We start from the raw sequence: 72089 nt of genomic DNA, 5'->3' as shown, positions 1-72089 counted from the left end.
ATGTTTTTCTCTACATAATGTATAATTATAGACATCTCTGGTAGCCTAAAGATAGCTTAAAACTTTTAACATTTTTTACCTGTAAAACATGATAAGCAAAACCTCATTCATCCCAAAAACATTTGATTCTACAAAATTTACTATAATCAAGAAAATATAATTGTCTGTATTTATTCACGTGACCCATAATAAATACCTGCATTTATCTGTGATTTGTTTATTTACTATTTCATATTTGAAAGCATCTTGGAGGGGAAGATCTCGTTTGTTGAGATACATACGTCAGAGTAAAAAAAGTATCAAAAAAGGAGATGACAATTAACATCCATGAAAAAATGTATAAGTAGATTTAGTCATGTAAAACATGAGAATAAAAAATAAATTATGTCCGTTTAATGCAGTATATTTCAGATCTGAGGTGCATGATAACAGAAAGCAGATCTCCCGGCTCTGCATGAAGTACAGCCATGATTTGGTGAAATGATTAATAACATTGCAATAAGAAAGGGTCTTCTTACAGACAGAGTAGGGAAGACAATTTTTTCCAATGAAAAATATTTTTCATACTCTACAATCAGTAAACTCTGTAACAAACATGATCTGTAATTGTTTCAAAACTCACCAGACGACTTCATGATTGGCTCGAGGACAGGACACAAAACACAGGGTTGTGGTAACTGTAGTATGATCTCAGAACACCGGAATGGAGACATTGATCTGGCTGAGAAATAAAAATGAGGTCAAGCAGGGTGTTCTTGTCTGTAGTGGCAGAAGTGATCAGCTGTGAATACCCTCTCGACTGAAACTGCTCCAGAATCTGTTTTCTTCCACTCTGCAACTGGTTCTCATTAAAATCTCCACACACAATGATTGGGTGACAGTCCATTATTTCAAGGGAATCTAAAAGACTTACCAGGTTTTGCATGAATGGTGTCAAACTGTAGTCAGGGGGTCTGTACACAACAGCAATGAGTGCAGGGAATGGAGCCTGAACCTTCAACACTAAAAACTCAAGATCAGTGACATTATGCAGATACTGTTTTACCTGAACCTGAAAATGATTCCTCAAATACACAACAACTCCACCACCACTTCTGCTGGCCATGTGAGGAAAGTTTGTGTAGGACACATGTCTGTTGCGTTTGAACATGGTGTAGCCGTCCAAATGAAGACTGTCTGCAACAAAGGAGCCTTGGAGGTGAGACTCTGTGAGACACAAAACATCTGCTAAACACATTTCATGATGACTCTTGATGTCACTGATGTGAGATGGCAAACCCTCCGTATTGTGATTGATCAGTGTAAGAGTGTCAAGTCTGCTGGCTGTTTCTCTGACCTGAAGAAGAGGCATCATTTCCTCAACGCTGGCTTGTCTCATGGTTTGGAGTGCTGCAGTTACCTCGGGATTGGAGTAAATCTTTTTCTCATCCAAGTCCTGCAAATAGAGTCCACTGAGAGACGTCACCCTGCTGAGAGCAACATAAGCCATACCTGGTTCAAAAATGTTCTTCATTGAAACTACAGCTGTCTGTGTTGTAAGACCCTGAGTTTTGTGAATTGTGCAGGCAAATGCTAGCTTTACAGGAAACTGTCTGCGTACCGCTCCTTTAAACTTCAGACTCTCCTCTGCTCTCTCAATGTAAACCAGATCATCAGATGCTGCATTAGCACTGCGGTTGTGTCTCATAGGCTGCCGGTTGTCCATTCTGAGCCCCAGTTTGATTATGTGTCCATCATTTTCAGATCTCACCACCTTTACCAGTATACCAAAAGCACCGTTGACTAAACCGTTTAGTGTGTCCAAGTTTCTGGTCAGCATGACTCGAGCTCCTTCAGCAACATTCAGAGTGTCAGGTAAATCATTTCTCCCACCTGTAAATGGTTTGTCTCTTCGTTCCATTCTGCCTGTACGTTTATCCTTCTGGAAATCGTCTGCAGTGATGATTATGATGTTTGAATGAAGCTTCTTCAGGGTATCTGTGTTATGGGATTCCACATTCTTGTTGGTGGCATAAATGTGTAAGACCTCAGTTGGACATTCTTCTGGTGCAGTCACAGCCTGTGACAACAAATCTCTGTCGCACTGAGAAAGCTCATCCGTCTTTTCTTTCACTCTAATCCTGTTCAGCATCTCTGCAAAGGCCACATCATCTTTCTGACGCATGATCTCGGTTAGAGTGATCATCTGAAAATGTTCCTGCCATAGGTCAATCTGTTCTGGATCGTAAACGCAGAGAGGTTTAGACTGTCGCACTGGTGGCAGCTGGTAAAAATCTCCAACAGCTAAAACTGACATTCCACCAAAAGGTCTCTGAGTGCCTTTGATTTGTTTCAGTCTTGCATCCACATAGGCAAAAAGGGGTTTTGAAACCATTGAAATCTCATCAATAACAATCATTTCTGCATTCATCAGCTCAGATCTGACTTCATCCAGTTGGTTACCAAGTCCTTGAATGGGTGGTTTCAGACTCCTGGGTAGTTTCAGTAGAGAATGTAACGTAGAGCCACTGATAGAAAAAGCTGCTGTACCGGTAAATGAAGTCAGTAAAACAGTTGGATTTGATATGTCAGCTTCTTCTGCATTAGCAGGCAGTCTGCTCAGGATCTTTGATGCTTCAGAGTGAATACATTTAATCAGATGTGACTTTCCAGTTCCTGCACCACCGTTGATATAGAAGAAAAATGGATCTGGGTTCAAACCACAAACTCGCTGAATACACCAGTCTCTTATGGCATAGAACACGCAGGCCTGCTTCTGGTTCAGATTCTGATACATTACACGTACCACGGCTGGATCTACTGCAGGTTGTTCTCTGATGGCTCTGATCTCTGTTACAGCATCAGACTGACGACTGTAGTCGGGGACATTCTCCTGTTCGTTCTCATCATCAGAATGTCTCTCAGGAAGATTCTCATCACATTGCAGCCTCACAACTTCAGATTCAGGAGCAAGATTACACCATTCATCGATCACAACATCCCTATTTTGTTCAAACTCTTCCAGTGCACTCTCAATATCCTCAGAGTTCTTCTCATACTTGTCTTTATTTCTTTTCACAATCCGTTTCACAGACTCACTGTGGTCTGAACATGGAAGTCGTACAAAACCTGAGTTGTAGAAGGACTGATAGGTTTGGAACCCTTGTGGTTTCAGTTCCTGCTCTGATCTGTGTGGAAGGTAAAGTCTCAACAGTCGACCATAATATTGCTCAGGATCTTTTTCCTGTGAACAGTGGTAATACCTGATTATAGCTGGTTTATCATTCTTTCGCCTTTGTACAAATCCAAGCTGGTTTAGAAGAGGAAGCACATCTTTTCCTTCATTTGGACCACTCACCAACCGGCACAGGGCAGCAAAATCAGCCAGCGACATTTCCTCATATTCTGGGGTCTCAGGTCTGCATTTGTATTTATCACTCAAACTTGTCATCCAAATATTACAGCTGTCATGTGTTGTGCTTTCCAGGAAGCTCATGGGCCGACTCATTTTTACTGGGTTATCATCTGTTGGTACAAATACAACACTGCGGGAACATTTTTTCATTTTTAGGCCACAGACTCGAGTCACACACTCCTGTGCGCTGATCTCTCTCTTTTTTGAGTAAGCCTGCATCACAGCTCTCATTTCATCACATTCATTGACGGTGTTCTTATCAGAGTTATCGATAACTGTCTTCAGGTATTCAGAGAGGCCAGATTCTTTCTTTGTTATATATTTACAGAGGTATTCTACACATGAATAGGCATTCAAAATGAATGAGACATCTAAATTAGAGTTCCAGGCTTCAAGCAGATCTGGGTTGTAATTGTTGATCCAACAGTCCTTTGGGTCACGTTTCAGAATCAGAGCTGTTTTCTTGTTTATGTTCTGGAGGCATTGTTCATACTCATTCATTGTCAAGTTGCATCGTGACAGAATCTGCTCTATGGTGAGGGAAGCAGCTTCAGGTTCCTTCAGCAGGTTCAACAAAGGTCTGAGTTTGGCTTTTGCAGCTTCAGTGTCTGAATCCTCATCCTGTCTCACAATCATTGTTCTTGTGGATGGTGGTTTTGGAAACCCAAATCTACAACCAGAGTTCACACTCTTAAAGCATGTCTTTGTGTGGTTTTTGCTGTGCTTTTGTAGTTCAGAGACTTTTTTGTGCAGTTCAGGTTGTTTTTCTGGATCAGGGAGTTGAGCTGAGATGTATCTGTCCACAAAGTCACAGACAGTTTGGTCATCATCCACATCTGCTTCTACCTTTTCTCGAATCCACAGCAACATGTGTATATGCGGACTACCTCTGTGCTGGAACTCAACTCTGTAAAAGTAATCAATGATCTCACCAAGGGGCTGTGCAGGAGAAAAAAGCAAATCTCTGAACAAAGCCTCAACACGCTTATCAAACATCCGCATGGTGGTTACTGGATTTGATCTTAGAATTTCACACTTTTCTGACCAGTCCAGGGCTTCAAAATCAACCTCTTCACCTTGCTGTCTCTTTATTGCTTGAATCACTTCAGGCCATCTCATCTCAGCAGCAGAGAAAGTGACAAAGAACTGAGGTGTTCCTATTTGACGAATCATACTGAATAAATCTTTGGTAGTTTTCTGCCAGTAAGCTGGAGTTCCTCTGAGTGGCTGCATAAATCTGATTGCATCTTTATTTCTTACCAGCTTCTCTACTTCTGTCTTACTTTGTAACATTCCTGATGTGATTTTGCGTCCATCTTTGGTCATAGTTTTACCTTTCCTTAGCTGTATTGTCATGCTGGAATTAGCCAAATGTATTTCAGTGACAAACTGTGAGAAAAACAGGTAATTTGTGTCTTTAGCAAATCTTGCATCAATGTTGAAAAGCCTTGACTTGAAGTAAGCACTTGGTGTGAGTTTAAGAAGTCTCTTTTCATCCAGTGTATTCTGACCGGTAGGAAACTGCACAGGAAATGCCATGGCTTCCAAATGAGGAGTTCTGAAGAAGCTAACAGGATTGTTTCTTTCTGCAGGAGCCACACAATATGTGTTATCAGTGAAACAGAGAATCTCTTCTGAAATGTCAACAGGCTGCAGACAACTTTCTAGAGCAAAACCTCCATTGTTCAAATCACTTTCTGGTTCATCTGGATTTTGTTCCTCTGGTTGTTCATCACAGGATTGCATATTAATAGCTTGTTCACTTTCAGACTCACTTTCGCACAAAAGGGCATCTTTTTCATAGTTGTCAATTTCCATTAAATCTGCTTCATCATAATCATCACTTCCCATGCTGGCTTCATCACTGCTGTCATCATCAGGTAACGTTGGATCACAAAGCAATGCATCATCTCTGATAATAATATCTGTGTACTGTGGATGAATTTGTTTCAGTTTACGCAGGGCTTGAATGAGTTTAGACCAGGTGACAGTCTGGAACAGCTGATGGCCTTTGTAGCACAGTCGTCTTTTCAGCTTTATCCTCATGATCTGTGATTGGCTTCTGATCCTCGGTAAACTGTCAACTGTTTGTTGGACTTCAGATGGTACACACACCACATTACCACGTATGAGTCTCTGTCTGCCCTTTGGAAGTGGAATAATCTTAGCAAATGGTATGCATTTGGCAATCAGATGTCTCTCCAGAATGTTGAGATCGCACAGTTCAGCTGGAATATCCTGCAGTTCTAAACCGTTGACAGCAGCAAGTCTTGGCATGCGTCCACTTTTGAGGGAACTGTGACACGTGTGACAGATATACTCCTTTTTTCTCTCAACAGGAAAGCTGCAGTGATCATGACATGCTTCATCACACACATGAACAAATTTACCAGTTAGACACTGCTGAGCTACAATTTGGTGTTTTGAGTAATTTTCTCTTTTGCAGATTTTCACCTGATTAGGAAAAGAAGCTTTTAGACAAACAGTACAAACATAAGATGGTGCTGACTTAATGTTGGATCTGAAACGAGATATGGCCTCATTCATTAAAGTGTTCTCTGGATGACACTGTAAACTGTCAGCTGGTCGATGCATCTGACGATATTTTCTTTTTATTTTCATTGCACATCTGATATTATGCATCTGTCTAAAAGAAATACTGTTCCAATATTTTACTCTCATTCGTTCTCTCATATTGTCCTTGTGTTGCTGCTGAAATTGTCTCTCTTCTCCATAACGTTTAGTCATGTAAGATAGTTTTTTCTGTCTAAATTCTACACTTTCTTTATATAGGTTAGAAACATATGACCTCATGTAAGCTTTATGTTTCTCTCTGAATCCAGCACAAGTTCTGTAATTTCTTCTTATACGTTCCTTCTGCTGTTCTTTGAATATAGGAGATTGTCTATAAGATTCTTTATATGTTTTTCTCATACGTTCCTTCTGCTTTTCTCGAAAAATGGGAGATTCTCTATATGTTCTTGTTATACGTTCCTTCTGCTTTTCTCGAAAAATGGGAGATTCTCTATATGTTCTTGTTATACGTTCCTTCTGCTTTTCTCGAAAAATGGGAGATTCTCTATATGTTCTTGTTATACGTTCCTTCTGCTTTTCTCTGAATGAAGAATCTTCTTTATACATCCTTATGACACGTTCTCTTTTTCTCTCTCTAATTTTAGCACTATCTCTATAGATTTTTCTAAAATGTTCTCTCTGTTTCTCTCTATATGTAGCATTGAGTTTACACAGATTATTTTTGTACACACTCTTCTTCTGTCTGTGATCAGGATCATGAGACTTTCTGCTAGAATCTTTTTTCTTTGCCTTAAAGCTTTCATCAAAAGCGTACATCTGTCTTTCTTTCTTTTTCTGATTTTCCCTTCTCTGTGGTAGTTTTTCTTGGACCAACAGTCGTCTCCTAATCTTTCTCCTTTGCTGTTTATTATGCTTCAACAGTTTATGTGAGAGTTCATCTGTTGTCATAGTTAAACAGGAGGCAGTGTTTAAATCATTCAGAGGAACAGAATCTTTTGTTACCTGAGTGTCTCTTACAGAAGATGCAGAGGTTTCTATATATAAATAATCAGAATTGTTCAGCTCAGCAGCTGGCTCATTTGAATAATCCACTCTGGATGACATCACTTCAGTAGCTAAAGTGTCGGCCACAGTTTTCCGTGTCTGCTCAGTGGACTTTGGGGTTTCAAATTCAGGTTCATTTAAAGCTGGTGCTGGAACAGTTGTAGCTGTTTGTCTGTTTTCATCAGCATTTCTTTGGTCAGCAACGTTTTCACTGTGGAACTCAACAGGCTGTAGCTCATAAGCACAGGTTGGTGCGATGCTACACATTCGGTACAAACGTTTGATCCTGTCAATCATGTCGTTAAGACGTGTGAATTTTAACATAACTGCAGTTCCACCACTTACACTTAGCGACAATGGCATTCCTGTAGACTTACGTGGGTGAGGATCAAAATATGCGTATCCACCTGAAGTCAGCCTGGAAACTGCAATGGCTGTTCCTCCCATGACTAGCAAAGCATAGCAAATGTCTGAAGCCAAACACTGTAGTCCCTGTTCAAGGCTCGGAAGATGATCTGTACCGTCAAATGTGCCATAAAGAGCAAACTGAGACATGTCGACTTGATACTCGTGTCTGCGGCTGATGATCACAGTGGGAAGTTCATCACAGGCTAGAAACACGCTGTTCACAAACCTCTTTCTGGCATCTGAATACACGGCATGGCCTTTGTCCAACACACGGTTAAGATCTGCTCTGGTAATGAATTCATCCTCGTGTAAGAATGACAGGAAAACCAAACTGTTCGCCATGCATTGCTGATTCCGGTACTTTCCATACTTAGCATTGGCCTGGCTTCGGGATGCACAGATGCTACTCACTCGTGGACGACTTTCACTGTTTCTAACCTGTACATGAGACGGTCCTGGAGCTTCTCCATCATGCTGCGTTTGCACAGTTAGCTGGGGTTCAGTCTGGATTACCTGCTGTACTTTAGCATTTGGCACCGATGATGAGCAAACACCTCTCTTTACCACATCTGCATAAGACACTGCGGCTGTCTGAACACTGAGCTGCACTTCTGGACTGGGAATACTTGTAACAGACACCTTTACCTGCTCACTGGTCTGAGAAAGATTTACCTGTTCCTTCTGCTTTTGCCATCTAAGCTTCTGGGACTGTGACCTTTGACCTTTCCTTGGCATTTTGTGCAAGTACAAACTGGACCTTATATGTATTTATACACAAATGTATACAAAAATCAACCTGTAAACACTGAAAAACTCCTCAAGTTTCTATTAAATGGATAAATGTAAAACTATACAAATGGTAAAGTGTTCTTATAACTGTTTAATTGATGTAAAAGGCTGACTTAAATACAAATATAAAAGTTATTGAAAGATCTTTAAAAAGTTTTATTGTAGCTTTTTCAAAAACTGTATATTATACTTTTTTTTTTTAACCAGACTGGTTAATGAATAGGTCTATACTTCTGTGAAGTAATATGCAGAATAAATCTCAACAATCAATCAACAGGCTATAATAAAACTCTTAGTTTTAAAGTAGACTTTGTGTAAATCTTTCAGATATCTAAAATCTAAAGCAAATATAAGGAGCTGTGGTGGTGTAGTGATCAGATGACAGGCGATGAGGATTCTTCAGCTGGATGTTCTGCAGCAGTCAGGAAACAGGAAGTCTGGGTTCTCAGGGCAGCCTCTAGATGACAATTGTAACTGAATACTTACACTGAGTGACAAAAAAAGGGTTTGTCCTTAAATAATAATAGTTTAAACTTGTAGTCAAATGTTATAGCCAGTGAAACAGACTTGAAAAATGTATTTGAATCTAATTTAATATTTATCTAAATAGAGCAGTCTGAATGTATATATTACAAAATAACCAGATTGTCTTATTACAAATAAACCTTTAAGAGGTGTATATTTTATATAATTTCTCAAAGTAATTGCACCTGTAAGCCAAACTATCACTGTTTATTTCAAAGTGTAATGCAAAATTAAAATGACAAATGTAGGGCTCTGTAAGTAGTTTCTACAGTGAGTTCTACTGTACTGTATATTCAACTTTTTACTTGTAATTTCCAAAAAAATGAGTGGATATGAGAGAGTTTAACGACAGGAAAGATGGAGCAGTGAGAGCAGAGATCTCTCAGATTTCTGAAAACAGATCGTCGAAGTTGCGGTAACTTCAATTTCCAAAAACTTGGTTTGTTGTCAACCTTGGTTTGTTGTCAAACTTGGTTTCTTGTCAAACTAGGGCTTATGCTTGTCAAAATTAGATAGAGTTCATGGCGGAGAAATGATAGAAGATAGAATCCCTTGTCAAAAAAGATGGAGCAGGGAGAGGGAGAGTGATAGGACAGACTGAAATTGCTTGTTAATGGCTTGTCAAAGATAGAGGGAGAGGGTTTTCTGCAGCAGGTCACCTGTAAGACAAAAAGGGACTGGAATTAGGCATATTTCCAATAAACATGGCTTTCCAGTATTTTTCAAACTATAAGTCACACTTGAAATCCTTTAGTTTTCTCAAAAATCAACAGTTTACCTTATGTATTAATTCTGGCTGTGCTTACTGACCTCAACCCAATTTTATGTGCTACACGGCGCTCAAACATCTGTCAAAATGTTTTAGGTATGACTTTGGAAAGCTACAAAGCTGCAGCGCTTGATGGATTGTTGGAGCATTACAGCTACAGTAGTCAGGAGCCTCGCCGAGTAATTCGTATTGTCCTTAAACATAATATTATGGTGTGTGTATGAGGACCTGGCATCTGTTTACAGACATGCGTACGAAGCAGATTTCAAAACCGATCAATCCATGAAGAATTTGATAGATTTGTGGAAGAGGACTGAAAAGAGAAAGTGAGTGTACTGTTCTGTGTTACCAGTGAAAAATGTTGAGAGTTATTGTGAATGAGTTGAATAGTTTGAGTTGTCTGAATATTTGGTTAGCTGCATACACCTTATAATCCGAAAAATACAGTACATACAGGGCTTTACATATTGAAGAGTTCCACAGTACATTATTGGACTGAACTGATTGAAAATGCTCAAAAATGGTGGTGGAAGTGTTCTAAAGAAATTTTTACATTCTATTAACACAATAAAAACAAACAGTGTCTATAAACCAAGATGTGCTGCTACAATAACCTACTGTAAATATCATATGGTCCAACAAAACCCACACATTGAGGTTAGAGCAGACAGTTTCAGACCACCTGCTTAAAATTTATGCCACATCACAGGTTATTTAATCCCCAAAGTACCTGTGACAACAGTACATGATAATATCTGGGCACACAGAAACAGGGATTTGAGATCCGTTAACATAAAAGTAAACAATACTTTACTCAGAATGACTTTTGACAAAATGAGAAATTTGGAGATGGATGGTTCCTACAAAGCAGTTTCTACATATTTCAGTCACATGTTTAATGCACAGCCATAAGCACTCCACTAAATCTAGCACTTATAATGGTCGATTTAAAGGCCTAATTAGTGTGAATGCTTGAAAAGCATTCACAGTATTGTTATTCGAATCTTTATTAGTGTGAATGCTTGAAAAGCATTCACAGTATTGTTATTCTAATCTTTATTATTATTATTATTATTATTATTATATTTTATTCTGTATTCCGTACGTTTTTTGTAATCCTATAACTTCAAAACCGTTCAACTTAGAAAAACCATTCAAACACCGTTAGATTCCTATTCTTTTGGACAACACTGCTTCTATTTTTCATATTTTTAACATTTATATTTTTAATTTTATTCAACTTTATTCAACAAAAATTTATAATGTATTTCAATGGGGAGACCCTTCAAATCCTCATTCAACTTACTCATTTTTAAACTCTTACTACTTCCACATACATTGACATAGAGCCACCATTCAAACTTTAAAACGAAGACAAGACATTCAACTATTCAACTTGTATTTATCTTTTCAATATCTATTATACTTTTTCTTCAGTTCCAGTTTAAGTTTCATGATGTTTTTTCACCCGTTTCAGAGTTTATAATGGGTGTGTATGGGACGGAATGTTGGGGCTAGAGTGAGGCAGCTCAACTGCTAGAGTGAGAGGAGCAAAAAAATTAATCTTAAAATATTTTTTAAAACTGCTGCTGTGTCCACAGCGTTTGCTCTACAGGTATGATTTTACCCTCAAAACGTAGCCATGGCTGTCCTCTTTCATCCAATGTGTTTACTATTGTCCTAGGTGTTATGGTTCTTTCATAAATGTCACCAATGCACAGCCTCCTCCCTCCAACTCTTCCATAGACTCTAATGTTAAATTGGCTCAGAAGGTTCGTTTGAAAATCAGAAGAGCATGGTGTCTTTCCACTGTCACCACGTCCATATAATAAACTCCACAGGCATGAAAACTGAGAATTCAGTAGACTAGAAGCTGCTGTCGCTCACGGTGAAAGAATTTTGTCAATACGACTTTTACTTTTCATTTGGGAACGATTTGTTTCGGCCTGACTTTTCTGTTCATTTTAAGCAGCAAAAGTGAGGCGCATGTCTGTGTACGTGTGTATGGAGCCATTGGGTGCGGTCACTATAGCAACCAGGCTCACACCTGCCTGCTTAACGAGCTCTGCCTGCCACTGTGCCAAGATTCATCTTAAGCACTTCTCTTTCAACTGCTGCTGTGTCCACAGTGTTACAGCCATCATTTTACCCTCAAATTGTCGCCATTATTGTTCTCTTTCCAACACCGTATCTTTCAAAGCTCAGGCATTTAAACTTTTTAAACTGTGTGGATCAAAGTGGAGGGATCACATTTGAGTCATTCAGTGATTCAAAGAATATGACCTTTTAATATTCATTCAGATGTTTTCTGACTCTAAATGTTCTTTTCTCATTTCTTAGGGTTTTCTAATTTACATTTAAAACATTTTCAGTTTTTTTCCAACTCCTTCTTCTGTGTAACCTTCAGCTTTTAGCAGTTCAGCACCTTTGTTTTCAGGTTAAATTCGTTTTTTTTTTTTTTTTTTTTTAATCTCATTCAATATTTTTAACTCAAAATTCAGCAATTAATTCATTTCAGTGCATACATTCAGATTCAAGCATTCACACTGCAGTTTCTTCAGAAAATGCACTTTCTAGTTATTATTATTATATTTTATTCTGTATTCCGTACGTTTTTTGTAATCCTATAACTTCAAAACCGTTCAACTTAGAAAAACCATTCAAACACCGTTAGATTCCTATTCTTTTGGACAACACTGCTTCTATTTTTCATATTTTTAACATTTATATTTCTAATTTTATTCAACTTTATTCAACAAAAATTTATAATGTATTTCAATGGGGAGACCCTTCAAATCCTCATTCAACTTACTCATTTTTAAACTCTTACTACTTCCACATACATTGACATAGAGCCACCATTCAAACTTTAAAACGAAGACAAGACATTCAACTATTCAACTTGTATTTATCTTTTCAATATCTATTATACTTTTTCTTCAGTTCCAGTTTAAGTTTCATGATGTTTTTTCACCCGTTTCAGAGTTTATAATGGGTGTGTATGGGACGGAATGTTGGGGCTAGAGTGAGGCAGCTCAACTGCTAGAGTGAGAGGAGCAAAAAAATTAATCTTAAAATATTTTTTAAAACTGCTGCTGTGTCCACAGCGTTTGCTCTACAGGTATGATTTTACCCTCAAAACGTAGCCATGGCTGTCCTCTTTCATCCAATGTGTTTACTATTGTACTAGGTGTTATGGTTCTTTCATAAATGTCACCAATGCACAGCCTCCTCCCTCCAACTCTTCCATAGACTCTAATGTTAAAATGGCTCAGAAGGTTCGTTTGAAAATCAGAAGAGCATGGTGTCTTTCCACTGTCACCACGTCCATATAATAAGCTCCACAGGCATGAAAACTGAGAATTAGGTAGACTAGACATTGCTGTCGCTCACGGTGAAAGAATTTTGTCAATACGACTTTTACTTTTCATTTGGGAGCGATTTGTTTCGGCCTGACTTTTCTGTTCATTTTAAGCAGCAAAAGTGAGGTGCATGTCTGTGTGCGTGTGTAGGAGCCATTGGGTGCGGTCACTATAGCAACCAGGCTCACACCTGCCTGCTTAACGAGCTCTGCCTGCCACTGTACCAAGATTCATCTTAAGCACTTCTCTTTCAACTGCTGCTGTGTCCACAGTGTTACAGCCATCATTTTACCCTCAAAACGTCGCCATCGTTGTTCTCTTTCCAACACCGTGTCTTTCAAAGCTCAGACGTTTAAATTTTTTAAACTGTGTGGATCCAAGCAGAGGGATCACATTTTAGTCATTCAGTGATTCAAAGAATATGAACTTTTAATATTCATTCAGATGTTTTCTGACTCTAAATGTTCTTTTCTCATTTCTTAGGGTTTTCTAATTTACAATTAAAACATTTTCAGCTTTTTTCCAACTTCTTCTGTGTAACCTTCAGCTTTTAGCAGTTCAGCACTTTTGTTTTCAGGTTAAATTCGGGTTTTTTTTTTTAATCTCATTCAAAATTTTTAACTTAAATTCAGTAATTATTTCATTTCAGTGCATACATTCAGATTCAAGCATTCACACTGCAGTTTCTTCAGAAAATGCACTTTCTAGTTAAAAATGTAGTATGACGATAATTTCTTTGTAGATCATTTAATCATAAAATACAGAAATGAGTGCTGTATCTGTGCTTTTGATTTTTTCCAGTCATCAACAAAATCTTTAATTAAAAGACTAATTCAAAGAGCAGTTTTCAGACAGTGACTTAATTTAATGAAGAGAAAGAAGCTTTGGAAATCCACAAGGCCCTACTTGAAGACTTAATTGTACCTAAACTGCTGTTCATGAGCTGCTCTAATGTGAAAAAATATGCGCTGCTACAATAACCTACCGACCTCTGTAGGTCTGGAAATGTTTACACAGACTTTTCTAGGATTTGATGACTTTTGATGATCACCAATAGCTGTGCTCACTCACAGCACTACACTGAATCTCCTATAATGAGAAACATTTCTCACCATTGCACCTCAGACACCTTTACTTACCAGACTTGAGACGATCAGATCAGCAGTCTAGAGAAAGGAAACAATTCATCAGATCACTGTTTGATGATTCAGACTGTTGAGCCTCTTCCCACACAATCCAATTTACTGTGACAAAAATTAACTAGTAAAATTCTTAATTTATTTAAGGCTTTATGAGCTTACTGTAGTCTAAAGAGGAGATAAATGAACTGCAGCGTCTCACATGGCTATAGCAAGTGTAATAAAGGCATTCATTACTACAGAAGTAAAAAGAATAGGCACCAATATTTGTTGGCACAAGTGCAGGATATACCAAATATTTCCTAAACAGAAGCTTTGTGGCTCCAACATTTTCTACAACAGGTCAGTACTAGTAAAGTGTGAAAGCCAAAACTTTTCAAAATGTTAGATACAAAGTAATTATATAAATCAGAAGCAACAGAAAACCTCATCATGTCTGATATGAATATACCTTTAAATATTGACATGTTACAATAGCAGAGGTGCACCATGTTTTGTAATTAAAATTAAATGTCTTAAATTTTTACACTAAAAAGCCCTTTCATTATACCTGTTGCTAGGAATATTTATGTATTTTGCAGTCACCTTTTTGGCAACTTTTCTATTAAATTTTAAAACACATATTCACCAAATAAGTGATAAACTAATTAGACACACTGGCTGTAATGTACCTAACAATGTCCACTCACACCTCTGGTTCTCTTAGTTTTTCATTATTGCTTAACTGTACAAAACACTTCTACAGTGTTCTGACTTTAATGTAACACATCAGCAGAATTTGAGAGACAATATGAATCAATCACTGTGCAGCTCTTAAGTGTTTGAGCAACCACTTATACCGACTCCCCTAAAACACTTTCATTGTTTTGTCTGCTACTTAAATCCACAAACATAAGGAGAAAATGAACAACTGACATTTAGCTGTATGTTTGGATTTGATAAGCCATAAGAAATTTAAATCATACATAAATGGGCTATTAAACTTCAGGGACATTTTCAGGGACAGTCAGAGGTCCCGTGTGAGGACTTTGCTGCTACGTGTAATAAATCCTGACTTTGTGTTTTTGCCAATCAGTAAATGGAAACATATCACAAAAAGTCAAACTACTGTATGTAAGTTGCCACATGTGCTACGCAATGCCAGGTTCATACTGCTTCAGTTACAATCACTGTTTACTTACCAGCAAAGGCAAAACCAAAGATCTCTTTCACTCTGTGTAACAAAAGACAAAGCACAAAAATACAGAATGAGACAACTCAAATCAGCATCACAGTCAATACTGCATCACTCTGTGTAGTCCAAAAGATTCAGTACACTTCTTTGTTTACCACAGCAACAAACAACTCTCCTCTTTTTCTACACCTTATTAAAGATTACTGTCTTCATTAAGGTAAAATGTGGTTTCATCCATTTGTAATAAGCCACACACGTTTCTCAGTTATGTGATAGCTCTATTAGTTTGGTGCTATTAGATAACACAGTAGATTTAATAAGCAATGATTTGCTACACCTAGCTCTGCACACTTTATCAAATTCTGACATCACAATTTCAAAGCATGAACAATCATAAATGAAAGCTTGGATGTTATTTTTGTAGGCTTCAACATTTGAGTTCTTCTGCATTCAAATTCTGCTTCCTAAAAATATTATCACCTGCACACAGTATCATTTAATATGCTGTTGTTTTAAATATCTACATATCATATTTATAATATTAATGGTGCACTGCTGCATTTTATTTATTTGAAGGTGGACTTTTTTATATTTCGTTAGTTTTTCACAAAGTGAGAAGTTAAACAGAGCTGCAGGTGTAGGTTTCATTAAAAAAAAAACAACCTGCACAAACAAGTGTTTGTTAAACAGTTCTTAAAATTTAACTAAAAAACTAAAATTAACTAATTAAAAAAAACTTCTTGTTAAGAGATGTTATTATTCTTATATTATGTGTTTCATCCTCACTCTCTCTCTCCCTTCTGTTAATTAACCCACAGCACAAAAACACACCGGTACAGGCACGTGACTCTTTTTCTCCAGGCTTTCAGTCAGAAGCTGTGTCCCAAAATGTCGGCTGCATCCTCCGGAGGCCGCATTTGAAGGCCGATTATGTCACAGCCAGTCGACGAAGGCTGTCTCAAATGCGGCCGACAAATGAGTCCTTCATTTCCCCGAATAAACTTTTAACATATTTTTAGGCGAGAAAGTAGCGGTGTAAATTACAAATATCTGCTTGGTTTATCAAGACATCGCATATTTGCAAAAGTGTGCCGACGTTTTCAGAGACGTCTGTCACCCACCGGCTCGATGGCAAGCCGGGAGGGGGGTTCAGACCCCCGCTCTTTCGCTACTCAGGTTAAACATGATATACAAGTCACTCTGATAACTTAAAAATGTAATTGTTTGCCTTTTTCTGTGTTTTATTTGTTCTGGAGTAAATCGGTTTGGCTGAGATCAAAGTTATTAGATTATTAGATTAAATAAAGCTTTATTAATCCATCTGGTGGGTCCTCCGGGATTTTCACACAGCTCAATAAACGTTAAACGGTCGAGAATTTACGCCAGTGTCCTGTTATATTTTAAATAGCAAGGAGCAGACGGCCGAGTTTATTAAACTCCAGCGAGACAGCGGTGACGCAAATCTGAAGGCTAGACCGTCCAGTTTCACAGCCTTCTCGGTCCACGTAGACCGCGAAAGCTGGGTCCTCCGAAAGATGCAGCCGACGTTTTGGGACACAGCTAATGGCGGTAAAATGGCTCCTTTGAAGTTGCCGACCCTGCTGCTTCAGCAGCTAATCAGTGGTTCTAAAATGACGGCTCATTACCTCACAACCGAAAGAATGAGGCCGTTTTTAACTGACTGATTTGTGAAGAGAACTAACTTCAGCTTCCCTAACAGACTCAGAAACACTAACACACCGAATGAACCAAATACAACACAATAACTGTAATAAACAATCAAATGAACCATATTAATTTCACACTGGGCCTATAGCAGCTAGGCTAGGCGTTAGCACTTAGGGCTAGCATACCAAACACTCCTTTTAAATAGTAAAATTACAACGTTTCACTAAAAAAGCAGCCATTGTGTTACTTTAACATGACTTATACTTCGACTGGCTTCATAAGTCACTAACAACAACTGGGTAAATCCCTCATACAGCTTATAGACATTTCATTTCAGATAAGAGAGACAGAGAAGCAGCACTTACCGGCACGGATTGAGCTGAGAGTGGACGGAGATTCAGGAGTCAGGCGGAGACGTAAAAAAGGAGGCATTCATGAGTAGTGGGAAAAGTGGGAAACTCCGCAATTACACAAAATTGGCATGGAAAACGTGAAAATATATGTAAATTTAAATATTATTATACTAGATTTTTTTGCAACAAAAAACAACTTTTAATTTAATTCTATAAGTTTAATAAATGTTTCAAATGGGATTCTTTGAATTTGAAATAATGGTTAAAAGACATAAATAAACACAAGGTCATTATGTTAAAATGTACTTTATTATGCTGGATTTATTTAACTGACTGCAGTAATAAGAACAGTCTTCTTCTGAACACCAACACCAAGGAGCTGGTGTTGGTGATCGCCTAAGCATCCTCACAGTAGGAGCTGCAGAGGCTCATCTCACTCCACTGCAGGACTCAAGAGGTTCAGGAGGTCCCTTAACCCCACTGCCATGAGACTTTTTAACAGCGACTCCTGACATGTTCATTGCACATTTGTTTCTTTTACTCCAATACATATTGGTTGTAATCATATGAATTCTGAATTGCTTTAAAGCTGAAGCTGTCTGCTAAAACTAGCTGAAAAAGCTGAAAAGTTGCAGAAAAGGGTGGCCTTTTGTTGTGGGCAGTCTGAGGTACACCTGTGCACTACTCATGATGTCAGATCAGCATCCTGATGTGGCACACCTGTGAGGTGGGATGGATTACCTCAATATAGCAGATGTGCCCACTACCACACATTTGGACTGATTTGTGACCACTGTTTGGGAGGGATGGTTATATTGTGTATCTGGAATGAATTTTAGGTCTCTACGTCCATCCCATGAGGAATGGGAGCAGTAACAAAGGTGTTGCGTTTATATTTTTGTTGAGTGTATATTTGGCAGAAATACTATATTTGGCACAAATCTTATAAAATAGCAGAAATAGTATGATTTAGCACAATAGTAATAACTTAAACAGAAAAATTGGAAAAGCAAAATGGACAGGTGAAAAAATGCTGAACATGCTGAGGGTCCCTCAAATATACTTGTTAAATGAAAAAAAATCAGCAAAAAAATCTATAACAGCCACACAATCACAAATATGTACACATAAGGAAACACACATGCACAGAGAGACACACACACAACATCCAATTCAGTCACCCAGTCTAAATATATTGAATTTGAATCTTAGAATGAGATCATCCCATTAAAAGGCTTTCTCTCTCTCTGTCACACACACACACACACACACACACACACACACACACACACACACACACACACACACACACACACACACACACAGGGAGAGAAAAGTGAGTTTCTAGGTCAGCCTGGGAGCTGCTGAATTTGAATCCACCAATCAGAGAGCCTGTGCACTCTTTCCCTCCAAAACAGGTGCATCCTTTTTACACACGCAGCAGCACAGAGAGACACAGGATCATTGCAGTCTATTTCTCATAATGATGACTCCCCTCAAACAAATGACCATAATTTCCTAACCGTAGGAGCTAGAACGGTCATTCTTACACCGTTTTGTTCAGAAGAGATGGGGGAATCTTCAAGTGTTGACAATTTATCATTAAAATATGAATTTTTAGAGATATATGACACGGATGACTTGTTGACTTAGAAGCCACGAATTCCCCAATATGCAAATTTGAATACCTGGAGCCCACATACATGATTGGCTGGCTGGGAAGCTGTGCAGGCCCTGATTTGTGGATTTGAATTCCTCAGCCCTCAGATATGATTGGCTGGCTTAGAAGCCATGAAGTCCCCAATATGCAAATTTGAATGCCTCAGGACACATATATGATTGGCTGGGAAACCGTGCAGGACCTGATTTGAAAATTTGAATGTCTAAGTCCTCACAGAGGATTGGCTGCCTGGGGACCAGGCAGAAATATGTAGAAATACTATGATTAAGCATAAATACTACATTTAGTAGAAATACTATGTTTTAGCACAAATCCTATAAAAAGCAGAAATACTATAATTTAGCAGAAATACCATATTAAGCACAAATCATATAAAAAGCAGAAATACTATATTAAGCACAAATTCTATAAAAAGCAGAAATACTATATTAAGCACAAATCCTATTAAAAGCAGAAATACTATATTAAGCACAAATCTTATGAAATAGCAGAAACAGTATGATTTAGCACAATAGTAATAAGTTAAACAGAAAAATTGGATAAGCAAAATGGACAGCTGAAAAAATGCTGAACATGCTGAGGGTCCCTCAAATATACTTGTTAAATGAAAAAATCAGCATAAAAATGCACAGGGAGAGAGATGTAAGTCTCTAGGTCAGCCTGGGAGCTGCTGAATTTGAATCCACCAATCAGAGAGCCTGTGTACTTTTTCCCGCCAAAACAGGTGCATCTTTTTACACACGCAGCAGAGAGAGGCACAGGATTATTGCAGCCTATTTCTCATAGTGAGGACTCCCCTCAAACAAATGACCATAATTTCCTAACCGTAGGGGCTAGAGCGGTCATTCTTACACCGTTTTGTTCAGAAGAGATGGGGGAATCTTCCAGTGTTAACAATTTATCATTAAAATGTGAATTTTTAGAGATATACGACATGGATGACTTGTTGACTTAGAAGCCACGAATTCCCCAATATGCAAATTTGAATACCTGGAGCCCACATACATGATTGGCTGGCTGGGAAGCTGTGCAGGCCCTGATTTGTGGATTTGAATTCCTCAGCCCTCAGATATGATTGGCTGGCTTAGAAGCCATGAAGGCCCCAATATGCAAATTTGAATGCCTCAGGACACATATATGATTGGCTGGGAAACCGTGCAGGCCCTGATTTGAAAATTTGAATGTCTAAGTCCTCACAGAGGATTGGCTGCCTGGGGACATGGCAGAAATATATAGAAATACTATGATTAAGCATAAATACTACATTTAGTAGAAATACTATGTTTTAGCACAAATACTATAAAAAGCAGAAATACTATAATTTAGCAGAAATACTATATTATTAAGCACAAATCCTATAAAAAGCAGAAATACTATATTAGGCACAAATCCTATAAAAAGCAGAAATAGTATGATTAAGCATAAATACTACATTTAGTAGAAATACTATGTTTTAGCACAAATAGTATAAAAAGCAGAAATATTATAATTTAGCACAAATAGTATAAAAAGCAGAAATATTATAATTTAGCACAAATAGTATAAAAAGCAGAAATACTACATTTAGTAGAAATACTATGTTTTAGCACAAATAGTATAAAAAGCAGAAATATTATAATTTAGCACAAATAGTATAAAAAGCAGAAATATTATAATTTAGCACAAATAGTATAAAAAGCAGAAATATTATAATTTAGCACAAATAGTATAAAAAGCAGAAATACTACATTTAGTAGAAATACTATGTTTTAGCACAAATAGTATAATAAAGCAGAAATACTATAATTTAGCAGAAATACTGTATTTAGCACAAGTACCGAAAAGTACCAGAAATGCTATGATTTAGCAGAATAGCAATAACTTACAAAATTACAAATATGGAGGCATATTGAAACAGAAATGCAGAGAGGGACACACAAACACAGGCTCTAATCCAGTCAATCAGTCTAACTATATTCAATTTAAATCCTACAATGACATGCTGCCAAATAAGGGCAGGGTCCTCTCTCTCCCACTAAACACACACACACACACACACACACACACACACACACACACACACAAACAGACACAGAGGGAGAGAGCTGCCGAATTTAAATCCACCAATCAGAGTGGCTGTTTACGTTTTCCCGCCAAAAAAGGTGCATCTTTTTACACACGCAGCAGAGAGAGGCACAGGATTATTGCAGTCTATTTCTCATAGTGACGACTCCCCTCAAACAAATGACCATAATTTCCTAACCGTAGGGGCTAGAACGGTCATTCTTACACCGTTTTGTTCAGAAGACATGGGGGAATCTTCCAGTGTTTACAATTTATCATTAAAATATGAATTATTAAAGATATTTGACTTCTAATGCACCATAACTGAGTAGAGCGAAGCAAAAACTGCCTTGACTTGCCCTCAAACAACGCTTTGTAACTTGAAATCTATTTGGAGTATCGATATCATTCTTTCACCGTAAGAGACAGCAGGCTTTGGTGAACAATCATGGAAATTTTCAGGTCTCTGTGGAAATCCAACAAAAAGTTATGACGAGAGAAAAAAGTGGTTCATTTCCAGACTTTGAAATCTGAAGAAATCTGAGCGAAGGACAAATTTCCTACCCTCAAACAAGTCCAACTCATTTCAGAACGGTAATAGGTGAGAAAGAAATTCTTGAATTGTGAGCGTCAGGGGTGTCTGAAGATATTCGGGGACAAGCCTCATGTCTTAACTTTGCTTCGTTAAGGAGATATGACGATTCGAATATGCCTCTCATTACAGAAATCCAGCGGTGATTTTGAACAAGCTCTCCATTCACTTTATATGGAGAGTTTTCTGACCTTGTGTTAGTCTGAGGAGATTTGCAAAAATTCTATAAATCCCACAACAATGATGGTGACATTTTCTGAAAGCCAGCAAAAATACCTACGTTTTGATGTATAATTTGTGGAAGTTGAGTGAAAATTGAGCAAGTAGCAGGAAGTTGTTCGGACATGAAGTGAAAATTGCAAAACCTTCAGTGGCACACTGGAAGCCAAGAGCATAGCAACCATAACAACGCATGTATTTTGTGAAAAATCACAATTTTGCAACTCAAAACTTTAAGAGGCATAAAAGTAAAACAGTAAAAGATTTCAAAAAGCTGAATCATACCTGAATAGCCCAATAATTTATGAACATTTTAAAGTTTGAATGGTTGTTCTAGGTGAAAATATGAGGAAGTAGTTAAGTTTCAAAAACAAGCAAAATTTAGCAGAATTTTGGAAGTTTCCCATTCATTTCAATGGGACAAATTAAAGGAAAAAAGTGGAATATTTTAAAAAGTATAATAGTTAAAAATAGCAAAAATCATAGCAAGAAAGAGCAAAAATAGCAGAATAGTTTAAAATTTGAACGGTGAAAATCGGCTGAAAATTGTGGAAGTAGTTAAGTGCCAAAAAGTGTACGGAAGCAACTGGAATAATAATAATAAAGTATAAAGAATAAAGAGAAACAGGAACTCAATAGTGTGGATGCTTAAAGCATCCACACAATAATAATAAAGAATAAAGAGAAACAGGAACTCAATAGTGTGGATGCTTAAAGCATCCACACAATAATAAAGAATAAAGAGAAACAGGAACTCAATAGTGTGGATGCTTAAAGCATCCACACAACTAGAAAAATTTGCATTTCCTGCGAAAATGCAGTGTGGATGCTTTAAAGCTGAAGCTGTATGCAAAAACTAGCTGAAAAAGCTGAAAAGTTGCAGAAATTGTAAAAACTTTGCAGAAGCAAAAGAAGTTTGCTAAAATGGAATAACTTAGCAGAACTGCAATATCTTAGAGGAAACATAATACTTGGCAGAAATACAATAGCATAGCAGAATTTAGCAGAAATATTGTAACTTACCAGAAACATGATAACTTCTCAAAAATACAAGAATTTAGGAGAAATAGTATAAGATAACAGAAAGAATATATTTAGCCAAAAATACTTAAACATTACAGAAACACTATGATTTAGAAAAATAGTACAACAGAGCAGAAATATTGTGATTTACCAGAGACACTGTGATGAACTATGAATATTGTAATTTTAAATTGAGACTATGTTTTAGCAAAAATATTATAATTTGGCAGAAATACTATAATTTAGCAGAAATACTATATTAAGCACAAATCCTATAAAAAGCAGAAATGGTATGATTAAGCACAAATACTACATTTAGTAGAAATACTTTATTTTAGCACAAATCTCATAAAAAGCAGAAATACTGTACTATGATTTAGTAGAAAAACTATAATTAATCAGAAATACTAAATTTAGCAGAAATACTATATTAAGCACAAATACTATGAAAAGCAGAAATAGTATGATTAAGCATAAATACTACATTTAGCAGAAATACTATATTAAGCACAAATCCTATAAAAGCAGAAATAGTATATTAAGCATAAATCTTATAAAATAGCAGAAACAGTATGATTTAGCACAATAGTAATAAGTTAAACAGAAAAATTGGAAAAGCAAAATGGACAGCTGAAAAAATGCTGAACATGCTGAGGGTCCCTCAAATATACTTGTTAAATGACAAAAATCTGCAAAAAAATTTATTACAGCCATACAATCACAAATATGTACACATGAGGAAACACACATGCACAGAGAGACCCACACACAAGATCCAATTCAGTCAACCAGTCTAAATATATTGAATTTAAATCTTAGAATGAGATCATCCCATTAAAAGCCTTTCTCTCTCTCTCTCTCTCTCTCTCTCTCTCTCTCTCTCTCTCTCTCTCTCTCTCTCTCTGTCACACACACACACACACAGGGAGAGAGAAGTAAGTTTCTAGGTCAGCCTGGGAGCTGCTGAATTTGAATCCACCAATCAGAGAGGCTGTGCACTTTTTCCCGCCAAAACAGGTGCATCTTTTTACACACGCAGCAGAGAGAGGCACAGGATTATTGCAGCCTATTTCTCATAGTGAGGACTCCCCTCAAACAAATGACCATAATTTCCAAACCGTAGGGGCTAGAGCGGTCATTCTTACACCGTTTTGTTCAGAAGAGATGGGGGAATCTTCCAGTGTTAACAATTTATCATTAAAATGTGAATTTTTAGAGATATACGACATGGATGACTTGTTGACTTAGAAGCCACGAATTCCCCCAATATGCAAATTTGAATGCCTGAGGCCACATATATGATTGGCTGCCTGGGAAGCCGTGCAGGCCCTGATTTGTGGATTTGAATTCCTCAGCCCTCAGATATGATTGGCTGGCTTAGAAGCCATGAAGGCCCCAATATGCAAATTTGAATGCCTCAGGACACATATATGATTGGCTGGGAAACCGTGCAGGCCCTGATTTGAAAATTTGAATGTCTAAGTCCTCACAGAGGATTGGCTGCCTGGGGACCTGGCAGAAATATATAGAAATACTATGATTAAGCATAAATACTACATTTAGTAGAAATACTATGTTTTAGCACAAATACTATAAAAAGCAGAAATACTATAATTTAGCAGAAATACTATATTAAGCACAAATCCTATAAAAAGCAGAAATACTATATTAGGCACAAATCCTATAAAAAGCAGAAATAGTATGATTAAGCATAAATACTACATTTAGTAGAAATACTATGTTTTAGCACAAATAGTATAAAAAGCAGAAATATTATAATTTAGCACAAATAGTATAAAAAGCAGAAATATTATAATTTAGCACAAATAGTATAAAAAGCAGAAATATTATAATTTAGCACAAATAGTATAAAAAGCAGAAATACTACATTTAGTAGAAATACTATGTTTTAGCACAAATAGTATAAAAAGCAGAAATATTATAATTTAGCACAAATAGTATAAAAAGCAGAAATATTATAATTTAGCACAAATAGTATAAAAAGCAGAAATATTATAATTTAGCACAAATAGTATAAAAAGCAGAAATACTACATTTAGTAGAAATACTATGTTTTAGCACAAATAGTATAAAAAGCAGAAATATTATAATTTAGCACAAATAGTATAAAAAGCAGAAATATTGTAATTTAGCACAAATAGTATAAAAAGCAGAAATATTATAATTTAGCACAAATAGTATAAAAAGCAGAAATACTACATTTAGTAGAAATACTATGTTTTAGCACAAATAGTATAATAAAGCAGAAATACTATAATTTAGCAGAAATACTGCATTTAGCACAAGTACCAAAAGTTACCAGAAATACTATGATTTAGCAGAATAACTTACAAAATTACAAATATGGAGGCATATTGAAACAGAAATGCAGAGAGGGACACACAAACACAGGCTCTAATCCAGTCAATCAGTCTAACTATATTCAATTTAAATCCTACAATGACATGCTGCCAAATAAGGGCAGGGTCCTCTCTCTCCCACTAAACACACACACACACACACACACACACACACACACACACACACACACACACACACACACACACACACACACAGACAGACACAGAGGGAGAGAGCTGCCGAATTTAAATCCACCAATCAGAGTGGCTGTTTACGTTTTCCCGCCAAAAAAGGTGCATCTTTTTACACACGCAGCAGAGAGAGGCACAGGATTATTGCAGTCTATTTCTCATAGTGACGATCTCCTCAAACAAATGACCATAATTTCCTAACCGTAGGGGCTAGAACGGTCATTCTTACACCGTTTTGTTCAGAAGACATGGGGGAATCTTCCAGTGTTTACAATTTATCATTAAAATATGAATTATTAAAGATATTTGACTTCTAATGCACCATAACTGAGTAGAGCGAAGCAAAAACTGCCTTGACTTGCCCTCAAACAACGCTTTGTAACTTGAAATCTGTTTGGAGTATCAATATCATTCTTTCACCGTAAGAGACAGCAGGCTTTGGTGAACAATCATGGAAATTTTCAGGTCTCTGTGGAAATCCAACAAAAAGTTATGACGAGAGAAAAAAGTGGTTCATTTCCACAGTTTGAAATCTGAAGAAATCTGAGCGAAGGACGAATTTCCTACCCTCAAACAAGTCCAACTCATTTCAGAACGGTAATAGTTGAGAAAGAAATTCTTGAATTGTGAGCGTCAGGAGTGTCTGAAGATATGCCGGGACAAGCCTCATGTCTTAACTTTGCTTCGTTAAGGAGATATGACGATTCGAATATGCCTCTCATTACAGAAATGCAGCGGTGATTTTGAACAAACTCTCCATTGACTTTATATGGAGAGTTTTCTGACCTTGTGTTAGTCTGAGGAGATTTGCGAAAGTTCTATGAATACCACAACAATGATAGTGACATTTTCTGAAAGCCAGCAAAAATACCTACGTTTTGATGTATAATTTGTGGAAGTTGAGTGAAAATTTAGGAAGTAGCAAACAGTTGTTCGGACATGAAGAGAAGACTGCAAAAGCTTCAGTGGCACACTGGAAGCCAAGAGCATAGCAACCATAACAACGCATGTATTTTGTGAAAAATCACAATTTTGCAACTCAAAACTTTAAGAGGCATAAAAGTAAAACAGTAGAAGATTTGAAAAAGCTGAATCATACCTGAATAGCCCAATAATTTGTGAACATTTTAAAATTTGAATGGTTGTTCTAGGTGAAAGTATGAGGAAGTAGTTAAGTTTCAAAAACAAGCAAATTTTAGCAGAATTGCTGAAGTTTCCCATTCATTTCAATGGGACAAATTAAAGGAAAAAAGTGGAATATTTTAAAAAGTATAATAGTTAAAAATAGCAAAAGTCATAGCCGGAAAGAGCAAAAATAGCTGAATAGTTTAAAATTTGAACGGTGAAAATCGGCTGAAAATTGTGGAAGTAGTTCTACGGCAAAAAGTGTACGGAAGTCCTAAGAATAATAATAATAATAATAATAATAAAGAATAAAGAGAAACAGGAACTCAATAGTGTGGATGCTTAAAGCATCCACACAACTAGAAAAATTTGCATTTCCTGCGAAAATGCAGTGTGGATGCTTAAAGCTGAAGCTGTATGCAAAAAGTAGCTGAAAAAGCTGAAAAGTTGCAGAAATTGTAAAAACTTTGCAGAAGCAAAAGAAGTTTGCTAAAATGGAATAACTTAGCAGAACTGCAATATCTTAGAGGAAACATAATACTTGGCAGAAATACAATAGCATAGCAGAATTTAGCAGAAATATTGTAACTTACCAGAAACATGATAACTTCTCAAAAATACAAGAATTTAGGAGAAATAGTATAAGATAACAGAAAGAATATATTTAGCCAAAAATACTTAAACATTACAGAAACACTATGATTTAGAAAAATAGTACAACAGAGCAGAAATATTGTGATTTACCAGAGACACTGTGATGAACTATGAATATTGTAATTTTAAATTGAGACTATGTTTTAGCACAAATATTATAATTTGGCAGAAATACTATAATTTAGCAGAAATACTATATTAAGCACAAATCCTATAAAAAGCAGAAATGGTATGATTAAGCACAAATACTACATTTAGTAGAAATACTTTGTTTTAGCACAAATCCCATAAAAAGCAGAAATACTGTACTATGATTTAGTAGAAAAACTATAATTAATCAGAAATACTAAATTTAGCAGAAATACTATATTAAGCACAAATACTATGAAAAGCAGAAATAGTATGATTAAGCATAAATACTACATTTAGCAGAAATACTATATTAAGCACAAATCCTATAAAAGCAGAAATAGTATATTAAGCACAAATCTTATAAAATAGCAGAAATAGTATGATTTAGCACAATAGTAATAAGTTAAACAGAAAAATTGGAAAAGCAAAATGGACAGCTGAAAAAATGCTGAACATGCTGAGGGTCCCTCAAATATACTTGTTAAATGACAAAAATCTGCAAAAAAATTTATTACAGCCACACAATCACAAATATGTACACATGAGGAAACACACATGCACAGAGAGACCCACACACAAGATCCAATTCAGTCAACCAGTCTAAATATATTGAATTTAAATCTTAGAATGAGATCATCCCATTAAAAGCCTTTCTCTCTCTCTCTCTCTCTCTCTCTCTCTGTCACACACACACACACACACACACACACACACAGGGAGAGAGAAGTAAGTTTCTAGGTCAGCCTGGGAGCTGGTGAATTTGAATCCACCAATCAGAGAGGCTGTGCACTTTTCCCCACCAAAACAGGTGCATCTGTTTACACACGCAGCAGCACAGAGAGGCACAGGATTATTGCAGTCTATTTCTCATAGTGACGACTCCCCTCAAACAAATGACCGTAATTTCCTAACCGTAGGGGCTAGAACGGTCATTCTTACACCGTTTTGTTCAGAAGAGATGGGGGAATCTTCAAGTGTTGACAATTTAATATTAAAATATGAATTTTTAGAGATATATGACATGGATGACTTGTTGACTTAGAAGCCACGAATTCCCCAATATGCAAATTTGAATACCTGGAGCCCACATACATGATTGGCTGGCTGGGAAGCTGTGCAGGCCCTGATTTGTGGATTTGAATTCCTCAGCCCTCAGATATGATTGGCTGGCTTAGAAGCCATGAAGGCCCCAATATGCAAATTTGAATGCCTCAGGACACATATATGATTGGCTGGGAAGCCGTGCAGGCCCTGATTTGAAAATTTGAATTTCTCAGTCCTCACAGAGGATTGGCTGCCTGGGGACCTGGCAGAAATATATAGAAATACTATGATTAAGCATAAATACTACATTTAGTAGAAATACTATGTTTTAGCACAAATACTATAAAAAGCAGAAATACTATAATTTAGCAGAAATACTATATTAAGCACAAATCCTATAAAAAGCAGAAATAGGATGATTAAGCATAAACACTACATTTAGTAGAAATACTATGTTTGAGCAAAAGTACTATAAAAAGCAGAAATACTATAATTTAGAACAAATAGTATAAAAAGCAGAAATACTATAATTTAGCAGAAATACTATGTTAAGCACAAATCCTATAAAAAGCAGAAATACTATAATTTAGCAGAAATACTATGTTAGGCACAAATCCTATAAAAAGCAGAAATACTATAATTTAGCAGAAATACTGTATTTAGCACAAGTACCGAAAAGTACCAGAAATACTATGATTTAGCAGAATAGTAATAACTTATTGAAACACAAATGCACAGAGGGACACACAAACACAGGCTCTAATCCAGTCAACCAGTCTAACTATATTCAATTTAAATCCTACAATGACATGCTGCCAAATAAGGGCAGGGTCCTCTCTCTCCCACTAAACACACACACACACACACACACACACACACACACACACACACACACACACACACACACACACACACACACACACACACACACAGAGGGAGAGAGCTGCCAAATTTAAATCCACCAATCAGAGTGGCTGTTTACGTTTTCCCGCCAAAACAGGTGCATCTTTTTACACACGCAGCAGAGAGAGGCACAGGATTATTGCAGTCTATTTCTCATAGTGACGACTCCCCTCAAACAAATGACCATAATTTCCTAACCGTAGGGGCTAGAACGGTCATTCTTACACCGTTTTGTTCAGAAGACATGGGGGAATCTTCCAGTGTTTACAATTTATCATTAAAATATGAATTATTAAAGATATTTGACTTCTAATGCACCATAACTGAGTAGAGCGAAGCAAAAACTGCCTTGACTTGCCCTCAAACAACGCTTTGTAACTTGAAATCTATTTGGAGTATCGATATCATTCTTTCACCGTAAGAGACAGCAGGCTTTGGTGAACAATCATGGAAATTTTCAGGTCTCTGTGGAAATCCAACAAAAAGTTATGACGAGAGAAAAAAGTGGTTCATTTCCAGACTTTGAAATCTGAAGAAATCTGAGCGAAGGACGAATTTCCTACCCTCAAACAAGTCCAACTCATTTCAGAACGGTAATAGTTGAGAAAGAAATTCTTGAATTGTGAGCGTCAGGAGTGTCTGAAGATATGCCGGGACAAGCCTCATGTCTTAACTTTGCTTCGTTAAGGAGATATGACGATTCGAATATGCCTCTCATTACAGAAATGCAGCGGTGATTTTGAACAAACTCTCCATTGACTTTATATGGAGAGTTTTCTGACCTTGTGTTAGTCTGAGGAGATTTGCGAAAGTTCTATGAATACCACAACAATGATAGTGACATTTTCTGAAAGCCAGCAAAAATACCTACGTTTTGATGTATAATTTGTGGAAGTTGAGTGAATATTGAGCAAGTAGCAAACAGTTGTTCGGACATGAAGAGAAGACTGCAAAAGCTTCAGTGGCACACTGGAAGCCAAGAGCATAGCAACCATAACAACGCATGTATTTTGTGAAAAATCACAATTTTGCAACTCAAAACTTTAAGAGGCATAAAAGTAAAACAGTAAAAGATTTGAAAAAGCTGAATCATATCTGAATAGCCCAATAATTTGTGAACATTTTAAAATTTGAATGGTTGTTCTAGGTGAAAGTATGAGGAAGTAGTTAAGTTTCAAAAACAAGCAAATTTTAGCAGAATTGCTGAAGTTTCCCATTCATTTCAATGGGACAAATTAAAGGAAAAAAGTGGAATATTTTAAAAAGTATAATAGTTAAAAATAGCAAAAGTCATAGCCGGAAAGAGCAAAAATAGCTGAATAGTTTAAAATTTGAACGGTGAAAATCGGCTGAAAATTGTGGAAGTAGTTTAACGGCGAAAAGTGTACGGAAGTCCTAAGAATAATAATAATAATAACTAGAAAAATTTGCATTTCCTGCGAAAATGCAGTGTGGATGCTTAAAGCTGAAGCTGTATGCAAAAAGTAGCTGAAAAAGCTGAAAAGTTGCAGAAATTGTAAAAACTTTGCAGAAGCAAAAGAAGTTTGCTAAAATGGAATAACTTAGCAGAACTGCAATATCTTAGAGGAAACATAATACTTGGCAGAAATGTAATAGCATAGCAGAATTTAGCAGAAATATTGTAACTTACCAGAAATATGATAACTTCTCAAAAATACAAGAATTTAGGAGAAATAGTATAAGATAACAGAAAGAATATATTTAGCCAAAAATACTTAAACATTACAGAAACACTATGATTTAGAAAAATAGTACAACAGAGCAGAAATATTGTGATTTACCAGAGACACTGTGATGAACTATGAATATTGTAATTTTAAATTAAGACTATGTTTTAGCACAAATATTATAATTTGGCAGAAATACTATAATTTAGCAGAAATACTATATTAAGCACAAATCCTATAAAAAGCAGAAATGGTATGATTAAGCATAAATACTACATTTAGTAGAAATACTTTGTTTTAGCACAAATCCCATAAAAAGCAGAAATACTATATTAAGCACAAATCCTATGAAAAGCAGAAATAGTATGATTAAGCATAAATACTACATTTAGTAGAAATACTTTGTTTTAGCACAAATCTTATAAAAAGCAGAAATACTATATTAAGCACAAATCCTATAAAAGCAGAAATAGTATATTAAGCACAAATCTTATAAAATAGCAGAAATAGTGTGATTTAGCACAATAGTAATAAGTTAAACAGAAAAATTGGAAAAGCAAAATGGACAGCTGAAAAAATGCTGAACATGCTGAGGGTCCCTCAAATATACTTGTTAAATGACAAAAATCTGCAAAAAAATTTATTACAGCCACACAATCACAAATATGTACACATGAGGAAACACACATGCACAGAGAGACCCACACACAAGATCCAATTCAGTCAACCAGTCTAAATATATTGAATTTAAATCTTAGAATGAGATCATCCCATTAAAAGCCTTTCTCTCTCTCTCTCTCTCTGTCACACACACACACACACACACACACACACACACACACACACAGGGAGAGAGAAGTAAGTTTCTAGGTCAGCCTGGGAGCTGGTGAATTTGAATCCACCAATCAGAGAGGCTGTGCACTTTTCCCCACCAAAACAGGTGCATCTGTTTACACACGCAGCAGCACAGAGAGACACAGGATTTTTGCAGTCTATTTCTCATAGTGACGACTCCCCTCAAACAAATGACCGTAATTTCCTAACCGTAGGGGCTAGAACGGTCATTCTTACACCGTTTTGTTCAGAAGAGATGGGGGAATCTTCAAGTGTTGACAATTTAATATTAAAATATGAATTTTTAGAGATATATGACATGGATGACTTGTTGACTTAGAAGCCACGAATTCCCCAATATGCAAATTTGAATGCCTGAGACCACATATGTGATTGGCTGGCTGGAAAGCCGTGCAGGCCCTGATTTGTGGATTTGAATTCCTCAGCCCTCAGATATGATTGGCTGGCTTAGAAGCCACGAAGGCCCCAATATGCAAATTTGAATGCCTCAGGACACTTATTTGATTGGCTGGGAAACTGTGCAGGCCCTGATTTGAAAATTTGAATGTCTCAGTCCTCACAGAGGATTGGCTGCCTGGGGACCTGGCAGAAATATATAGAAATACTATTATTAAGCATAAATACTACATTTAGTAGAAATACTATGTTTTAGCACAAATATTATAAAAAGAAGAAAAACTATAATTTAGCAGAAATACTATATTAAGCACAAATCCTATAAAAAGCAGAAATACTATAATTTAGAACAAATAGTATAAAAAGCAGAAATACTATAATTTAGCAGAAATACTATGTTAAGCACAAATCCTATAAAAAGCAGAAATACTATAATTTAGCAGAAATACTATGTTAGGCACAAATCCTATAAAAAGCAGAAATACTATAATTTAGCAGAAATACTATATTAGGCATAAATCCTATGAAAAGCAGAAATAGTATGATTTAGCAGAAATACTGTATTTAGCACAAGTACCGAAAAGTACCAGAAATACTATGATTTAGCAGAATAGTAATAACTTATTGAAACACAAATGCACAGAGGGACACACAAACACAGGCTCTAATCCAGTCAACCAGTCTAACTATATTCAATTTAAATCCTACAATGACATGCTGCCAAATAAGGGCAGGGTCCTCTCTCTCCCACTAAACACACACACACACACACACACACACACACACACACACACACACACACACACACACACACACAGAGGGAGAGAGCTGCCGAATTTAAATCCACCAATCAGAGTGGCTGTTTACGTTTTCCCGCCAAAACAGGTGCATCTTTTTACACACGCAGCAGCACGGAGAGGCACAGGATTATTGCAGCCTATTTCTCATAGTGAGGACTCCCCTCAAACAAATGACCATAATTTCCTAACCGTAGGGGCTAGAGCGGTCATTCTTACACTGTTTTGTTCAGAAGAGATGGGGGAATCTTCCAGTGTTAACAATTTATCATTAAAATGTGAATTTTTAGAGATATATGACATAGATGACTTGTTGACTTAGAAGCCACGAATTCCCCAATATGCAAATATGAATGCCTGAGACCACATATATGATTGGCTGGCTGGGAAGCCGTGCAGGCCCTGATTTGTGGATTTGAATTCCTCAGCCCTCAGATATGATTGGCTGGCTTAGAAGCCATGAAGGCCCCAATATGCAAATTTGAATGCCTCAGGACACATATATGATTGGCTGGGAAGCCGTGCAGGCCCTGATTTGAAAATTTGAATTTCTCAGTCCTCACAGAGGATTGGCTGCCTGGGGACCTGGCAGAAATATATAGAAATACTATGATTAAGCATAAATACTACATTTAGTAGAAATACTATGTTTTAGCACAAATACTATAAAAAGCAGAAATACTATAATTTAGCAGAAATACTATATTAAGCACAAATCCTATAAAAAGCAGAAATAGGATGATTAAGCATAAATACTACATTTAGTAGAAATACTATGTTTTAGCACAAATAGTATAAAAAGCAGAAATATTGTAATTTAGCAGAAATACTATATTAGGCACAAATCTTATAAAATAGCAGAAACAGTATTATTTAGCACAATAGTAATAAGTTAAACAGAAAAATTGGAAAAGCAAAATGGACAGCTGAAAAAATGCTGAACATGCTGAGGGTCCCTCAAATATACTTGTTAAATGAAAAAATCAGCAAAAACATGCACAGGGAGAGAGAAGTAAGTTTCTAGGTCAGCCTGGGAGCTGGTGAATTTGAATCCACCAATCAGAGAGCCTGTGTACTTTTTCCCGCCAAAACATGTGCCTCTTTTTACACACGCAGCACAGAGAGGCACAGGATTATTGCAGCCTATTTCTCATAGTGAGGACTCCCCTCAAACAAATGACCATAATTTCCAAACCGTAGGGGCTAGAGCGGTCATTCTTACACCGTTTTGTTCAGAAGAGATGGGGGAATCTTCCAGTGTTTACAATTTATCATTAAAATATGAATTATTAAAGATATTTGACTTGTAATGCACCATAACTGAGTAGAGCGAAGCAAAAACTGCCTTGACTTGCCCTCAAACAATGCTTTCTAACTCGAAATCTATTTGGAGTATCGATATCATTCTTTCACCGTAAGAGACAGCAGGCTTTGGTGAACAATCATGGAAATTTACAGGTCTCTGTGGAAATCCAACAAAAAGTTATGACGAGAGAAAAAAGTGGTTCATTTCCACAGTTTGAAATCTGAAGAAATCTGAGCGAAGGACGAATTTCCTACCCTCAAACAAGTCCAACTCATTTCAGAACGGTAATAGGTGAGAAAGAAATTCTTGAATTGTGAGCGTCAGGGGTGTCTGAAGATATTCGGGGACAAGCCTCATGTCTTAACTTTGCTTCGTTAAGGAGATATGACGATTCGAATATGCCTCTCATTACAGAAATCCAGCGGTGATTTTGAACAAGCTCTCCATTCACTTTATATGGAGAGTTTTCTGACCTTGTGTTAGTCTGAGGAGATTTGCAAAAATTCTATAAATCCCACAACAATGATGGTGACATTTTCTGAAAGCCAGCAAAAATACCTACGTTTTGATGTATAATTTGTGGAAGTTGAGTGAAAATTGAGCAAGTAGCAGGAAGTTGTTCGGACATGAAGTGAAAATTGCAAAACCTTCAGTGGCACACTGCAAGCTAAGAGCATAGCAACCATAACAACACATGTATTTTGTGAAAAATCACAATTTTGCAACTCAAAACTTTAAGAGGCATAAAAGTAAAACAGTAAAAGATTTGAAAAAGCTGAATCATACCTGAATAGCCCAATAATTTGTGAACATTTTAAAGTTTGAATGGTTGTTCTAGGTGAAAATATGAGGAAGTAGTTAAGTTTCAAAAACAAGCAAATTTTAGCAGAATTGCTGAAGTTTCCCATTCATTTCAATGGGACAAATTAAAGGAAAAAAGTGGAATATTTTAAAAAGTATAATAGTTAAAAATAGCAAAAATCATAGCAGGAATTAGCAAAAATAGCTGAATAGTTTAAAATTTGAACGGTGAAAATCGGCTGAAAATTGTGGAAGTAGTTTAACGGCGAAAAGTGTACGGAAGCAACTAGAATAATAATAATAACTAGAAAAATTTGCATTTCCTGCGAAAATGCAGTGTGGATGCCTTAACGGCTGAAGATATCTGCTGAAAAAAGCTGAAAAAGTTGAAACAAAAAAAAAAAAAAAAAAAAGATGCCCTGAGCAGGATTCAAACCTGGCCCTCCTGATCAAAGGGCAGCTATTTAGCTCACTGAGCCAAACACTTTCTCACAAAGAAAAGGTGGAGAGATTGACAATTGTGCTAGCAGAATTTGGGCAAAAAAAAAGGGGTGAAAATTCTGCTGAAAAGAGTTCCATCAGCAGAATTTCTGCTGAAAAGAGGTGAATGAGCAGAATTCTGCTGAAAAGAGTTTTTTTCTGAAAACAGCAGAAAAAACTGAAAATTTTGCTGAAAAGAGTTGAATGAGCAGAATTCTGCTGAAAAGAGGTTTTTGCTGAAAAAGAGCTGATAAAGTTTGGATTTGTGCTGAAAAGGGGTTAAAAAAACTGAAAATTTTGCTGAAAAGGGGTGAATAAAATGAAATTTGTGTTGAAAAGAGTTTAAAAAAAGTTTAACTGTTAAGTGAAAGAAATGTTGCCATAAGCTGGATTTGAACCCAGGCCTCCCAGTCTGAGAACGGATGCTTATCTCACTGAGGTAAAGCACAGCTCAACCCATCATGCAAAATCAGTGACCACATTGATAATGTGTTCCATTCATTTCAATGGTCAAAAGTCATAACACACATCAGCAGAAATAGCAGAATTTTTTAAAGTTTAAACATAGCATTTCTGCTAAAACTTAGTATTTATACTAAATAATATTTTTTTCCTGCCAAATCATAGCATTTGTGCTGGAACACAGAAAGTTCCACCAAATCATACAATTTGTACTAAAACATTATTTATGATTTAGCAGAAACATTGGGACTTGGTAGAAATACTATGATTTACATGAAATACTTTGACTTAGCAGAAGTACTACAATCTAGGAAAAAAGTACTAAAGCATAGCAGAAATTCTATCATTGAGCAGAATTACTAGGATTTAGAAGAAATACTAAGATTTGGCACAAACACTGATGTGGCTCAAGAACCTTTATTGTGCAGTTATACTATGATTTGGAAGAAATACTATACTTTGGCACAAATACTATGATTTGGAAGAAATACTATGTTTTAGCACAAATACTATGATTTGGCTCAAATACTATAACTATCCTCGGTCAGAAGGAGAGGCTGACATCCAGGGATTAGATTACCACAGGTGGAGTTTATTGCGGTCAGATGGATGGTACAGGGAGGTATGGCATACAGTAGGAGGATGTGGAGAGGTGATATGGTGTGGTTTCTATGATTAAGAACAGGGTATGCATTACAACATGCATACAGATTAAAGATTAAGAAAACTGGTAACAAATTCCTCCACTACAAATCAGTCTGATGCCACTTTTTACAGGGTTCCCGTTTACTAAGGCACTACCCAAAAGGCGCCACAAGAGGGCACTCCAACACAAGAGATGACCTATTTACACTGATGCACTTAGTAAACAGCCCCTACTTAGCCACTACATAATACAGTGATATTACAGTATACAAATTCACACGAATACTATGATTTGGCAGAAATACTATGACTGAGTAGTAATACTATAACATAACAGATTTCCTAAAAAAACTATTAAATTGCAGTAATTCTATGACTTGGCAGAGATACTACATTTTAGCACAAATACTATAACAACGCAGAAATACTATGACTTAGTAGTAATACTATAACATAACAGTTCAATGTTCTTGCACAAATACCACAATATGGCAGAAATACTATGTTTTAGCACAAATACTGTGATTTGGTATAAATACTATGATTTGGCACACATACTATATTCCGCAGATACACTATAACATAACAGATATGCTACAACTTAGTAGTAATACTATAACATAACAGAATTATTATTTGGGCACAAATACCACGATTTGGCAAAAATACTATGATTGGGTACAAATACTATGATTTGGCAATAATACTGCATTTTAACACAACTACTGAGATTTAATTGAAATACTATGATTTAGAAGAAATACTATTACTCCATACAAATACGATACTTTGGGACAAATACTATGTTTTGGTTCTAATACTATGATGTGCAACAAATACTATGATTTGGCACAAGTACTATGATTTAGTACAAATACTATGATTTGGCAGAAATACTATGACTTAGTAGTAATACTATAACATAACAGATTTCCTAAAAAAAAACTATGAAATTGCATTAATTCTATGACTTGGCAGAGATACTACGTTTTAGCACAAATACTATAACAACGCAGAAATACTATGACTTAGTAGTAATACTATAACATAACAGTTCAATGTTCTTGCACAAATACCACAATATGGCAGAAATACTATGTTTTACCACAAATACTGTGATTTGGTATAAATACTGCGATTTGGCACACATACTATGATTTGGCAGAAATATTATGCCTTAGTAGTAATACTATAACATAAGAGATATACTATGGTTTTGCAGACATACTATGTTTTTGCACAAATACCATGATTTGGCACAAATGCTATGATTTAGCAGAAATACTATGATTGGGTATAAATACTATGATTGGGCAGAAGTACCATGTTTCAGTACAAATACTATGATTTGGCAGGAATACTCTGGTTTAGCAGAAATACTCTGATTTAGCAGAAGTACTATCTTTTGGTAGAAATTCCTGCTAAAAGGTACTATTTCTGCGTTTTAGCAGAAATACTGTAATTTGGCATAAATACTATAATTTGGGATAAATACTATGATTTGGCACATATAATATATTCAGCACATATATTATAAAATAACAGAAATATTTGGCCCCAAAACCATGATTTTGCACAAATACCATGATTTTGCAAAAATACTATGAATTGGCAGAAATACTATGATTTAGCAGAAATACTATGATTTGGCAAAAGTACTTAGATGTAGTAGAAGTACTTTGCTTTAGCAGAAATACTATGATTGAGGAGTAATACCTAAACATAGGAGAAATATTGATACACAGACACACATACACAGACAGTAAAGGGAACAGGAGCTGTGGAGAGTCTGGGCTTGGTATATGTAGGTCAGTTAAATTAGCTGCACCTGCTGTAGTCAGCCCTTACACACACAGACACAGAGAGAGGTGTGAGTTTTCTTCAGTGTATTTCTGACATTCAGGATTCCCCTCGAACAAATGGCCATAATTTCCTAACCGTAGAGGCTAGAACGGTCATTCAGGCATCGTTTTATTCAGAAGAGATGGGGGAATCTTCAGGTCTTCATAATTCAGAGATAAAACATAAATTCTTAAAGATATATGACTTGTAATACACTGTAACTGAGTAGAGGCGAAGCAAAAACTGCCTTGACTTGCGCTCAAACAACCTTTGGTAACTCTAAATCTATATGGAGCATCAAAATCATTCTTTCACCGTAAGAAACAGCAGGCTTTGGTGAACAGTCATGGAAATTTTCAGGGCTCTGTGGAAATCCATCAAAAAGATATGACGAGAGAAAAAAGTGGTTCATTTCCAGAGATTGAAATCTGATTAAATCTGAGCGAGGGACAAATTTCCTACCCTCAAACAAGTCCAACTCATTTCAGAACGGTAATAGGTGAGAAAGAAATTCTTGAATTGTGAGCGTCAGGAGTGTCTGAACATATACGGGGACAAGCCTCATGTCTTAACTTCGCTTCGTTAAGGAGATATGACAATTTGAAAATGCCTCTCATTAGAGAAATCCAGCGGTGATTTTGAACAAACTCTCCATTGAGTTTATATGGAGAGTTTTCTGACATTGTGTTACTCTGAGGAGATTTGCAAAATATCTATGAGTCCCACAACAATGATAGTGACATTTTCTGAAAGCCAGCAAAAATACCTACGTTTTGGTGTATAATTTGTGGGGCTTGAGTGGAAATTGAGCGAGTAGCAAGAAGTTGTTTGGACATGAAGGGAAAATTCAAACAGTTTCACTGTCCCCTCTGAGTTAATTGCATAGCAACCATAGCAACGCATGTATTTTCTGAAAAATCACAATTTTGCAACTGAAAACTCAAAGAGGGATAAGATTAAAACGGTAGAAGATCTGAAAAAGCTGAATCATACAGGAATAGCCAAATCATTTGAGAACATTTTAAAGTTTGAATGAAGTTTCTAGGTGAAAGTATGAGGCAGTAGTTAAGTTTCAAAGACAAGAAAGTTTTAGCAGAATTGTGGAAGTTTCCCATTCATTTCAATGGGACAAATTAAAGGAAAAAAGTGTAATATTTTAAAAAGTATAATAGTAATAAACACCAAAAGTCATAGCCGGCATTAGCAGAAAGAGCAGAACAGTTTAGAGTTTGAACGGTGAAAATAGCACAAAAATTGTGGAAGTAGATCCACGGCAAAAAGTGTACGGAAACACCCGGAATAATAAAGAATAAAGAGAAACAGGAACTCAATAGTGTGGATGCCTATTAAGGCATCCACACAATAAAGAATAAAGAGAAACAGGAACTCAATAGTGTGGATGCTTAAAGCATCCACACAATAATAAAGAATAAAGAGAAACAGGAACTCAATAGTGTGGATGCTTAAAGCATCCACACAATAACTAGAAAAATTTGCATTTCCTGCGAAAATGCAGTGTGGATGCTTAAAGCTGAAGCTGTATGCAAAAAGTAGCTGAAAAAGCTGAAAAGTTGCAGAAATTGTAAAAACTTTGCAAAAGCAAAAGAAGTTTGCTAAAATGGAATAACTTAGCAGAACTGCAATATCTTAGAGGAAACATAATACTTGGCAGAAATAGCATAGCAGAATTTAGCAGAAATATTGTAACTTACCAGAAACATGATAACTTCTCAAAAATACAAGAATTTAGGAGAAATAGTATAAGATAACAGAAAGAATATATTTAGCCAAAAATACTTAAACATTACAGAAACACTATGATTTAGAAAAATAGTACAACAGAGCAGAAATATTGTGATTTACCAGAGACACTGTGATGAACTATGAATATTGTAATTTTAAATTGAGACTATGTTTTAGCACAAATATTATAATTTGGCAGAAATACTATAATTTAGCAGAAATACTATATTAAGCACAAATCCTATAAAAAGCAGAAATGGTATGATTAAGCACAAATACTACATTTAGTAGAAATACTTTGTTTTAGCACAAATCCCATAAAAAGCAGAAATACTGTACTATGATTTAGTAGAAAAACTATAATTAATCAGAAATACTAAATTTAGCAGAAATACTATATTAAGCACAAATACTATGAAAAGCAGAAATAGTATGATTAAGCATAAATACTACATTTAGCAGAAATACTATATTAAGCACAAATCCTATAAAAGCAGAAATAGTATATTAAGCACAAATCTTATAAAATAGCAGAAATAGTGTGATTTAGCACAATAGTAATAAGTTAAACAGAAAAATTGGAAAAGCAAAATGGACAGCTGAAAAAATGCTGAACATGCTGAGGGTCCCTCAAATATACTTGTTAAATGACAAAAATCTGCAAAAAAAATTATTACAGCCACACAATCACAAATATGTACACATGAGGAAACACACATGCACAGAGAGACCCACACACAAGATCCAATTCAGTCAACCAGTCTAAATATATTGAATTTAAATCTTAGAATGAGATCATCCCATTAAAAGCCTCTCTCTCTCTCTCTCTCTCTCTCTCTCTCTCTCTCTCTCTCTCTCTCTGTCACACACACACACACACACACACACACACACACACACACACACACACACACACACACACAGGGAGAGAGAAGTAAGTTTCTAGGTCAGCCTGGGAGCTGCTGAATTTGAATCCACCAATCAGAGAGCCTGTTTACGTTTTCCCGCCAAAACAGGTGCATCTTTTTACACACGCAGCACAGAGACATAGACCTGCTTCTTTCAGTTTATTTCACATAGTGAGGATTCCCCTCAAACAAATGACCATAATTTCCTAACCATAGGGGCTAGAGCGGTCATTCTTACACCGTTTTGTTCAGAAGAGATGGGGGAATCTTCAAGTGTTGACAATTTATCATTAAAATATGAATTTTTAGAGATATATGACATGGATGACTTGTTGACTTAGAAGCCACGAATTCCCCAATATGCAAATTTGAATACCTGGAGCCCACATACATGATTGGCTGGCTGGGAAGCTGTGCAGGCCCTGATTTGTGGATTTGAATTCCTCAGCCCTCAGATATGATTGGCTGGCTTAGAAGCCATGAAGGCCCCAATATGCAAATTTGAATGCCTCAGGACACATATATGATTGGCTGGGAAACTGTGCAGGCCCTGATTTGAAAATTTGAATGTCTAAGTCCTCACAGAGGATTGGCTGCCTGGGGACCTGGCAGAAATATATAGAAATACTATGATTAAGCATAAATACTACATTTAGTAGAAATACTATGTTTTAGCACAAATACTATAAAAAGCAGAAATACTATAATTTAGCAGAAATGCTATATTAAGCACAAATCCTATAAAAAGCAGAAATACTATATTAGGCACAAATCCTATAAAAAGCAGAAATAGTATGATTAAGCATAAATACTACATTTAGTAGAAATACTATGTCTTAGCACAAATAGTATAAAAAGCAGAAATATTATAATTTAGCACAAATAGTATAAAAAGCAGAAATATTATAATTTAGCACAAATAGTATAAAAAGCAGAAATATTATAATTTAGCACAAATAGTATAAAAAGCAGAAATACTACATTTAGTAGAAATACTATGTTTTAGCACAAATAGTATAATAAAGCAGAAATACTATAATTTAGCAGAAATACTGTATTTAGCACAAGTACCAAAAAGTACCAGAAATACTATGATTTAGCAGAATAGCAATAACTTACAAAATTACAAATATGGAGGCATATTGAAACAGAAATGCAGAGAGGGACACACAGACACAGGCTCTAATCCAGTCAATCAGTCTAACTATATTCAATTTAAATCCTACAATGACATGCTGCCAAATAAGGGCAGGGTTCTCTCTCTCCCACTAAACACACACACACACACACACACACACACACACACACACACACACAGACAGACACAGAGGGAGAGAGCTGCCGAATTTAAATCCACCAATCAGAGTGGCTGTTTACGTTTTCCCGCCAAAAAAGGTGCATCTTTTTACACACGCAGCAGAGAGAGGCACAGGATTATTGCAGTCTATTTCTCATAGTGACGACTCCCCTCAAACAAATGACCATAATTTCCTAACCGTAGGGGCTAGAACGGTCATTCTTACACCGTTTTGTTCAGAAGAGATGGGGGAATCTTCCAGTGTTTACAATTTATCATTAAAATATGAATTATTAAAGATATTTGACTTCTAATGCACCATAACTGAGTAGAGCGAAGCAAAAACTGCCTTGACTTGCCCTCAAACAACGCTTTGTAACTTGAAATCTATTTGGAGTATCGATATCATTCTTTCACCGTAAGAGACAGCAGGCTTTGGTGAACAGTCATGGAAATTTTCAGGTCTCTGTGGAAATCCAAAAAAAAGTTATGACGAGAGAAAAAAGTGGTTCATTTCCACAGTTTTAAATCTGAAGAAATCTGAGCGAAGGACGAATTTCCTACCCTCAAACAAGTCCAACTCATTTCAGAACGGTAATAGGTGAGAAAGAAATTCTTGAATTGTGAGCGTCAGGGGTGTCTGAAGCTATTCGGGGACAAGCCTCATGTCTTAAAGTCGCTTCGTTAAGGAGATATGACGATTCGAATATGCCTCTCATTACAGAAATCCAGCGATGATTTTGAACAAGCTCTCCATTGACTTTATATGGAGAGTTTTGAGACCTTGTGTTGGTCTGAGGAGATTTGCAAAAATTCTATAAATCCCACAACAATGATAGTGACATTTTCTGAAAGCCAGCAAAAATACCTACGTTTTGATGTATAATTTGTGGAAGTTGAGTGAAAATTGAGCAAGTAGCAGGAAGTTGTTCGGACATGAAGTGAAAATTGCAAAACCTTCAGTGGCACACTGGAAGCCAAGAGCATAGCAACCATAACAACACATGTATTTTGTGAAAAATCAAAAAAATGAAACTCAAAACTTTAAGAGGCATAAAAGTAAAACGGTATAAGATTTGAAAAAGCTGAATAATACATGAATAGCCCAATAATTTGTGAACATTTTAAAGTTTGAATGGTTGTTCTAGGTGAAAATATGAGGAAGTAGTTAAGTTTCAAAAACAAGCAAAATTTAGCAGAATTGCAGAAGTTTCCCATTCATTTCAATGGGACAAATTAAAGGAAAAAAGTGGAATATTTTAAAAAGTATAATAGTTAAAAATAGCAAAAGTCATAGCCGGAAAGAGCAAAAATAGCTGAATAGTTTAAAATTTGAACGGTGAAAATCGGCTGAAAATTGTGGAAGTAGTTTAACGGCGAAAAGTGTACGGAAGTCCTAAGAATAATAATAATAACTAGAAAAATTTGCATTTCCTGCGAAAATGCAGTGTGGATGCTTTAAAGCTGAAGCTGTATGCAAAAACTAGCTGAAAAAGCTGAAAAGTTGCAGAAATTGTAAAAACTTTGCAGAAGCAAAAGAAGTTTGCTAAAATGGAATAACTTAGCAGAACTGCAATATCTTAGAGGAAACATAATACTTGGCAGAAATACAATAGCATAGCAGAATTTAGCAGAAATATTGTAACTTACCAGAAACATGATAACTTCTCAAAAATACAAGAATTTAGGAGAAATAGTATAAGATAACAGAAAGAATATATTTAGCCAAAAATACTTAAACATTACAGAAACACTATGATTTAGAAAAATAGTACAACAGAGCAGAAATATTGTGATTTACCAGAGACACTGTGATGAACTATGAATATTGTAATTTTAAATTGAGACTATGTTTTAGCAAAAATATTATAATTTGGCAGAAATACTATAATTTAGCAGAAATACTATATTAAGCACAAATCCTATAAAAAGCAGAAATGGTATGATTAAGCACAAATACTACATTTAGTAGAAATACTTTATTTTAGCACAAATCCTATAAAAGCAGAAATAATATATTAAGCACAAATCTTATAAAATAGCAGAAACAGTATGATTTAGCACAATAGTAATAAGTTAAACAGAAAAATTGGAAAAGCAAAATGGACAGCTGAAAAAATGCTGAACATGCTGAGGGTCCCTCAAATATACTTGTTAAATGACAAAAATCTGCAAAAAAATTTATTACAGCCATACAATCACAAATATGTACACATGAGGAAACACACATGCACAGAGAGACCCACACACAAGATCCAATTCAGTCAACCAGTCTAAATATATTGAATTTAAATCTTAGAATGAGATCATCCCATTAAAAGCCTTTCTCTCTCTCTCTCTCTCTCTCTCTCTCTCTGTCACACACACACACACACACACACACAGGGAGAGAGAAGTAAGTTTCTAGGTCAGCCTGGGAGCTGCTGAATTTGAATCCACCAATCAGAGAGCCTGTGTACTTTTTCCCGCCAAAACAGGTGCATCTTTTTACACACGCAGCAGAGAGAGGCACAGGATTATTGCAGCCTATTTCTCATAGTGAGGACTCCCCTCAAACAAATGACCATAATTTCCAAACCGTAGGGGCTAGAGCGGTCATTCTTACACCGTTTTGTTCAGAAGAGATGGGGGAATCTTCCAGTGTTAACAATTTATCATTAAAATGTGAATTTTTAGAGATATACGACATGGATGACTTGTTGACTTAGAAGCCACGAATTCCCCCAATATGCAAATTTGAATGCCTGAGGCCACATATATGATTGGCTGCCTGGGAAGCCGTGCAGGCCCTGATTTGTGGATTTGAATTCCTCAGCCCTCAGATATGATTGGCTGGCTTAGAAGCCATGAAGGCCCCAATATGCAAATTTGAATGCCTCAGGACACATATATGATTGGCTGGGAAACCGTGCAGGCCCTGATTTGAAAATTTGAATGTCTAAGTCCTCACAGAGGATTGGCTGCCTGGGGACCTGGCAGAAATATATAGAAATACTATGATTAAGCATAAATACTACATTTAGTAGAAATACTATGTTTTAGCACAAATACTATAAAAAGCAGAAATACTATAATTTAGCAGAAATACTATATTAAGCACAAATCCTATAAAAAGCAGAAATACTATATTAGGCACAAATCCTATAAAAAGCAGAAATAGTATGATTAAGCATAAATACTACATTTAGTAGAAATACTATGTTTTAGCACAAATAGTATAAAAAGCAGAAATATTATAATTTAGCACAAATAGTATAAAAAGCAGAAATATTATAATTTAGCACAAATAGTATAAAAAGCAGAAATATTATAATTTAGCACAAATAGTATAAAAAGCAGAAATACTACATTTAGTAGAAATACTATGTTTTAGCACAAATAGTATAAAAAGCAGAAATATTATAATTTAGCACAAATAGTATAAAAAGCAGAAATATTATAATTTAGCACAAATAGTATAAAAAGCAGAAATATTATAATTTAGCACAAATAGTATAAAAAGCAGAAATACTACATTTAGTAGAAATACTATGTTTTAGCACGAATAGTATAAAAAGCAGAAATATTATAATTTAGCACAAATAGTATAAAAAGCAGAAATATTATAATTTAGCACAAATAGTATAAAAAGCAGAAATATTATAATTTAGCACAAATAGTATAAAAAGCAGAAATATTATAATTTAGCACAAATAGTATAAAAAGCAGAAATACTACATTTAGTAGAAATACTATGTTTTAGCACAAATAGTATAATAAAGCAGAAATACTATAATTTAGCAGAAATACTGTATTTAGCACAAGTACCAAAAAGTACCAGAAATACTATGATTTAGCAGAATAACTTACAAAATTACAAATATGGAGGCATATTGAAACAGAAATGCAGAGAGGGACACACAAACACAGGCTCTAATCCAGTCAATCAGTCTAACTATATTCAATTTAAATCCTACAATGACATGCTGCCAAATAAGGGCAGGGTCCTCTCTCTCCCACTAAACACACACACACACACACACACACACACACACACACACACACACACACACACACAGACAGACAGACACAGAGGGAGAGAGCTGCCGAATTTAAATCCACCAATCAGAGTGGCTGTTTACGTTTTCCCGCCAAAAAAGGTGCATCTTTTTACACACGCAGCAGAGAGAGGCACAGGATTATTGCAGTCTATTTCTCATAGTGACGACTCCCCTCAAACAAATGACCATAATTTCCTAACCGTAGGGGCTAGAACGGTCATTCTTACACCGTTTTGTTCAGAAGACATGGGGGAATCTTCCAGTGTTTACAATTTATCATTAAAATATGAATTATTAAAGATATTTGACTTCTAATGCACCATAACTGAGTAGAGCGAAGCAAAAACTGCCTTGACTTGCCCTCAAACAACGCTTTGTAACTCTAAATCTATTTGGAGTATCGATATCATTCTTGCACCGTAAGAGACAGCAGGCTTTGGTGAACAATCATGGAAATTTTCAGGTCTCTGTGGAAATCCAACAAAAAGTTATGATGAGAGAAAAAAGTGGTTCATTTCCAGACTTTGAAATCTGAAGAAATCTGAGCGAAGGACGAATTTCCTACCCTCAAACAAGTCCAACTCATTTCAGAACGGTAATAGTTGAGAAAGAAATTCTTGAATTGTGAGCGTCAGGAGTGTCTGAAGATATGCCGGGACAAGCCTCATGTCTTAACTTTGCTTCGTTAAGGAGATATGACGATTCGAATATGCCTCTCATTACAGAAATGCAGCGGTGGTTTTGAACAAACTCTCCATTGACTTTATATGGAGAGTTTTCTGACCTTGTGTTAGTCTGAGGAGATTTGCGAAAGTTCTATGAATACCACAACAATGATAGTGACATTTTCTGAAAGCCAGCAAAAATACCTACGTTTTGATGTATAATTTGTGGAAGTTGAGTGAAAATTGAGCAAGTAGCAAACAGTTGTTCGGACATGAAGAGAAGACTGCAAAAGCTTCAGTGGCACACTGGAAGCCAAGAGCATAGCAACCATAACAACGCATGTATTTTGTGAAAAATCACAATTTTGCAACTCAAAACTTTAAGAGGCATAAAAGTAAAACAGTAAAAGATTTGAAAAAGCTGAATCATACCTGAATAGCCCAATAATTTGTGAACATTTTAAAATTTGAATGGTTGTTCTAGGTGAAAGTATGAGGAAGTAGTTAAGTTTCAAAAACAAGCAAATTTTAGCAGAATTGCTGAAGTTTCCCATTCATTTCAATGGGACAAATTAAAGGAAAAAAGTGGAATATTTTAAAAAGTATAATAGTTAAAAATAGCAAAAGTCATAGCCGGAAAGAGCAAAAATAGCTGAATAGTTTAAAATTTGAACGGTGAAAATCGGCTGAAAATTGTGGAAGTAGTTTAACGGCGAAAAGTGTACGGAAGTCCTAAGAATAATAATAATAATAATAATAATAAAGAATAAAGAGAAACAGGAACTCAATAGTGTGGATGCTTAAAGCATCCACACAATAATAATAATAAAGAATAAAGAGAAACAGGAACTCAATAGTGTGGATGCTTAAAGCATCCACACAATAATAATTAGAAAAATTTGCATTTCCTGCGAAAATGCAGTGTGGATGCTTTAAAGCTGAAGCTGCATGCAAAAAGTAGCTGAAAAAGCTGAAAAGTTGCAGAAATTGTAAAGCTGAAGCTGTCTGCTGAAGATAGTTGAAAATAGCTGAAGAAGCTGAAGAAATCAAAGCTAGTTTTTAAAAAGTTGTTGAAATTTTAATAACTTTGCAGAACAACATCAAGTTAACAAAAATGCAATAACTTAGCAGAAATGCAATAACTTAGAAGAAACATAACAATTCAGCAGAAATGTTGTAATTTACCAGAAGCTACAACTTAGCAGAAATGTAATAATTTAGAATAACATAACTTAGCAGAAATGATATAATTTAGTAGAAAATTAATAACTTGGCAGAAATATTACAACTTATCAGAACTGCTATAATTTTGCAGAAATGTAATTATTAGGAAAAAACTGTAAACAGATAAAAGCTAAAAATGATGAAGTAACCTCAAAGTTACTTGTTTAACTGTGAAAAATGACCAGAAACATTAGAAAAGGAAGAAAACCAATTCAATTAAATTTATATAGCGCCAATTCACAACAAAAGTCGCCTTAAGGCGCTTCATAGATACAGAGAAAAACCCAACAATCATATGACCCCCTATGAGCAAGCACTTTGGCGACAGTGGGAAGGAAAAACTCCCTTTTAACAGGAAGAAACCTCCAGCAGAACCAGGCTCAGGGAGGGGCGGCCATCTGCTGCGACCGGTTGGGGTGAGAGAAGGAAGACAGGATTACCAGCCAGCAGATAAACTGATGTGAAACAAAACCAAAGTAAAATTGCAGAATTTACACAGTTGGTGAAATGTAAAAATGGCAACAAAAAAACCCCAAACAAACAAACAAACAAAAAAACAAAAACAAACAACATTTAGTTAATAAATGCACAAGATGATTTGATGATAAATATGGTACCAATCTACAAAATACTGTCGAAATGAAGTCCACATTGTGATATATTTCAGGTGTGGAGAGTCACACAGCCAAACAATCGATGTGCATATTTAAAGAATCAAATAAAGAACATTGTTGTGGAATAAATTACAGTGAATAATAATCACTGCCCTGCATTAGAGAGTGACTTATGATGAGGTATTAATTGGCTTAACTTTACCTCTAACAGCTTTTCACATAGTGCTGTGACCAGGGTGAAATCCATCATAAAGTAACTGTAAACAGTAGAACCATTAGCATGAATGTTATGGTTCTACTCTGATCAAAACTCAAGTCAGCTGTGTGACCTGATATAAAATGATAAAGAGGAACACATATAAATGACCTTTATGAACTTTTCAAAATGACTTTATATGTCTGACCCATTATCTATATATATTAGAGCAGATGTGGAAAACCACTGTTAGACCTACTCTATACTAACACAAACACAGTCACAAATTCATTGCTAGTGTGACATGTGGTCCTTTTTGCCTTTGACCAATGATATGCTGGTTACTTGGACCAGTTTAGTATTTGCTGTCACAGAGGAATGTTAACCATAAATCCAAAAGACAAAACTGAAAAAATATGTTAATTGCAAACATGTTTTTGCTTAGTAAAAGGATTGAAATTACATGGAAACTATCACCTTAAAGCCTCATTGTAAATATCATCACAAACAGATGTTTTCCACGCGGTTAACAAAGCTCCACCACATCCAATCACTGCATATAAATCTAAAAGAAAACAACAACAAATAAAATGTAATTAACACAAGTGAAGTCTAAGGAGCTTGGAAAGAAAAGCGTCTGGACTTCTTTGAGTTTCTTGAAGACGTTTCACCTCTCATCCGAGAAGCTTCTTCAGTTCTAAGGGTCAATGGTGGAGAGTCCCAGATTTAAACCCAATGTGAGTTTCTCCACAAACAGGGACAAAGAACCCCCTGATGATCCTCTACCTAATCACATGAGCCAAGGTGTGAAAGTGGGTGTGGGTCCCAATCAGCCAGGGTTTTGGGTGAGCTCATTGTGAAACCTGGCCCCACCCTATCATGTGATTTCCTGAGGTCAGGAAATCACCCACGCCCACTCCCAGGATGTGAGTGGACGTTACAGTGTCTGGGGAGGGAACTCAAAACTGGATTATAGATGGCAGACAGTTGGTGTTGTAAACCACCGCCTCTGTTCAAAGATGGTCGCTCACAGTGGACGTAAATGGCTTCTTTCACTCCTCCATCTATCCAAAATGTGAACATTGGCATCCTCAAAGAGTGACCTTTGTCCTTTAGATGCAGATGAACTGCTGAGTCTTGTCCTGTGGAGGTGGCTCTTCTGTGTTGTGCCATGCGCTGGTGAAGTGGCTGTTTGGTCTCTTCGATGTAGAAGTCTGGGCATTCCTCGCTGCACTGTACAGCATACACCACATTGTTAAGTTTGTGTTTAGGAGTTTTGTCTTTCAGGTGAACCAGTTTCTGTCTGAGTGTTTTGCTGGGTCTGAAGTACACTGGGATGTCGTATTTGGAGAAAACTCTCCTGAGTTTTTCTGATACACCGGCCACATAGGGGATGACAATGTTGTTGTGTCTGTCTTTCTTATCCTCCCTCGCTGGTGTCTGATGTTCTTTTCTGTGAAGCTGGAATGCAGGCACACTGGACGAGCTTGTTCTAAAAAATACAGAAAAAGGAACATTTTATTTGTGTTAAGGCCTAAAAACTACAAATAAGTTATACAATGAACAATATTGAAATACCTTATAGGTGCTGCGGGCCACATAACCAGAATCCAGAGCAATCTCACACTTACATGATGGTGAGGAAAGACATGAGCTCTGCAATGAGGTTTGAATGTCTCAGTTGGGACACTGAAGAACTCAGAAGACAGCAATACCTGCACAGAGAGACAGAGTAGAAAAAGCATAGATTTGTAATCCATAATGTCAATTAAAACTCAAAAAGTGTCAACAAGTATAATCATTTGAGTGTGGAATTGTTTATTCAATAAACAGGATTTTAATTAATTAATTGAATTAAAAACACTGACATTTTTTATCAAAGATAAAGAATCATACCTCTCTCTGCTCTGAGGATCACTGAGCATCTCTGACAGGAAATACAGTTTCCTCAGTAGGAGTCATCATTGATGGTCTCAGAGGTTGTAGTGTGGCAGCATGATGATGGTCTCCAGATCAGGCAGGAGGTCAGGTGATGGGTGTGTCATCTTCTCCATTGAAGACACACTGGTATGGCAGTTCATAACACAGCAGTCTCCTTGTGGCATGTAGTTATCTGTGCAGTCCAGCACTGATGGATCAGGTTTGGCTCAGCAGTTCATGAAGATGGTGTTAAGATGTTGTTGTTTCAGCTGAGGATGGTGAAGTTTGAAGGTTTTCCCACAAAGGAGACTGTGCCCTATCTGAAAAAATATATCTAACAAAACACGTGCTTATAACACCACCCACCCAGCTCAGCCCCCAAGTGTCTATGTAATGCTGGTATGGGGTGTCGGTTACTAAGTTTAATTAGTGCATCAGAAAGCGGGGGCTACACCTAAAGCCCACACTTTCTGATGTCTTTGTTTATTAGCAGCTTTTTCCAGCTGCTCAGAGCATTCTGACTTGGCCTTTATCCACCCAAACCCAAACCCACCCGGATAAAGGCCAAGTCAAACTCACACACCATACCAGCATTACATAGACACTTGGGGGCTGAGCTGGGTGGGTGGTGTTAAACTGTAGTCGGGAACTTTCAGAAAACTATCCATTTACTTCTAAATCAGTTTTTATACATATTCTGTAAGCTGTACTAATGTTTTTCTCTACATAATGTATCATTATAGACATCTCTGGTAGCCTAAAGATAGTTTAAAACTTTTGACATTTTTTACCTGTAAAACATGATAAGCAAAAACTCATTCATCACAAAAACTTTTGATTCTACAAAATCTACTATAATCAAGAAAATATAATTGTCTGTATTTATTCGTGTATGTCATCATAATAAATACCTGCATTTATCTGGGATTTATTTATTTACTATTTCATATTTTAAAGCCCTTGGAGGGGAAGATCTCGTTTGTTGAGCTACATACGTCATAGTAAAAAGATTTAGTCATTTAAAACATGATGTTGGTTTATCAAATGTTGCAGCACATTTCAGATCAGAGGTGCATGATAGCAGATGTTCTCTGCTCTGCATGAAGTTCAGCAATGATTTGGTGAAATGATTAATAACATTGCAATAAGAAAGGGTCTTCTGACAGACAGAGTAGGGAAGACCCTTTTTTCAATGAAAAATCTTTTTCATGCTCTACAATCAGTAAACTCTGTAACAAACATGATCTGTAATTGTTTCAAAACTCACCAGACGACTTCATGATTGGCTCGAGGACAGGACACAAAAGACAGGGTTGTGGTAACTGTAATATGATCTCAGAACACCTGAATACAGACATTTCTGTGGCTGAGAAATAAAAATGAGGTCAAGCAGGGTGTTCTTGTCTGTAGTGGCAGAAGTGATCAGCTGTGAATACCCTCTCGACTGAAACTGCTCCAGAATCTGTTTTCTTCCACTCTGCAACTGGTTCTCATTAAAATCTCCACACACAATTATTGGGTGACAGTCCATTATTTCAAGTGAATCTAAAAGACTTACCAGGTTTTGCATGAATGGTGTCAAACTGTAGTCAGGGGGTCTGTACACAACAGCAATGAGTGCAGGGAATGGAGCCTGAACCTTCAACACTAAAAACTCAAGATCAGTGACATTATGCAGATACTGTTTTACCTGAACCTGAAAATGATTCCTCAAATACACAACAACTCCCCCACCACTTCTGCTGGCCATGTGAGGAAAGTTTGTGTAGGACACATGTCTGTTGCGTTTGAACATGGTGTAGCCATCCAAATGAAGACTGTCTGCAACAAAGGAGCCTTGAAGGTGAGACTCAGTGAGACACAAAACATCTGCTAAACACATTTCATGATGACTCTTGATGTCACTGATGTGAGATGGCAAACCCTCTGTATTGTGATGGATCAGTGTAAGAGTGTCAAGTCTGCTGGCTGTTTCTCTGACCTGAAGAAGAGGCATCATTTCCTCAACACTGGCTTGTCTCATGGTTTGGAGCGCTGCAGTTACCTCGGGATTGGCGTAAATCTTTTTCTCATCCAAGTCCTGCAAATAGAGTCCACTGAGAGACGTCACCCTGCTGAGAGCAACGTAAGCCATACCTGGTTCAAAAATGTTCTTCATTGAAACTACAGCTGTCTGTGTTGTAAGACCCTGAGTTTTGTGAATTGTGCAGGCGAATGCTAGCTTTACAGGAAACTGTCTGCGTACTGCTCCTTTAAACTTCAGACTCTCCTCTGCTCTCTCAATGTAAACAAGATCATCAGATGCTGCATTAGCACTGCGGTTGTGTCTCATAGGCTGCCGGTTGTCCATCCTGAGCCCCAGTTTAATTATGTGTCCATCATTTTCAGATCTCACCACCTTTACCAGTATACCAAAAGCACCGTTGACTAAACCGTTTAGTGTGTCCAAGTTTCTGGTCAGCATGACTCGAGCTCCTTCAGCAACATTCAGAGTGTCAGGTAAATCATTTCGCCCACCTGTAAATGGTTTGTCTCTTCGTTCCATTCTGCCTGTACATTTATCCTTCTGGAAATCGTCTGCATTGATTATTATGATGTTTGAATGAAGCTTCTTCAGGGTATCTATGTTATGGGATTCCACATTCTTGTTGGTGGCATAAATGTGTAAGACCTCAGTTGGACATTCTTCTGGTGCAGTCACAGCCTGTGACAACAAATCTCTGTCGCACTGAGAAAGCTCATCTGTCTTTTCTTTGACTCTAATCCTGTTCAGCATCTCTGCAAAGGCCACATCATCTTTCTGACGCATGATCTCGGTTAGAGTGATCATCTGAAAATGTTCCTGCCATAGGTCAATCTGTTCTGGATCGTAAACACAGAGAGGTTTAGACTGTCGCACTGGTGGCAGCTGGTAAAAATCTCCAACAGCTAAAACTGACATTCCACCAAAAGGTCTCTGAGTGCCTTTGATTTGTTTCAGTCTTGCATCCACATAAGCAAAAAGGGGTTTTGAAACCATTGAAATCTCATCAATAACAATAATTTCAGCATTCATCAGCTCAGATCTGACTTCATCCAGTTGGTTACCAAGTCCTTGAATGGGTGGTTTCAGACTCCTGGGTAGTTTCAGTAGAGAATGTAACGTAGAGCCACTGATAGAAAAAGCTGCTGTACCGGTAAATGAAGTCAGTAAAACAGTTGGATTTGATATGTCAGCTTCTTCTGCATTAGCAGGCAGTCTGCTCAGGATCTTTGATGCTTCAGAATGAATACACTTAATCAGATGTGACTTTCCAGTTCCTGCACCACCGTTGATATAGAAGAAAAATGGATCTGGGTTCAAACCACAAACTCGCTGAATACACCAGTCTCTTATGGCATAGAACACGCAGGCCTGCTTCTGGTTCAGATTCTGATACATTACACGTACCACGGCTGGATCTACTGCAGGTTGTTCTCTGACGGCTCTGATCTTTGTTACAGCATCAGACTGACGACTGTAGTCGGGAACATTCTCCTGTTCGTTCTCATCATCAGAATGTCTCTCAGGAAGATTCTCATCGCATTGCAGCCTCACAACTTCAGATTCAGGAGCAAGATTACACCATTCATCAATCACAACATCCCTATTTTGTTCAAACTCTTCCAGTGCACTCTCAATATCCTCAGAGTTCTTCTCATACTTGTCTTTATTTCTTTTCACAATCCGTTTCACAGACTCACTGTGGTCTGAACATGGAATTCGTACAAAACCTGAGTTGTAGAAGGACTGATAGGTTTGGAACCCTTGTGGTTTCAGTTCCTGCTCTGATCTGTGTGGAAGGTAAAGTCTCAACAGTCGACCATAATATTGCTCAGGATCTTTTTCCTGTGAACAGTGGTAATATCTGATTATAGCTGGTTTATCATTCTTTCGCCTTTGTACAAATCCAAGCTGGTTTAGAAGAGGAAGCACATCTTTTCCTTCATTTGGACCACTCACCAACCTGCACAAGGCAGCAAAATCAGCCAGTGACATTTCCTCATATTCTGGGGTCTCAGGTCTGCATTTGTATTTATCACTCAAACTTGTCATCCAAATATTACAACTGTCGTGTGTTGTGCTTTCCAGGAAGCTCATGGGCCGACTCATTTTTACTGGGTTATCATCTGTTGGTACAAATACAACACTGCGGGAACATTTTTTCATTTTTAGGCCACAGACTCGAGTCACACACTCCTGTGCGCTGATCTCTCTCTTTTTTGAGTAAGCTTGCATCACAGCTCTCATTTCATCACATTCATTGACGGTGTTCTTATCAGAGTTGTCAATAACTGTCTTCAGGTATTCAGAGAGGCCAGATTCTTTCTTTGTTATATATTTACAGAGGTATTCTATACATGAATAGGCATTCAAAATGAATGAGACATCTAAATTAGAGTTCCAGGCTTCAAGCAGGTCTGGGTTGTAATTGTTGATCCAACACTCATTTGGGTCACGTTTCAGAATCAGAGCTGTTTTCTTGTTTATGTCTTGGAGGCATTGTTCATACTCATTCATTGTTAAGTTGCATCGTGACAGAATCTGCTCTATGGTGAGGGAAGCAGCTTCAGGTTCCTTCAGCAGGTTCAACAAAGGTCTGAGTTTGGCTTTTGCAGCTTCAGTGTCTGAATCCTCATCCTGTCTCACAATCATTGTTCTTGTGGCTGGTGGTTTGGGAAACCCAAATCTACAACCAGAGTTCACACTCTTAAAGCATGTCTTTGTGTGGTTTTTGCTGTGCTTTTGTAGCTCAGTGACTTTTTTGTGCAGTTCAGGTTGTTTTTCTGGATCAGGGAGTTGAGCTGAGATGTATCTGTCCACAAAGTCACAGACAGTTTGGTCATCATCCACATCTGCTTCTACCTTTTCTCGAATCCACAGCAACATGTGTATATGTGGACTACCTCTGTGCTGGAACTCAACTCTGTAAAAGTAATCAATGATCTCACCAAGGGGCTGTGCAGGAGAAAAAAGCAAATCTCTGAACAAAGCCTCAACACGTTTATCAAACATTCGCATGGTGGTTACTGGATTTGATCTTAGAATTTCACACTTTTCTGACCAGTCCAGGGCTTCAAAATCAACCTCTTCACCTTGCTGTCTCTTTATTGCTTGAATCACTTCAGGCCATCTCATCTCAGCAGCAGAGAAAGTGACAAAGAACTGAGGTGTTCCTATTTGGCGAACCATGCTGAATAGATCTCTGGTAGTTTTCTGCCAGTAAGCTGGAGTTCCTCTGAGTGGCTGCATAAATCTGATTGCATCTTTATTTCTTACCAGCTTCTCTACTTCTGTCTTACTTTGTAACATTCCTGATGTGATTTTGCGTCCATCTTTGGTCATAGTTTTACCTTTCCTTAGCTGTATTGTCATGCTGGAATTAGCCAAATGTATTTCAGTGACAAACTGTGAGAAAAACAAGTAATTTGTGTCTTTAGCAAATCTTGCATCAATGTTGAAAAGCCTTGACTTGAAGTAAGCACTTGGTGTGAGCTTGAGACGTCTCTTTTCATCCAGTGTATTCTGACCAGTAGGAAACTGCACAGGAAATGCCATGGCTTCCAAATGAGGAGTTCTGAAGAAGCTAACAGGATTGTTTCTTTCTGCAGGAGCCACACAATATGTGTTATCAGTGAAACAGAGAATCTCTTCTGAAATGTCTACAGGCTGCAGACAACTTTCTAGAGCAAAACCTCCATTGCTCAAATCACTTTCTGGTTCATCTGGATTTTGTTCCTCTGGTTGTTCATCACAGGATTGCATATTAATATCTTGGTCACTTTGAGACTCACTTTCACACAAAAGGGCATCTTTTTCATAGTTGTCAATTTCTATTAAATCTGCTTCATTATAATCATCACTTGCCATGCTGGCTTCATCACTGCTGTCATCATCAGGTAACGTTGGATCACAAAGCAATGCATCATCTCTGATAACAATATCTGTGTACTGTGGATGAATTTGTTTCAGTTTACGCAGAGCTTGAATGAGTTTAGACCAGGTGACAGTCTGGAACAGCTGATGGCCTTTGTAGCACAGTCGTCTTTTCAATTTCACCCTCATGATCTGTGATTGGCTTCTGATCCTCGGTAAACTGTCAACTGTTTGTTGGACCTCAGATGGTACACATACCACATTACCACGTATGAGTCTCTGTCTCCCCTTTGGAAGAGGAATAATCTTAGCAAATGGTATGCATTTGGCAATCAGATGTCTCTCCAGAATGTTGAGATCACAAAGTTCAGCTGGAATATCCTGCAGTTCTAAACCATTAACAGCAGCAAGCCTGGGCATGCATCCACTTTTGAGGGAACTGTGACATGTGTGACAGATATACTCTTTTTTTCTCTCAACAGGAAAGCTGCAGTGATCATGACATGCTTCATCACACACATGAACATATTTACCAGTTAGACACTGATGAGCTACAGTTTGGTGTTTTGAGTAATTTTGTCTTTTGCAGATTTTCACCTGATTAGGAAAAGAAGCTTTTAGACAAACAGTACAAACATAAGATGGTGCTGACTTAATGTTTGATCTGAAACAAGATATGGCCTCATTCATTAAAGTGTTCTCTGGATGACACTGTAAAGTCTCAGCTGGTCGATGCATCTGGCGATATTTCCGTTTTATATTCATTGCACATCTGATATTATGCATCTGTCTGAAAGAAAAACCGTTCCAATATTTTACTCTCATTCGTTCTCTCATATTGTCCTTGTGTTGTTGCTGAAATCGTCTCTCTTCTCCATAACGCTTAGTCATGTAAGATAGTTTTTTCTTTTTAAATTCTTCACTTTCTTTATATAGGTTATATACATATGACCTCATGTAAGCTTTATGTTTTTCTCTGAATTCAGCACAAGTTCTGTATATTCTTCTTATACGCTCTTTCTGCTTATCTCTGAATATGGGAGACTCTCTATATGTTCTTGTTACACGTTCCTTCTGCTTTTCTCTGAATATGGGAGACTCTCTATATGTTCTTGTTACACGTTCCTTCTGCTTTTCTCTGAATATAGGAGACTCTCTATATGTTCTTGTTACACGTTCCTTCTGCTTTTCTCTGAATATAGGAGACTCTCTATATGTTCTTGTTACACGTTCCTTCTGCTTTTCTCTGAATATGGTAGACTCTCTATATGTTCTTGTTATACGTTCCTTCTGCTTTTCTCTGAATATAGGAGACTCTCTATACGTTCTTGTTATACGTTCCTTCTGCTTATCTCTGAATAGGGGATTGTCTCTATATGTCCTTATGACACGTTCTCTTTTTCTCTCTCTAATTTTAGCACTTTCTCTATACATCTTTCTCAAATGTTCTCTGTGTTTCTCCTTATAGGTAGCATTTAATTTATACAGCTCATTTTTGTACAGACTCCTTTTATGTCTGTGATCAGGATCATTACACTTCTTAGTTGAGTTTTTTTTCTTTGTCTTGAAGCTTTCATCAAACCTGTACATCTGCCTTTCTTTCGTCTTCTGATTTTCCTTTCGTTGTGGTAGCTTTTGTTGGGCTAATAATCTTCTCCTCATTTTTTGCCTTTCCTGTTTATTACGTTTCAGCAGTTTATCTGAGAGATCCTCTGTTATCTTAGTTGAACTGGAGGCACTGTTTGAATCATTCTGAGGAACAGAATCTGGTGTTACCGGAGTTTCTCTCACAGAAGATGCAGAGGTTTTCTTTTCAAAATAATCAGAAGGATGTTTTTTTCCGGGAGCAGCTGTCTCATTTGAAGAATCAACTCTGGATGACATTACTTCACTGGTTAAATCTTTGGCCACAGGTTTCCGTGTCTGCTCAGTGTATATTTCGGAGTTTAATTCATGAACACGTTCATTTAAAGCTGGTGCTGGTGCACTTGTAGCTGTTTGTCTGTATTCGGTGGTTTGATTAGCATCTCTTTGGTCAGCAGCGTTTTCACTGTGAAACTCGATGGGCTGTAGTTCATAAGTACAGCTTGGTGCGATGCTGAACATTCTGTACAAACGTTTGATCCTGTCAATCATGTCATTAAGACGTGTGAATTTCAACATAACTGCAGTTCCACCACTTACACTTAGCGACAATGGCATACCAGTAGACTTACGTGGGTGAGGGTCAAAATATGCATATTCACCTGAAGTCAGCCTGCTAACAGCGATGACTGTTCCTCCCATGACTAGCAAAGCATAGCGAAACTCTGAAGCCAAACGCTGTAATCCCTGTTCAAGGCTCGGAAAGTGATCTGTACCATCAAATGTGCCGTAATGAGCAAACTGAGACATGTCGACTTGATACTCGTGTGTGCGGCTGGTAACAACTGAGGGAAGTTCATCGCAGGCTAGAAACACACTGTTCACAAACCTCAGTCTGGCATCTGAATAGACGGCATGGCCTTTGTCCAACACACGGTTTAGATCTGCTCTGGTAATAAATTCATCCTCGTGTAAGAATGACAGGAAAACCAAACTGTTAGCCATGCATTGCTGATTCCGGTACTTTCCATACCTAGGAGAAGCCTGGCTTCGGGAAGCACAGACGCTACTCACTCGTGGACTTTCACTGTTTGTAACCTGTACATGAGACTGTCCTGGAGCTTGTCCATCATGCTGTGTTTGTACAGTTAGCTGGGGTTCAGTCTGGATTACCTGCATAACTTCAGGCTCTGGGACAGACACTGAGGGAACACTTCTCTTTACCACATCTGCATAAGACACTGTGGCTGTCTCTCCATCATGCTGTGTTTGTACAGTTAGCTGGGGTTTAGTCTGGATTACCTGCATAACTTCAGGCTCTGGGACAGACACTGAGGGAACACCTTTCTTTACCACATCTGCATAAGACACTGTGGCTGTCTCTCCATCATGCTGTGTTTGTACAGTTAGCTGGGGTTCAGTCTGGATTACCTGCACAACTTCAGGCTCTGGGACAGACACTGAGGGAACACTTCTCTTTACCACATCTGCATAAGACACTGTGGCTGTCTGAACACTGCTCTGCACTTCTGTGCTGGGAAAAGCTGAAACACACACCTTTACCTGCTCACTGCTCTGAGAAACATTCACCTGTTCTTTCTGCTTTTGCCATCTAAGCTTCTGGGACTGCGACCTTTGACTTTTTCTTGGCATTTTGCTGAAGTACAATCTGGAGCTTATATGTGTTTATACACAAATATAAACAAAACTGAACCTTGAAACAGAAAAACTTATAACTCCTTAAGTTACTGTTAAATCTGAGAAATGTACTATTATACTATAAAATGTTTTTATGAATATATGAATAGATGTTAAAAAGCTGATTTGTACTCCAAACTCAAAATAAAGGAAATTCAAAGTTCTCTGGAAACAATTTGGTCCGTTTTATTGTAGCTCTTTTAGAAACGGGGTTTCTTCAGCTGGATGTTCTGCAGCAGTCAGGAAACAGGAAGTCTGGGTCCTCAGGCACTTCTCGATGACAATACTGACTGAATACTTACACTGAGTGACAAAATGGGTTTGTCCTTAAATAATAATACTATAAACTTGCAGTCAAATGTTATAGCCAATGAAACAGACTAACAGACTGGATCTGATTTATTATTTATCTGAATGTATGTATTACAAAATAACCAGATTATCTTATTACAAATAAACTTATAAAAAGGTGATATTTTATACAATTGATCAAAGTAAGCCAAACTAGCAGTCCAAACTAAAGTCTAATGCAAAATTAAAATGACAAATGTAGGGCTGTGTAAGTAGTTTCTACTATAAATTCTACTGTACTGTAATTCTACTACTGTATATTCAACTTGTAATTTAAAGCAAAATGACTGAATGTGAGAGAGCTTAATGACAGGAAAGAAAGAGCAGTGAGAGCAGAGATCTCTCAGAATTCTGTAACAGATAGATCAAGTTCTGGTAACTTGGATTTCTGAAAATTGGATTCTGAAAGGATTCTCAAAACTTGGATTCTCAAATTAGATAGAGCAGTAGAGATAGAGGGATACAAGATGGAATGGCTTTCAAATTAGATAGAGCGGTAGGGATAGAGGGATACAAGATAGAATGGCTTTCAAATTAGATAGAGCAGTAGGGATAGAGGGATACAAGATAGAATGGCTTTCAAATTAGATAGAGTTGGGAGAGTGATAGGATAGACAGAATTGCTTATAATGATAGAGAGAGAGAGAGGATCTTCTGCAGCAGGTCACCTGTAAGACACAAAAGGCATGGAATTAGTCATATTTCCAACATGCTTGGATTTACCATATTCTTCAGACTATATGGCATACCTAAAATCCTGTCATTATCTCAAAAACATACAATGTGCCTAGCGTATCGATTCTGGTTATGCTTACTGACCTCAAACGGGATTTCTGTGGTACACAGCGCTCAAAATTCTGTCAAATATTTTAGTAAGACTTCGTAAGCTACAAAGCTGTGCTGCTTGATGTATTGTCAGAGCATTATGGCTACCATAGTCAGGACCCTCGTAGAGTAATTCGTACGGTGCTTCAACATAACATTATGGTGTGTGTACAAGGACCTGGCACGTGCTAAGAGACATGCTTAAGAAGCAGATTTCAAACTGATCAACCCATGAAGAGTTTGATGGATTTGTGGATGAGGAATGAACTGAAAAAGTGAGTGTATTGTTCTGTATTTTATGTGTTACAACTGAACAGTGTTGAGAGTTGTTTGTGAATGACTTGAATAAAGTTTGACTTATCTGACTGTTTGTTTGGCTTAATCTGCCTTAAAAACAGGCTTGTTTATTGACATTATGCCTTATAATCTCAAAAATACAATACATGTAGGGCTTTAAATACTAAAGACTTCTACAGTAAATTATTGGACTGAACAGAATGACAATGTTTAACAAATGATGGTGGAACTGTTATAAGGACATTTTTACATTCTATTAAAACAATAAACTAAGTCTATAAACTCAAACTAAGACGTGCTGCTACAGTAACTTACTGTAAATATTAAATGGTCCAACAAAACCAACACACTGAGGTTACAGCACAGTTTCAGGTCACTCTGTATGAATTTTGGCAAAATGAGAAATTTGGAGACAGCTAGTTTCTACACAGCAGTTTCTACATATTTCAGTCACATTTGGGGCATGTTTGATACACAGCAATAAGCACTACACTAAATCTATAATAAACTTATCATAGCTGATATAAAGGCCTAATTAGCAAAATTTAGTATGATGATCATTTCTTTGTAGATCATTTCATGATAAAAAGAACAGAAGTGAGTGCTGTATCTGAGCTGGTGCATGTAAGATCTTTGCTGGAGATTCCCACATTTCTTAAACAAACAAACAAACAAACAAACAAACAAACATGACTTTCAGACAGTTCATCTTTTGTAAATTAGGGCAGGATTATTTTCAAAAAACAGCCTTGATAAAAATATCAGGCCACTATAAAATGTCTTATGTTTATGTTTTCATCCCACCTATATTTTGCAAGTCATTATGACAAATTACAAAAAGCAGTTTTTAGGCAGTGATTTAAGGGAAGAAGCTTTTGAAATCCACCATGCCCTACCACCAGTGGTCTCAAACTCTGGTTGTTAAGGCCTGGTGTCCAGAAACTTTTCTATGTGTCCCTGTTGCAACACACCTGAATAACATTAGTAGGTCATTAGCAAAACTCTACAGAACGTGACTGCATGCTGAGGTGGTAATTCAGGAATTTGATTCATGTTATAGCAGCTCATGAGTGAATGAACATGATGCAATGAAAGTACTTTTAGAAGTACATTTTTCCAAACACTTAAATTACTTAAATTTGAACAGTCTTCGGGGATGCCACTTCAACACAGTCAAATTCTATACTCTCACTAATGACCTACAAATGTTATTCAGGTGTTTTGTAACAGGGACATGTGGAAAAGCTTCAGGACACCGGCCCTTGAAGAGTGGAGTTTGAGACCCCTGCCCTATGTGAATATTTAATTGTCCCTAAACTGCTAGTCGTGAGCTGCTCTAATGTGAAACAAACACATATAGTTCTGTAAAGGTTTACAAAGAGATTTCTAAGGATCTGGAGACCCCAGAAAACAGAAACCCTCCCAGACGTTTTTGCCTGTTCAGCTACAACAAGTTGCCTAATAATATCTCGATGATAACCAAGAGCTGTGCTGACTAACTGCACTAAACTGAATCATCTATAGTGAGAGAAAAACACCAGCATTAAAGTCAAACATGGTGCTGTTACTGTGATGTCCCAGAGTTCCTTTACTACTTCAGGACCTACATCAACTCATCAGGTCCTGGGCTTAAGTTTAATCACACAAGCAAGTCCAATTGAATGAATGAAACAAAACACTTGGTGTAAACGAATCAGTCTGGACTTTAATGAAATTAAGATACTTGGTATGACTTGAAAACCCTATCCATCCATCCATCCATCCATCCATTCGCTTCCGCTTATCCTTTTCAGGGGGCACTGGAGCCTATCCCACCTGTCATAGGGCGAGAGGCAGGGTACACCCTGGACAGGTCGCCAGTCTGTCGCAGGGCCAACACACAGGGACAGACAACCATTCGCACTCACATTCATTCGCAGATACACACCTAGTGACAATTTGGATTATTCAATTAACCTATCCCCACAAGCTGCATGTCTTTGGACGGTGGGAGGAAGCCGGAGTACCCGGAGGGAACCCACGCAAACACCGGGAGAACATGCAAACTCCACACAGAAAGACCCCGGCCTGATGTTGGAATTAAACTCAGGACCTTCTTGCTGTGCGGCAACAGTGCTAACCACCGTGGTACTTGGTATGACTTGAAAACCCTATATTGGGCCTTAATTAAGACTTTTTTCTTTTCTTTTTTTGCCTGTCCTGTTTGGATCTAATTAAGACAATTCTGAAATTATAGTGGACCAAAATCAACCAGTGATGTAAACCAGTCATTACCAGTTACTGTAAATGCTTGATGGTAATTGTTGCTATCAGGGCATCCACAGCTGGGTATTAGAGACCAATATGTTTTTACATTAGACCAGGTTGTTCTGGTTCAAAAATGAAATCATCACTTTAAAACTGCTTTTTGTATTTATCCAGGTCATCCTTGTTAGATGATTTGAAACATGTGAAAAAAAGCATAAACAAAATAAATCTGCAAGGAAGAAAGACCTTTCTCAGCACTGTACTGCAGACAAAACCTATACTTACCAGACTTGCGACGATCAGATCAGTATCCTAGAGAAAGGAAACAACACATCAGATCACTGTTTAATGACTTACACTGTTGAACCTCTTCACACACAATCCAATTTACTGTGACATGAAATAACTAGTAAGATCCTCAATTTCTTCAAGCCTTTATGAACTCACTGTAGTCTAAAGAGGACAAACTTTAGTTACAGAGTCTCACATGACGATGACATGTGTAATAAAGGCATGCATACTACAGAAGTGCAAAGAAGAGGCACCTATATTTGTTGGTACAGATTATGGCTTTTTAGCTCCATCATTTTCTATCACAAGTCAGTGCTTAATAAAGTGTGGAAAAACCACAACTGTTAGAATCAACGGAAAACCTCATTAGGTTTTAGTTCTGATCTGAATATGTAAATCCTAAAATACATGTAAATTCTGACATGTTATAGTAACAACAGTGGCACGCCATTTTTGCAATTAATTTCTTAAAAATTATAATAAAAAGTCCTTCCATTGTACCTGTTGGCAGGAATCTTTTTGTATTTTGCAATATTTCCCTTTTATATATAATTTTCAAACACATTGTATCAAGCAACTTATTAAGAAACTGATTTAAACTTAGTGTACATAAATTACACACAGGCTTTAACATACACAACATTGCCTACTCACAACTCTGGTTCTCTTAGTCTTTTATTATTGCTTAAATGTTTAACGTACCACTTCTGTTCACTCAGGCAAAAATACTTCTATAGTGGTCTGACTTTAATGTAATACATAAGCAGAATATGAGTGAAGATATAAATCAACAACTGTGGTGCTCTTAAGTGTTTAAGCTAGGGCTGCTCAATTAATCGAATTTTAATCACGATTACGATCTGGGCTTTCAACGATCATTAAAAATGACTGAGCCGATTATTAGCCCCTCCATCATTTATCCGCGAGACCTTAAAGGCCGGTCCGTGAAAATATTGTCGGGCATAAACCGGTCCGTGGCTCAAAAAAGGTTGGAGACCGCTGATTAAGAGGACCCGAGGGAAGCTCGGAAAGCTAAGCAGAAGTTATTTGGAGAGTGACTGCCGTTGGTTGAAAAGAGTTTAAAAAAAAAAACTTCAGTGGTGTTGCACACTATTTTATATTATTTTTTAAAAGTCATTGTTAACCCTTTAAAGCCGGTCAGAGCAGCACGCTCCGTTTTGCGTAACTATTTTTAAATCCCTGTAGAACCTGAACCGTGTAAGCTAGCGCAATCATTTGTTTTGCATATGAAACCGGAGGAGTTGTACTTACATCTGATGCCATCAGCTTGTCCTCGGTCACGGTTTCGTTCCACATATAGCTTTGCAAAAATTGCATAAAAAGCGCTTGGAGGAACAAAAACATAATATTCCAGAAACACGCTTCGCCGTTCCTATCAGCTGTTCGTAACACTTCCCACAGTGAAATGATGCACATGCTGTTTTCTTTGCAAATTTGCATCATAGGATTGTTTTTTGTTTTTCCTGCAGTATATAAAAATTGCTGTATCTCCAAAATAAAACTATGAAGACACTCAAAATAAATTTCCTGTGGTGGGAAACTATTTTTTGCAACTTTTTTTGTATTTAAAGTTTTGAGGGATAAACCTCTTAAACTTCTCCAAGTAGAAATATATGTAAACAAAACAAAAGCGATTTTCAAATTTTTTTTTGTAGTTTATTGCACTTTTTTGCAATTTATGTAATTACTATGGACTTAATGCATACATATTATTAAAATATGGGCTATAACAGTTGTATTGATGTATAGCAACTTGAAATGCTCCCACAAATGGCACTACAGCATGTAAAAAAAATAAATAAAAATAATATAAGCTCTGGTGGACTTGGTTCTATAGTAGGTCTTAAAGGGTTAAATAAATATCGTCAAATAATCGTGATCTCAATTTCAGTGAAAATAATCGTGATTATCATTTTTGCCATAATCGAGCAGCCCTAGTTTAAGCTACCACTTACACTAACTCACCTAAAATGCGTTCATAGTTATGTCTGCTAGGTAAATCCATAAACAAACGGAGAACATGAACAACTGTATAAAAACAGTTGTTTGTGTTCAAACATAAAAATCAGACACAAATGGCCTGTTAAACTTCAGGGACAGTCAGAGGTCATGTGTGGGGCCTTTGCTGCTACAAGGTATAAATTCTGACCATTTGTTTTTGCCCATCAGTAAATGGTAATGTCACAAAAACCAAACTACGTTAGGTAAGTTGCTAAACATGTTACACAGTGACAATGTCATATTACTGCAGTTACAATTGCTGCTTACTTACCAGCAAAGGCAAAACCGAAGTTCTGTTTCACTCTGTAACAAAAGAACAAAAATACAGAATCAGACAACTGAAATCAGCATCAGAGTCAATACTGCATCACAATCTGTAGTGGGAAAAAAAATCTGTTAAATTCTTTGTTTACAACAGCTTTACTATAAACACCCCATCTTCTCTTTCTGCACCTTATTAAAGATTTCTGTCTTTATTAAGGTGATGTGTCGTTTTATCCATCTGCAATTCCACAGAAATTCCTCATGAATGTAAAGCTCTAATACTTTGGTGCTATTACATAACACAGCAGATACCACAAGCAATGATTTGCTCGCACTGCACACTTGATCAAATGATAACATCACAGTTTCAAAGCGTGCAACAATCACAAATAATACTTGATACTATAAATGCTTGATGGTAGTTCTTCGTATCAGGGCTTCCACAGCTGGGTATTAGAGACCAGCATGTTCTCACATTAGAACAGATAGCTCTGGTTTGGTTTTCTCTGCTTCATACGTGAAATCATCACTTTAAAATGCTTTTTTGTATTTATTCATATCATCCCTGTTAGATGATTTGAAACATGTGACAAAAAAGCATGAACAAAATAAATCTGCAAGGAAGAAAGACTTTTCCCAGCACTGTACCTCAGACAAAATGAACTCACTTTAGTCTAAAGAGGGCAAAATTTAATTGCAGAGTCTCAAATGGCCTTAACATGTGTAATAAAAACAATAATTACTACAGAAATGCTTTGATAAGCCTTTAAAATTAGACATAAATGGCCTATTAAACTTCAGGGACATTTTTAGGGACACTCAGAGATCTAGTGGGGGGGGGGGGGGGGGGGGGCTTTAATGCTTATAAATCCTAAATGTGTTTTTGCCCATGAGCAAATGGCAAGATATCACAAAAAGCCAAACTATTGTATGTAAATTGCTAAAAATGTTACACAATCACTGTTTACTTACCAGCAAAGGCAAAACCAAGCTTTATTTCACTCTGTGTAACAAAAGACAAAGAACAAAAATACAGGATCAGAAAACTCAAATCAGCATCAATACTGCATCACTCTCTGTTGTCAAAAAGATTCACTAAACTTCTTTGTTTACTACAGCTGGAATACAAACAACAACTCTCCTCTGTTTTCTTTGGTCTACATCTCATTTAAGATTGCAAAACACTCATACATGAAAAACTGCACGACATATTTTTAAGGCTTTAATATTTGAGGTGGTCTGCATTCAAATTCTACTTCCTAAAATATTACCAACTGCACATAGTATCATAGTAAATATGCTGTAGTTTTAAAATAAATATCTATGTACCATACTAATAATAATATACTGCCATATTTTATTTATGTGAAGGTGGGCTGTTGTTTATTTCATTAATTTCCCACAAAGTGAGAATTTAAACTGTGCTGCAGATTTAGGTTGGCACAAAGAAGCCTTTGTTAAACAGTTCTTAAAAATTAAAGTCTACATATTAGGAGTTCTTATTATTCTTGGGCTATGTCCACACGTACACAGGTACTTTTGAAAATGGAGATTTTTCTATGCGTTTGCACCTTTCGTCCACACTTAAACGGCGTTTTCGGTCACTGAAAAACTAAAAACGCTTGCCAGAATATTTTCGAAAACTCCGTTTTTGCATTTATGTGTGGACAGGGAAACGGAGAAAACGCAGCGCCTTTTTTGACGTCACACTGTGCGCCACGTTATTGTTTCGGTGAAATGCATTTCTACAATACGGTTACTGTTAATTGTTCTCTCTGCAGTGTTTAAATGCTTACATATGCGCACACAGTTACTGTCCCCCCACAGATATGACTCGGTTCTGCTTCTATGCCCCATCTTTGTTTACCATTTCCCACCGAGGCTTCTAGACTTCTGATTGGCCAACATTTCTACACGGTTAGGAATATAGCGCCACCTGCTGCTTTGGCATGTTCCTAGCAGCGTTCTCCTTCATTTCTGCATTTATGTGTGGACGGGATTGTTTTTTAAAACAGAAACGGAAAATCTCCGTTTTCAAAAATACCCGTGTATGTGGGGACATAGCCTATGTTTAATCCTCAGTTTCTCCCCCCTCCTTTGTCTTAATTAACCCACAAGACCTGCACACACGTGACTCTTTTTCTCCCGTGTTCGGTCAGAGGCGGTAAAATGGCTCCTTTGATCTTGCCGACAGCTGACACTGAATCTAAGATGGCGGTTCGTTAAAAACTTTACAGCATAAAGAATGAGGCTGTTTTAACCAACTGATTTGTGAAGAGAACTAACTGCACCTTATGTAACAGACTGACAAACACACCAAATGTAATTAATAAAACAACACATCAACCGTGGTTCACAGTCAAATTTTCATTTCACACTGGGCTCAAAGGAGCGCTAGGCATTAGCATCGGGTTGTTAGCTCATCAAACACTCCTTTTACATACAAAAATGACAAAGTTTCACTAAGAAAAAGCAACCACCGTGTTACTCTAATATGAGTTATACCTCGGTTGGCTTTATAAATCACTAAAAGAACTCGTTAAATCGCACAAACAGACTATAAACATTTAGGAGAGAAGAGGAGAAGCAGAGGAGCAGCACTCACCCAGAGCGGACTCAGCGAAGTGTGCGGAAAGGCGGATGTCCGGCAGTCAGGTAAAAGATGAGGCGTTCACGGGTAGTAGGAAATTCCAGTATTACACACAATGGGCATTGTAAACATCAAAAATGTAGGTGATTTTAAATATTCTATACAATATTTATTTGCTACAGAAAAAACTCGCAGAACTTTAAATCTATAACTTGAATAAATATTATTAGAAGGCTCTACTCCTGAACACCAACACCAAAGAGCTGAGTTCACCAGACCTGAAAAAAAAAACAACAACAACCAGTCCAGGACAGTCAGTCTGCAAAGATGTTTTAAAGACAAATATATATATATATAAACATTATCCATTAAGGATTCCCCTCAAAACAAATGACTATAATTTCCTAACCGTAAGGGCTAGAACGGTCACTGCACCGTTTTGTTCAGAAGAGATGGGGGAATCTTCAAGTGTTGACAATTTATCATTAAAATATGAATTTTTAGAGATATATGACATGGATGACTTGTTGACTTAGAAGCCACGAATTCCCCAATATGCAAATTTGAATGCCTGAGGCCACATATATGATTGGCTGGCTGGGAAGCTGTGCAGGCCCTGATTTGTGGATTTGAATTCCTCAGCCCTCAGATATGATTGGCTGGCTTAGAAGCCATGAAGGCCCCAATATGCAAATTTGAATGCCTCAGGACACTTATATGATTGGCTGGGAAACCGTGCAGGCCCTGATTTGAAAATTTGAATGTCTCAGTCCTCACAGAGGATTGGCTGCCTGGGGACCTGGCAGAAATATATAGAAATACTATGATTAAGCATAAATACTACATTTAGTAGAAATACTATGTTTTAGCACAAATACTATAAAAAGCAGAAATACTATAATTTAGCAGAAATACCATATTAAGCACAAATCACATAAAAAGCAGAAATACTATATTAAGCACAAATCCTATTAAAAGCAGAAATACTATATTAAGTACAAATCTTATGAAATAGCAGAAACAGTATGATTTAGCACAATAGTAATAAGTTAAACAGAAAAATTGGAAAAGCAAAATGGACAGCTGAAAAAATGCTGAACATGCTGAGGGTCCCTCAAATATACTTGTTAAATGAAAAAATCAGCATAAAAATGCACAGGGAGAGAGAAGTAAGTTTCTAGGTCAGCCTGGGAGCTGCTGAATTTGAATCCACCAATCAGAGAGCCTGTGTACTTTTCCCCGCCAAAACAGGTGCATCTTTTTACACACGCAGCAGAGAGAGGCACAGGATTATTGCAGCCTATTTCTCATAGTGAGGACTCCCCTCAAACAAATGACCATAATTTCCAAACCGTAGGGGCTAGAGCGGTCATTCTTACACCGTTTTGTTCAGAAGAGATGGGGGAATCTTCCAGTGTTAACAATTTATCATTAAAATGTGAATTTTTAGAGATATACGACATGGATGACTTGTTGACTTAGAAGCCACGAATTCCCCAATATGCAAATTTGAATGCCTGAGGCCACATATATGATTGGCTGGCTGGGAAGCCGTGCAGGCCCTGATTTGTGGATTTGAATTCCTCAGCCCTCAGATATGATTGGCTGGCTTAGAAGCCATGAAGGCCCCAATATGCAAATTTGAATGCCTCAGGACACATATATGATTGGCTGGGAAAAAGTGCAGGCCCTGATTTGAAAATTTGAATGTCTAAGTCCTCACAGAGGATTGGCTGCCTGGGGACCTGGCAGAAATATATAGAAATACTATGATTAAGCATAAATACTACATTTAGTAGAAATACTATGTTTTAGCACAAATACTATAAAAAGCAGAAATACTATAATTTAGCAGAAATACTATATTAAGCACAAATCCTATAAAAAGCAGAAATACTATATTAGGTACAAATCCTATAAAAAGCAGAAATACTATATTAAGCACAAATTCTATAAAAAGCAGAAATACTATATTAAGCACAAATCCTATTAAAAGCAGAAATACTATATTAAGCACAAATCTTATGAAATAGCAGAAACAGTATGATTTAGCACAATAGTAATAAGTTAAACAGAAAAATTGGAAAAGCAAAATGGACAGCTGAAAAAATGCTGAACATGCTGAGGGTCCCTCAAATATACTTGTTAAATGAAAAAATCAGCAAAAAAATGCACAGGGAGAGAGAAGTAAGTTTCTAGGTCAGCCTGGGAGCTGCTGAATTTGAATCCACCAATCAGAGAGCCTGTGTACTTTTTCCCGCCAAAACAGGTGCATCTTTTTACACACGCAGCAGAGAGAGGCACAGGATTATTGCAGCCTATTTCTCATAGTGAGGACTCCCCTCAAACAAATGACCATAATTTCCAAACCGTAGGGGCTAGAGCGGTCATTCTTACACCATTTTGTTCAGAAGAGATGGGGGAATCTTCCAGTGTTAACAATTTATCATTAAAATGTGAATTTTTAGAGATATACGACATGGATGACTTGTTGACTTAGAAGCCACGAATTCCCCCAATATGCAAATTTGAATGCCTGAGGCCACATATATGATTGGCTGCCTGGGAAGCCGTGCAGGCCCTGATTTGTGGATTTGAATTCCTCAGCCCTCAGATATGATTGGCTGGCTTAGAAGCCATGAAGGCCCCAATATGCAAATTTGAATGCCTCAGGACACATATATGATTGGCTGGGAAACCGTGCAGGCCCTGATTTGAAAATTTGAATGTCTAAGTCCTCACAGAGGATTGGCTGCCTGGGGACCTGGCAGAAATATATAGAAATACTATGATTAAGCATAAATACTACATTTAGTAGAAATACTATGTTTTAGCACAAATACTATAAAAAGCAGAAATACTATAATTTAGCAGAAATACTATATTAAGCACAAATCCTATAAAAAGCAGAAATACTATATTAGGCACAAATCCTATAAAAAGCAGAAATACTATATTAGGCACAAATCCTATAAAAAGCAGAAATACTATATTAGGCACAAATCCTATAAAAAGCA

At 36.9% G+C, this 72089-nt stretch overlaps 3 protein-coding genes and 2 long non-coding RNA genes across 11 annotated transcripts in view; all 5 read right to left on the bottom strand.

Annotated features, from left to right (window-relative positions):
* Window positions 1-8197, bottom strand: part of LOC145422345 (uncharacterized) — an 11998-nt gene extending 3801 nt beyond the window's left edge. For 4 of the 7 annotated variants that reach the window (XR_013903629.1, XR_013903628.1, XM_080293588.1 and 1 more), the window contains exon 1: window positions 623-8197. Coding sequence is in view for 5 of the 7 variants with exons in the window: in XM_080293588.1 (XP_080149714.1) it covers window positions 632-8116 (7485 nt within the window). In the remaining 2 variants the exon portion in view is untranslated. Of the gene's footprint in view, window positions 1-622 lie in introns of those variants that run through there. The other 3 variants (XM_080293589.1, XM_080293590.1, XM_080293591.1) reach the window with 2 other exon arrangements.
* A 114-nt stretch (window positions 8198-8311) lies between these two features.
* LOC145422346 (uncharacterized) lies at window positions 8312-17256 on the bottom strand. Its single transcript, XR_013903630.1, has 4 exons — window positions 17173-17256; window positions 15147-15178; window positions 13966-13992; window positions 8312-9354 (listed from the first exon to the last, which is right to left on the bottom strand). It is a non-coding gene; the product is annotated as an uncharacterized LOC145422346 (long non-coding RNA).
* A 30774-nt stretch (window positions 17257-48030) lies between these two features.
* LOC145422344 (uncharacterized) lies at window positions 48031-51528 on the bottom strand. The gene is made up of 3 exons (XR_013903627.1): window positions 50984-51528; window positions 50666-50802; window positions 48031-50579 (listed from the first exon to the last, which is right to left on the bottom strand). It is a non-coding gene; the product is annotated as an uncharacterized LOC145422344 (long non-coding RNA).
* A 1042-nt stretch (window positions 51529-52570) lies between these two features.
* On the bottom strand, window positions 52571-56779 carry LOC145422343 (uncharacterized). Its single transcript, XM_080293586.1, has 2 exons — window positions 52989-56779; window positions 52571-52828 (listed from the first exon to the last, which is right to left on the bottom strand). The coding sequence occupies exons 1-2, from the start codon at window positions 56583-56585 to the stop codon at window positions 52718-52720; spliced, it is 3708 nt and encodes a 1235-aa protein (XP_080149712.1). The 5' UTR covers window positions 56586-56779; the 3' UTR covers window positions 52571-52717.
* Window positions 56780-57088: 309 nt separating this feature from the next.
* LOC145422614 (uncharacterized) lies at window positions 57089-69357 on the bottom strand. The gene is made up of 6 exons (XM_080294158.1): window positions 69088-69357; window positions 67455-67485; window positions 66490-66521; window positions 64191-64217; window positions 58573-61204; window positions 57089-57191 (listed from the first exon to the last, which is right to left on the bottom strand). Exons 5-6 carry the CDS (start codon window positions 60138-60140, stop codon window positions 57089-57091), a joined length of 1671 nt encoding a protein of 556 aa, XP_080150284.1. The 5' UTR covers window positions 60141-61204; window positions 64191-64217; window positions 66490-66521; window positions 67455-67485; window positions 69088-69357.
* Between the last annotated feature and the right edge of the window lie 2732 nt (window positions 69358-72089).

This window comes from Astatotilapia calliptera, chromosome 19 (genome assembly GCF_964374335.1).
Source record: "Astatotilapia calliptera chromosome 19, fAstCal68.1, whole genome shotgun sequence".
Lineage (NCBI taxonomy): Eukaryota > Metazoa > Chordata > Actinopteri > Cichliformes > Cichlidae > Astatotilapia > Astatotilapia calliptera.
Note: the sequence above shows the minus strand (reverse complement) of the source record. Positions and strands in the feature narration are given on the sequence as shown.

Coding starts and splice junctions, on each gene's coding strand:
- LOC145422343 (XM_080293586.1), bottom strand. CDS start 56,585: ATGGCATTTCCTGTGCAGTTTCCTACTGGTCAGAATACACTGGATGAA. Junction 52,829..52,988: donor AAATGATGCCTCTTCTTCAG/GTCAGAGAAACA, acceptor CCTTTGTTGCAG/ACAGTCTTCATTTGGATGGC.
- LOC145422614 (XM_080294158.1), bottom strand. CDS start 60,140: ATGCCAAGAAAAAGTCAAAGGTCGCAGTCCCAGAAGCTTAGATGGCAA. Junction 57,192..58,572: donor AAACGTAATAAACAGGAAAG/GCAAAAAATGAG, acceptor CCTCTTCCAAAG/GGGAGACAGAGACTCATACG.